General features: G+C 37.3%; 4 protein-coding genes across 4 annotated transcripts; all 4 read right to left on the bottom strand.

Moving 5' to 3' along the window:
* Window positions 1-22,804: 22,804 nt before the first annotated feature.
* Window positions 22,805-32,319, bottom strand: LOC104218662 (uncharacterized). Its single transcript, XM_009769204.2, has 11 exons — window positions 31,879-32,319; window positions 31,599-31,667; window positions 31,314-31,409; window positions 31,059-31,183; window positions 28,407-28,602; window positions 26,876-27,051; window positions 25,978-26,107; window positions 25,479-25,639; window positions 24,460-24,536; window positions 23,374-23,425; window positions 22,805-23,048 (listed from the first exon to the last, which is right to left on the bottom strand). Exons 1-11 carry the CDS (start codon window positions 32,173-32,175, stop codon window positions 22,823-22,825), a joined length of 1,605 nt encoding a protein of 534 aa, XP_009767506.1. The 5' UTR covers window positions 32,176-32,319; the 3' UTR covers window positions 22,805-22,822.
* A 1,682-nt stretch (window positions 32,320-34,001) lies between these two features.
* LOC104218661 (uncharacterized) lies at window positions 34,002-36,570 on the bottom strand. The gene is made up of 8 exons (XM_009769203.2): window positions 36,334-36,570; window positions 36,039-36,258; window positions 35,745-35,937; window positions 35,260-35,330; window positions 35,095-35,172; window positions 34,728-34,815; window positions 34,535-34,590; window positions 34,002-34,251 (listed from the first exon to the last, which is right to left on the bottom strand). Exons 1-8 carry the CDS (start codon window positions 36,397-36,399, stop codon window positions 34,178-34,180), a joined length of 846 nt encoding a protein of 281 aa, XP_009767505.1. The 5' UTR covers window positions 36,400-36,570; the 3' UTR covers window positions 34,002-34,177.
* Window positions 36,571-44,081: 7,511 nt separating this feature from the next.
* Window positions 44,082-45,683, bottom strand: LOC104218664 (high mobility group B protein 3-like). Its single transcript, XM_009769206.1, has 2 exons — window positions 45,672-45,683; window positions 44,082-44,549 (listed from the first exon to the last, which is right to left on the bottom strand). Exons 1-2 carry the CDS (start codon window positions 45,681-45,683, stop codon window positions 44,082-44,084), a joined length of 480 nt encoding a protein of 159 aa, XP_009767508.1.
* A 346-nt stretch (window positions 45,684-46,029) lies between these two features.
* On the bottom strand, window positions 46,030-48,179 carry LOC104218659 (nudix hydrolase 18, mitochondrial-like). The gene is made up of 4 exons (XM_009769202.2): window positions 47,801-48,179; window positions 47,464-47,584; window positions 47,132-47,350; window positions 46,030-47,019 (listed from the first exon to the last, which is right to left on the bottom strand). The coding sequence occupies exons 1-4, from the start codon at window positions 47,884-47,886 to the stop codon at window positions 46,579-46,581; spliced, it is 867 nt and encodes a 288-aa protein (XP_009767504.1). The 5' UTR covers window positions 47,887-48,179; the 3' UTR covers window positions 46,030-46,578.
* Window positions 48,180-72,089: the final 23,910 nt, after the last annotated feature.

Here is a 72,089-nt window from a genome sequence, read left to right on the forward strand (position 1 = left end):
AGCAACAGAACAAACGGACAAGACTCACACAGACAGAATGGAGGGATAAAAAGGTTTGACTCAATAAAACAAAATAAAATCTGGATCATAACCCTGAAATAACCCAGATAATAGAAAAAACATCAAAACAAGCTACCAAGATTCCTTCCTAGTGAAGAGGGAATGACTTTTCAATTGTTAGGCTTGACATTTAGCCACAAATTTGCTCATCAGAATAAGCATAGCCTTCTCCAATTTCAACATCATTAAATTCAGTTAGCAAGCTCTCGAGAGGATTCTCAAACTCCATGTCACCAGGCATCATCCCCACAAAGTGTGCATCATGATGTGCAGGTAAAAGATTCTGCGCGATATTCTGGATGTCACTGCCTTGGATCACAATCAGGTTTTCCTGTATCATCCTTTGTATTTCTCTTTTCAAATCTCGACAACTTTCAACATTGTGCCACTGGGCATTGGAATGGTATTCACACCTTTATGGGTCTAAGTTCCTTACACGTGGGTCCACACGATTTGGAGGAATGGGTGCAATCATGTCATGATTCTTTAACTTCTCAAATAAGCTTGCATAGGACTCTCCTTTTAGTGTAAAATTATCTTTCAATGTTTGTCCCCTTCTATACCCCTGGCAGGGATGTGGGTTATAGGGCACTTGAAAGTTTTGTGGAGCCGGTAGAGATTTTGTGATGCTCGTGCTCGCCTTCTGGGGTGTTTTGGTGGCTAGGCAACATACTAAGGTGGAACAACATAGTGTTGTGGGTTCTGAGGGGGATAGTAATGCTCAGGGGAGCTATCGGAAAACAGACGAGGTTGGTCATACCTTCGAGACACTCTCATAGGACCTCTTCTCGACCCTGATGTCATCATAATTTCTTCAAACTTCTCATTAGTGTCACTAAATTTATCAGATTTGATCTGGACAGCCTGAGTTGCGGCTTTGAGAACTGCTTCACTTATAATTTTGCCTGTCTTAAAACCATTCTCAACCATTTCCCCCATTTTGATTGCTTCCGAGAAGGATTTACCCACTGCAGACATCATATTTTGAAAATAATCTGGCTCTTGAGTTTGAAGAAAGACAGTGATTAGCTCATGGTCGTCCATGGGTGGATTAACTCTGGCTGCTTGTTCTCTCCATTTGATGGCATATTCCTTGAAACTTTCAGTTGGTTTCTTCTTCAGGTTTGAAAGGGAAATGCGGTCTGGGGCGATGTCGATGTTGTATTGGAACTGTTTGACAAAGGCATGTGTCATGTCATCCCAGACATACCAGCGAGATGTGTCTTGATCCATAAACTATTTGGAGGCTGCTCCCGTAAGGCTTTCCACAAAATAAGCCATCAACAATTCTTCATTTCTTCCACACCTCTTAGTTGATTGCAATATCTTTTCAGGTGGGCTATGGGATCTCCATGTCCATTATACTTTTCAAATTTGGGAGTCTTGAAACTAGGCGGCAAGTGGACATCGGGGAACATACATAGAACTTTGAAGGCAGCACTCTTTTGACCTATCAACCCTTGCATGTTTTTCAACCGTTGTTCTATGTTTTTCACTCTTTGGGTCATTTCTTCCTGTACCATTTTTCGGGTAGGCTTCTCAATGTTTGCAGGAAGATCAAACGAGTACGAGTGGTACTCAGGAGAGTGGTACTGCTCTTTCTGTGTAGCAAATTGTGACTCATGACGAGGTTGTCCTTGACCACTGGCCCATGCTTGACACATTTTGGTCATTTGTTGTTTCAGTATTCTATTTTTCTCAATCATAGCAGACTCTTGTTGAACCCTCTGACCCTGAGTCTCTTGAGTACTTGTAACAGCTTCGATGTCAGTTATCACTTTTCCTTGGATCTTGTATTTTCAGCTTACCACAAACCGACCACCTCAACTTTCTTCACAATTCAAAACAAAACATGTTAGAATGGACTTAGTCGGTCCTTATTATTATCAATATTTTTTCAATTCTTCATTTTTATCACTTCTTTTTAATAGTGATCGAACCTGATATGGGTTGCCTACGTATCATGTGGGAACATGAATCAGATCTTGCGTAGTTCGGGAAGATCATGAATAAAGTAAATAAACTATCTTTTTTTTTGAATTTTTTATTTTATTTTTTCGAAAGAAAGACTTATAAAGAAGAAATGGAATATTTTTGGATTTTGATTTTTCTTCAGCATTTTTGCAAAGAAAGATTTTTTTTTTGATTTTTTCCTGGAATTTCGAAAGAAAAACTTCTAAAGAATAAAAAATATATTTTTTGGAATTTTATTTTGAATTTATGAAAGAAATGCTTCTAAAAAAAAGAAAATATTTTCTTTTCAATTTTGAAAGAAGAATGAAAATATTTTTGGATTTTTAGAAGAAATTAAAAGAAAATATTTTTGTATATTTTTTTTAAAAAACAATTAGGGTCTAAAAGAAAGGCTTTCTAAAGAAGCAAGTAATGGAAAATATTTTTGTATTTTTTGAAAATTATGGGCGGGAATCGATGAGGTTTGCCTACGTATCTCATATCCGGTGAGAATCAGATCCGCGTAGTTCGCCTATTTTTGGCGGAACAGAAAAATATGACTTATTTTGAAATGACTTTTCTTTTTTTTCAAAATTTCGGTAGAGTTTCAAGATATTTCAAATACTTACCTCTCACTCTCTTTTCTTTTTCCTTCTTTCTTTTTTTTTTCTTTGATTTTCTTTTTTTCTCCTTTTTCATTTTCTTTCCCTATTCTAGATGCAAGTCAACATGCAAACCGAAACAGACAGATACGCAAGTAGCACGTAAGATGCATCAGGATGGTCTTTTAATTTGGGTACACCTGTCCTAAACGGACCCAACCCCTGTGTTGAGTCCCCAAAGTCAAATGCACGTGATGCAAACAAACATTCCTACTAGGAATCCGGCATGAGGTTGCATTATTCTAGGTTTAAAACCTGGGTATATTGTTCTAGACTTGGTGTACCCGAGCGAACAACCCGAACCGAGGAGGGGGCTACGTACCGGGAACCAAAAGGCCATCCGGCTTTGTAACTTGTCCGAGCCTCTTTCTAATTTAAGGTATGACACTAACAGAAAAGGAGTCACGCCAACGTGCACATCCCCGAAGATGAGAAGAAAAAGGTTTCGTAATAGTTTATATACAGTTCAAATATTATCAAAGCGGTAAAAAGCGACATTTAGCACATTAGGCTCAAACATATAATAAAATTAGATAATAAATAAAAATCAAATATAACAGTTATTCTAAGCTCTAATTATTGAACTTTTAATCGTAGTTCTGGGTTTTGATACCCAGCAAAGTTGCCAGAGTTGTCACACCTCCTTTTTACACACCTGAAGGTAGTACAAGGGAGTTTTTCCATTTTAAGTGACATTATTCGAAATGGGATTAATTATTCATCTTTGTTCAGAGTTGCCACTTGGGATGGTTTGTTTTTGGTGTCCCAAGTCACCAGTTTATTTTAAAAATCCCAAATCGAGGAAAATTCGACTTTCCTTTTGAAGTCTGCGAACCAGAAATTCTATTAACCCGAGGGAAGGTGTTAGGCACCCCCGGATTCCGTGGTTCTAGCACGGTCGCTTAAACTATTAAAATTGGCCCATTATCTGATTTTAATACATGTTTTAGACTATGGTATAAATTTAAATTATTAGCCGCTTTTTAATTATTTTTTAGGAAGATTCAACGTTATTTAAAACACGTCTTTGAACCACGCCACATGAAATGCACCCGCGGTCCACGACATATTTTATTTAACGTTGTTGAGATTTGGATTTGGGTCACATGAAATGCACACCCGAGTTTAAGAAAATTAAATTAAATTACGCGCTTAAAACAACTACGCACTTTCAAGTTTGCGAGGGCCATGGAAAATTCAACTAAATGGCACACCTCGATTTCTAAAGGATTAAAATTAATTAAGTGAGGGCCATGAATTTAGGATTTTATTTGGCCTGGCATGCCTCAAATTATTTCAAAAGGTTTTATTATTCGAAATTGTTATAATAGGGTCACATGAAATTCACCCCCGAATTGGATTCGCATCATGACCATGTCACGGGAACCGTACCCATGGCCACGATGATTTATTAGTCGCGCCTAAAGCAACTAGAGCGTGTTCATAATTGTTCATATCCTATGTTTTGATTCCAGCGTGAAAACCAAATTCATGGAACTTGGATTAAAGTTTCACATAAATGAGCCATATGCTCCAAATACTAAATGTTCTTACAAACTTGTCTTGTTCTGCTATTAAACTCCAATGAAGCAAAATTTGCATTATGAAAAAGTTGAATTTATTCCAAGAAGCATAAATCAACAAAATTAAGTAACTACAATAGGTGAATCTTGTTCTCAACCACGTCGACAACATTGAATATTCATGAGTGGAAGACACAAAGACGAATTTATCTGATCATTCCTTATATTCCAATTCAACACTTCATTTTGCGGTGCATCTAACAGCATCGAAATTTGAGTATTAAAAAACGGTTCATTAGCTACATAGTGTATTTGATGTATTGTCTTATAGCCACTGATTTTTAAACAAAATCACCAAAATAAATTAACTTGAAACTAGTACATAAAAAAGAGATCTAGAATGCTAGCAAAGTCACTATTATTCTAATAGATTTAGCATGCCGATACAAATAGTAGTATTTGTTTGTTTCTTTTTGCAGACTTATCAACGGTGGACAGAAATGTGAATCAGAAAACTCCTAATTGAATTGGAAAAGAAACACCAAAATAGAGTTACTATATCATGTTCAAAGTTTTATGGAATCTAACAAAGAAGGTTTAATAGGCAAAAATAGTCGAACCCATCATTACTAACAAGCTCTCATTCAACCACGGCCAAGAAATAGAACAAGGTAAGAGTAATAAGAAGGTACCTGTTAGGCCAAATTTTCTTAATAACAGTTGAATAATCAACAAATACACAGATTCGGATCCTAGAAATTCAACGAGAAACAGCAGCAAACAAGCGAGAGGCCACACCGTGATAATCCTTTGAAGAATCTAGAAAATGCAAGGGAACTAAAGCTATTGAAACAGACCGGTCTCTGTTTCTTCTTTTTCTTTTTTTTTTTAAATCTGGACCTCTAATTTCAGTTGCTATTGACTGCTCAAATTTGTGTGAATGAGAAGAAATGCAATGTTTCCGCTGAGAATTCAATGTATAAAATGAAGAAAGGATGCTAAAATTTTCAGAGAATTATAGTGTTGAAGAAGTAGCAGGTGCATTTTTTTTTTGAAGGTCTGATTCTCTTTTCATTTTTAGAGGAGAGGAGCGTCGTTCTTAAGGGGTATGCTCTGATCTCTTTTTGCCGTAGCTCCCCTTTTATGTGAGGGATTATGGTATAAAGAGAGGAAATAGTTAATGGGTCAATGGTCTGGGCCTTTAAAATGGGCTAGGAATTTAAATCAAATGGGTTGTTCCAAAGCTGGCCCAGTCCGATTTTGAAATTCAAAATGACCCTTTTCCCTTTCTTTGTTTTCCTTTTCTTTTCTTCGATTTTAAAATCCAATTAATTAAAATCCTAAATCAATCTATTTTGTAGAAATTAAAATTCTTTATTTATTTTTAACATTAAAACAATTAATTAACTTAAAACTAAAGAAAAATGCTAATTTTAAAGGCTAAAATCTAAATATGTAAAAATGATTATTTTTGTGATTTTTTTTTAAATAAAATAAATTCCTACATGCAAATTGAACCTAAAATGGCATGAAATTAAAATGTGACAATTTTGTATGATTTTTTTATGATTTTAAAAATATTAAAAATGCATGAAATGCAACTAAATAAAGAAAAACTTCTAAAATTCCTTAAAAAATATTTTAGTCTTTTTTTTACGAGTTATTTTCATGTAGGGCAAAGATTACGTGCTCACAGGGATTTTGAGGCGTCAATGTGAAGGCTTTTGTTTCAGGGTAGGAAAAGTTTTTGGTTTAAATGGGTTCCATCTTCCCTTAAGCACTACTTTTGATTCATTTGGCCCAATTCTCTTGACTCTTTGAGTATCTCACTTTTTTTAAGGGGTTAGAGAGACATAATGTCACTCTTTCTTGTGTACTTCAAAACGTTTCTCCTTTTTTCAACTTTTTCCCCACCCTTTTTTTTTCTATTTTTTGTTTTTTTCTTGAATCCCTTTTTATTCTTTTTCACATTGGGCTTTCCTTTTGTCTTTTTCTTTTCTTTTTCATTGCCTTCCTTTTCTTCGCTTTTGTACCTTTTACCACTTTGTTCCCTCTCTTGCCTCTCCCCCCCCCCAAACTTAGACTTTTGTCATTGCTCAAGGGAAGATCGGGTGCCAAAAGAGAGTATATTTTAGAACGGATATAGGTTTATAGTATTAGTTCTTGAAAGAAAAAGGTTTAAGGCTCAAAAGGGTTAACTAGGGATTATATCATTGGTGGGCTATGGAATTGTTCAACTATCATTTGGATCAAAGAGAGCCTATAATCACTTCTCAAGCCAAATTTCACTCAAGATTTCGCCTCAACAGACATCCAGGGCAGGTTCTAGACCATCGGGTTAGGACTTGGACTCACAGTTCGATTTCTCACCACACAAGCTCAAGGATTGCTAAAGACATAGAGTCGGGGGCCCACAACAACCTTAGACACGATTGAGCACACAATAGTCCCGAAAGACCATATGATGATTGTTTGGTCACCACAAGAGTCTCAAAGTCACGAATTTCACCATCCTAAACACAACAACTTATCTTTGATCATGGGATCAAAGGCAAATGTGTTAGGCCCAAGTGAAGCTTTGCTTAAGGTACCCTTAACTATAAGCTACCAAAAATAAAAACAAAAACGGACTCAGACCCTTAAGAAGGTTGTCACACTATCCATCATCGGGAAGAGCCACCTGGTTCACACAATACTCTACCTTTGGAAAGAACCGTGGCATTAAGAAAACCAAAGGCTTATTGAAGCGCCAAAAACGAAACAGAAAGCTACAGGCCTATCTAAGAAGCTAAAAATGAGGAATTTTTACAAAAAAAGAAGATATAATGAATATGTACAATAGGGGATTTGAATATACAATGGGGGATGAATATATACAATAATGTATATATTCAGACTGGTTCCCGATCTCCTACTGCTCAGCTGCTGGGACTGGGGCCTGGACCTGGATGGGCTGAATATCAGGAACATCCTGTGGCTAACTAGAGGAAGCCTCTGGTGGGTTCGCCAACTGGATGATCGCCTCATCTGCACTATGGAGCTACCTCTTCTTCTTAGGAAGCCTCTGTGTCTGCTCTTGTTGTGGCTCTGCTACTGGAACTGCTGCTAGAGCTGGGTCCTCAAATAGTAAATCTAAAGGCAGCTGGTCTGCCATTAGTCTATCTACATCCGCTCTAAGCTCCTTCACAGACTCCTTGGAAGCCCGTGTTTTGTGCAGCTTCTTGTGCTCCCTGGCAAGCTCCTTCAGGGCCTTGCCATGTGAATCCACTGTCTTATCCAAGGTATCCTGAGAATCAAGGATCTTCTGCTGGTTGGCAAGAATCTCCTTAAGTGAATCCTCGATATACTGAGGCACCTGCACTAACTGTGGTGCCGACTAAGTCGCAATGGTGTAGGTCAATGTAGACAACTTGGACAAAGCAGTCGCCATCCAGTTGTTCAAGCTATGAAGTGTCTGGCTCAGCTGGTGGGCGGTGATAGGATGGGCCTGAGAAGATGGAATCCCCGGGCTAGCTGAAGTAGAGGGGCCAGTAGTAGTGGAAGGTCTGGGAGGCATGTCAGCAACTGTGGAGGCAGGCTCAGTGGAGGGCTCTACCGCAACCGGCTCTTTAGACTGGCCAGTTGGGGCAGAAGCAGGCGGCTTGTAATTCTTATCCTTGGGTTTGTCTGACTCCTTCAAACTATACCACGAAAATGGAGCCACGGGTTTGACCTTGATGTCAAAAGGTCTCTTCTCCACCTCTAGGTCCCGGAAATACATAGTGAGGGTGATGGGAAAAGGGTAGTTCCGGTCATGATCAACCGCCACTGCAGAAATGACGCAGTACATCATATTGCCCATGTTGATTGGGTATCCCGCCATAATAGATGTAACAAGAATAGCCCGGGCAAGTGGAATAGTCTGATCATGGGTAGTGGGATCGAGCCGACTGCACACAAAAGTCAACCACCCCTAGCCTCAAAGTTGAAGGTCCTCCGAAGTATTTTGGCCCCTACTTGCAACCACTCTGAAACCATACCGGGGATTGTCAGGTATGAATCTAACCACGGACTAACCTCCTCGCCCATTGCCAACTTTTCATTGTAAAGGGACCCATCTTTTTCATTGAACCCCAGGTATTCATTTAGTGCCTTCTCGGTAAATACCATATTTTTGTTTCGCACTTTGGTCACTTTAGTGCCCTCCAAGATGTGGGCCACATTGCTATAAAACTCTTCCATGTGCTCATTCGCCTTCACACAATTATCTTTAAAGTGCTCGCAACCCATTCGAGCTCGAAACTATCTATGTACATTGTGGTATAGGGGTAGAAGGTCTCTTTCAATGAAGATCCTCTCAAGAATCAACTTTCGTACTGGCCACCATTCCCTAAACTTGTGGAACGCCACCTGGCTGACGAATGTATCTTCCCAAACAGCGGCATTTCTAGTCAGTCAATACCCACAACCTGAGGCATACCACCCCCAAGTAACTCCCCATCTCCCTCATCACCTCTAGCACCCTTTCCAGATATTGAAGTTGTGGGAGAGGTAGAGTATTCATCCCCACTACCTGCTGCTGAGCCCTCAAACGACCCATAAGAAATGTTGATTGAAGCTTGAGCATCGGGGGAAGAGGGAAGAGTGTATATATGTATGGCCCTCTCCAGATACGAGATGTATAATGGGACTGAATCCGAAGAGATCTCCTGGGAAGGCTCGTACTCACTCCCCAAGTTGTCAATAGCTCTGTCAGCCACTTTTATGGCCTTACTCATGTCTTTGATGTTTTTTCTAGCCTGTAGAGTGAGTTTTACCATCCTTTGCTTCCCTCCCCGGGAAGAATCACCTCGTCCAGGTTGTTTCGAGATTTTGCCTCATTGTTTAACCATTGTCTACAAGTACAAACATCTAGCTTTGTTAGTATCAATACAGGCAGTGAATCAGTTATGTAAAATGAATTGCAGAATAGAAGCCCAAAAGTTGCAGAAGATGTTGCAAACACAGTGAACCGCAGACCGCACAAAAAGAAGTGTGGCCGCACTGAAGGCACCGCGGACCGCATAAAAGCAATTGCGGTCCGCATTAGGGGTAAGGGATAAAAATACATCCTCTGAATCTCACCACTGCGGTCCGCACAAAGTGGCATCGCGGCCGCGGTGGGCCAGCGTGGACAACACAATATGTAGTGCGGGCCGCGTTGGGCAACAAGTCAATCTTTCAGAACATAAGCACTATAGTCCACACAAAGTGGTACCGCGGACCGCATCAAAGCACTGCGGACCGTACAAAAGGACCGCGAAGGGTGCTTAGTCAAGGAACTGAGTTATGGTTCATGGGTTTTGCCTTTATGTTCAAGTTTTCACTTAACTTTGTCCCTACTCAATTTACCCAGTTAATAATACTCCTCAGGCACACAAAACTTAACAGTTAAACTAAACTAACATCAAAATTGAAGAACTACAGGGAGGGAGAAGAAGTCTACACAGTTAATAGAAAATGACATAAAATAAAATTAAATACTTAAAATAACAAGAAGTGGTTGAATTGTTACCAGATATTGAGAAGAAGTGAAGAAACACAATGCAAACAAGCTAGTGCGAAGAAGAGGGAAGATGAACAGTAATTTTTAGGTATCTGAGAATCAATTTTTCGAAAAGGGTAACCAGTGACCCCTATGGTCTATTTATAGAAAAACATATGGGACCCGATTATACTTACCAGTGCGGCTGACAAAACGGACCGCGGACCGCGCTGGGTTTTTTCAGAAGAAGCTTGAGAAGGCAACATCCACGGTCCGCACAAAATAAACCGCGGCCACAGAGGTCCACCGCGGTCCGCACTAAATGGAATGCAGCCGCGGTGGCAATCTTCAGAGAGTACCTTACTTGGCCTTCACCAGTGTGGACCGCACAAAGTGCAATACGGCCGCACTAGCAACTTCAGAGACTATTCAATTATTTCAAAATGTTTGCACTGTATCAACACAATCCCTGCAACATCTCACAACCAATTAGCTCAAAAATCAATTCTACACTACAAAGAAAATCAAAGAAAACAAGAATAAAAAGACATGGGTTGCCTCCCAAGAAGCGCCTGATTTAATGTCACGGCATGACGCATGTTACCATTAAATCACTTTAGATGAAGAAGTGTTACCACGTGGCTGTCATCAAATTTTCCAAGATAATGCTTGACTCGGTGTCCATTAACTCTGAAAACTTCACCATTTTTGTTCCTTAGATCAAGAGCACCAAATGGGGTCACAAACACAAGTTCAAATGGCCCACTCCACTTTGACTTGAGCTTACCCGAAAACAGACATAACCGGGAATTGAACAAGAGAACCATATCTCCAACCTTGAACTCCTTACCCCGAGCATATTTTTCGTGAAGGTACTTCATTTTGTCCTTATACAAGGATGAACTTGAGTAGGCATGGAATCTAAACTCATCGAACTCATTGAGTTGTTCAACATGAAGATTTGCCGCAACATCCCATTCCAAATTCAACTTCCTCAAAGCCCACATGGCCTTGTGCTCTAACTCAACCGGAAGATGACAAACTTTTCCAAATACCAACCGATATGGAGACATACCAATCAGAGTTTTGTAAGCCGTCCGATAAGCCCATAGAGCGTCATCTAACTTTTTCGACCAATCGGTCCTATTAGCATTGACAGTTTTTGACAAGATGCTCTTAATTTCTCTGTTGGAGACTTCCACTTGAGCACTAGCTTGAGGATGATAGGGGGTAGAAACCTTATGATTGACACCGTACTTGGAAAGCAACGTGTCGAAAGCCTTGTTGCAAAAGTGAGACCCCCTATCACTAATAATCGCACGAGGAGTGCCAAACCTTGTGAAGATACTCTTTTTAAGAAATGCCACAACACTCCGGGCTTCATTATTAGGCAAAGCCACGATTTCAACCCATTTTGAGACATAGTTAACTGCCACGAGAATGTAAGCATTCCCACAATAGCTAACAAATGGACACATGAAATCGATGCCCCAAACATCAAAGATATCCACTTCTTGAATCATATTGAGAGGCATCTCATCTCTTTTTGAAATTCTGCCCGCTCTTTGGCACTCATCACCATATTGTCCGCATCTTTGAACACAGTGGGCCAATAGAATCCACAACTAAGAATTTTTGAGGCGGTCCTCACCCCACCATGATGGCCACCATAGGGTGAAGAATGGAAAGCCTCTAAGATACTTAATTGTTCTTCCTCCGGGACACATCTACGAATCACACCATCCGTGCAAATCTTGAACAAGTATGGCTCATCCCAATAGAAATCCAAACTATCCCGCTTGAGCTTCTTCCTTTGGCTAGAAGAGAGCTCACTTTTGATTATTCCGGTAGCAAGGTAATTGGCAACATCGGTAAACCATAGTATACCCTTCATTGACACCGCAAGGAGTTGTTCGTCGGGAAATGAATCATTGATTTCAAGGCCGTCACAAGGCCTCCCCTCCTCCTCCAAACGGGACAAGTGGTCTGCCACTTGATTCTCACTACCTTTCGGGTCAACAATTTCTAGATCAAACTCTAGAAGAAGTAACACCCATCTCATCAATCTTGCCTTGGAGTCTTTCTTGGTCATCAAATACCTAAGGGCAACATGATCGGTGTGCACTATAACTTTGGCTCCCATAAGGTAAGGTCAAAATTTTTCCATAGCAAACATAATAGCCAACAACTCTTTCTCGGTGACTGTATAGTTCCTTTGAGCCTCATTCATGGTATTGCTTGCGTAGTACATCGGATGAAACATTTTGTTGATTCTTTGGCCCAAAATAGCCCCAACCGCAACGTCACTAGCATCACACATGAGCTCGAAAGGCAAGCTCCAATTTGGTGCGGTAATGGTGGGGGTAGAAGTCAACTTGAGCTTGAGAAGCTCGAATGCTTGCATACAACTCTCATCGAACAAGAACTTTGCATCTTTATCTAGCAACTTGCACAAAGGGTGTACCACTTTGGAAAAATCTTTTATGAACCTCCGGTAAAAACCCGCGTGCCCAAGACAATTCCTCACCCTTTTGACAGAAATAGGGGGAGGAATCCTTGAAATCACCTCTATCTTGGCTTTGTCAACCTCAATTCCTCGCTTTGAGATTTTGTGACCCAACACTATACCCTCTTCAACCATGAAATGACATTTTTCCCAATTGAGTACGAGGTTTGTGTCTTCACACCGGGACAATACTCTATCCAAATTTTTTAGACACTCATCAAAAGAATCCCCAACCACGCTGAAATCATCCATGAAAACCTCCAAGATATCTTCCACCATGTCAGTGAAAATAGTCATCATGCAACGTTAGAAGGTTGCTGGAGCATTACACAATCCGAACGACATTCGAGAGAAAGTGAATGTGTCGTAAGGATATGTAAAAATTGTCTTCTCTTGGTCCTCTGGGGCAATTAAAATTTGATTGTACCTCGAGTAACAATCCAAGAAGCAATAGAAAGCACGCCCCACAAGACGATCTAGCATTTGGTCAAGGAATGGCAATGTGAAATGATCTTTTCGGGTCACCTTGTTTAGCTTCCGGTAATCCATACATACTCTCCACCCGGTGACCGTGTGAGTAGGGATGAGTTCATTGTTGTCATTGGTCACCACAGTCATATCACCCTTCTTCGGCACACATTGCACCAAAAAAGTCCAAGAACTGTCAGAAATAGGATAAACCACACCGCCGTCTAACCACTTGATAACCTCTTTCTTCACCACTTCTTGCATCTCCTCATTTAATCTTCTTTTATGCTCCAAGGACGGCTTTGCATCCTCCTCCAAGATGATTTTGTTCATGCAAAATGCGGGGCTTATTCCCCGAATGTCATCTAGAGTCCATCCAATTGCCCTTTTTCGCTTTTGAAGCACCGCCAAAGCGGCCTCAACTTGCATGTTAGTAAGGCAAGAAGAAAGAATAATTGGTAAAGTAGAATTTGAACCCAAGAATTCATACCTGAGGTGTGGAGGAAGTGGATTCAACTCCAACACCGGTGGCTCCTCAATTGATGGCTTTGTTGGTGGAGTTTTCCGATTTTCAAGATCCAAAGATAGCTTCCGCGGCTCATAAGAATAAGAGCCCATCCCTTGTAGGGCATTGACACATCCACTCTACTAGCATCATCATTGACATCCATGTTCAAGAGCACTGCTTCAAGAGGATCTTCCACGTTGATCATAGCACTGGTATCATCCACAATCACTGTTGTGACAAGGTCTACAAATGAGCAAACCTCGGTGCTATTGGACTGCTTCATAGATTTTCAAACGTGGAAAACGACCTTTTCATCTCCCACTCGGAAATTGAGCTCACCCGCTTCAATATCAACCAATGACTTCCCCATTGCAAGGAAAGGTCTGCCCAAGATAATAGGAACCACATAGTCCATCTCACAATCCAAACTCATAAAGTCGGCCAGCAATATGAATTTGTCCACCAGGACAAGCACATCATCAATAATGCCCAAAGGTCGCTTCATCGATCGATCTGCCATTTGAAGTCTCATTGAAGTTGGCCTAGGTTGCCTGATACCCAAAGTTTTGAAAATCAAGTAGCGCATCAAATTGATACTAGCTCCCAAGTTACGAAGAGCTTTGGCATAATCCGCACTTCCAATGGTGCAAGGAATGGTGAAAGCACCAGGATCTTCTGCTTTGCGAGCCTTTGAGGATAAGGTGGAGGTGGTCTTGGCATAGGAGCCTTGGCTTTTGGCACAACCGGCTCGGGCATGTCAATCACGTGTTCCCTATACGGGTTCACGGCATCTTGGGTTTCTACCTTTGCCTCACCAATATCAATCCTCACATCATTGTTCACATTCTCTTCAACCACATCTTCAACAATCAAAGGTACATCATCATCCCGCAACTCAACATCTTCATCCACAACTTGCTTTTGCTTTAAGGCATTCACATCACCGCCTCTCCCACTTCTTGTTGTAACCCTCATCACATGATTGTTATTTCCACCATTCGGGTTCACTACCGTATCACTTGGTAGAGCACCCTTCGGGCGAGTATTCAATGACTGAGAGATTTGGCCTAATTGCACCTCCAAGTTTCGGATAGAGGTGTTGTAAGAAGCTAACTGTGCATCCGAATCCGCATTCCTCTTCATCATCTGCTCGAACATCATTTCAATTCTACCCATATCATTACCAGAGGAACTAGGACCTAGAGAAGGGAAAGGGGGTGGATTGTTCGATTGTTGGTACATTGGGGGCCTTTGAAAGCCTTGCCCCCGGTTGACTTGGTTTCCATTGTTGTTCCACTTGCCTTGATTGTTGTTGTTGCCCCAGTTGTTGTTATTTCCATTCCAGTTGCCTCGGTTATTGTTCTGATTACCCCAATTGTTGTTTTGGTTGTTGTTCCAATTGCCACCACTTTGTTGTTGATTGCCCCAATTTCCTTGGGGTCGCCATTGTTGGTTTGAAGAGTTGCCTTTATTGCCTTGATAGTTGTTGACATATTGTACCTCTTCACTTTGATCATCATAACCATCATTTTTGACACCCATCATATTCATCAACAAATTGATCAGAATTTCCTTGATTTTGTTGCCTCCTTTGCCTTCCTTGTTGACAAGCATACTAACACCCTTCATGGCATTAATTTGGCGAGGATTCTGAACTTGTTGCAACTGTTCCTTAGCCAATTGATTCATCGTAATGGTAAGTTCAGCTATCACTTGCCCCTGATCATGTAATTCCTTGTGCAAATAGATAACCGTAGGGTCACCTTGAGGCACATTTGCTCTACTCTGTCATGCTGAAGAAGTGTCCGCCATTTCATCAAGTACATCACATTCCTCCTCATAAGAAAGTTTAATAAAATTACCCCTGCCCAATTGGTTAACAATGCATTGATTTGTAGTATTTATGCCTCGGTAGAAGGTTTATTGGATCATGGCCTCGGTCATATCATTATTTGGGCACTCATTCACCATCGTTCTATACCGCTCCCAAATCTCATGCAAAGGTTCCGTTGGCTCTTGCTTGAAGGCTAATATTTCATCTCGAAGTTCCGCCATATGACTAGGAGAGAAGAATTTGGCAATAAACGTATTCGCAAACTCATCCCAAGTTGTGATGGAATGGTTGGGGAGTCTTTCGAGCCAATCCAATGCCTTTCCCCAAAGTGAGAACGGGAAAAGTCTCAATCTCAATGTATCCTCAGACACATTCGTCTGTTTGCTCCCCCAGCATGTATCTACAAACCCTTTGAGATGTTTGTAGGCATTTTAATTTGCAGCGCCCGTGAAGTACCCACACTGCTCAAGTAAGGTCAACATCACATTGGTTATCTGAAGGTTGCCCGCCCGGATTCGGGGTGGGACAATAGCACTTGCGTAGCCCGGTTTGGTAATACTCTAGGAGCCATTCTTGGAGGAACCGGGGGAGGGTCTGGAATATTGTCATTTGGATTAGCATTGGCATTCCGGACTCTCCGACCTTGAGGTACAAGAAGCACCTCATCTTGCTCAAGATCATCTACCTCCTCCCCCGCTATCATGTTTCCAAAAGGATCATTAGCGTTGTTTAAAGCCATGTTGGTACCTGAGTAATGACACAAACCAGTAAGTAACAAAGAAGGAAAGAAGAACAATACCCAAAACTAACTAAATAGATAGCCAAAATTGTTAGCTCCCCGGCAACGGCGCCAAAAAGGGATCGCTGCCAACTCCACACTACTAAAAGATAGGAAGAGAGGGTCGTAATAGCTTTTATCCGATATGAGGGTCGGGATCGATTTCCACAGGGAGCTAGGAATGGGGTCGAGTATCTATCTAGACTAGAGTTGTGTATTTGTTTCTAATGTCACTTCCATACATTTTTGGGTTTTTTTTATTATAATCTACTATTATCAAACTATTAATTGAAACTAGATTATGCTACGAGATAATTGCTAAGTTGTATCTAATGGGAAGAAGGACACTAGGGTCATGACATTACCTAGGTGGATAATTGATGGGTAGATATTACTAAGGTTTGATTGACATAATTGGGGCTTATGTTATAACCATTGCACAATTTTACCCACTCTCACACCTCTCGGTAGAGAGAGTGATTTTGCCCAATTGACTCTCTCGAGACCAAATAGGTAGGCAAATTAGCTCAAGCAACTAGGGTTCAAGTTGGGTAATTACTCTCTCGAGGCTTCACTCTTTAATTGAGACTATCAATTCTCTTGAGTCCATCTCAATTCCTTGTTGGGTCAATTTTAGAGACTTAGGCTCTCTTTCTCAAGATGAGCCAAGTCAACTTAGCACAAACCAGTGTTTGCAACCACCAATTCATAGATTAAACCATAAAATTTGACCCAAATAACAAACACCCATAGTTAATCTAACAATAGATGGCAACACCCATCAATTACCCACACTATGGTTGAGCCACAACCCTAGCTAATGAGTTTAGCTACTCATGCTTGAAGGAGAAAATAGAGAAATAGATGAAGAACAAGGCATATTAATTAAATGCTAAATTAAAATACAAGAATCTATCGTTAATTTGAAGCTAAGATGCCAAAAATGGCTATAGATGAAGTTCCCACGAGTGCAGCTAAGTTCTGGATATATCTGATGACCTAAAAATGGTAAAATGTTCTATTTATACTAGGCTGAAAAAACTGGACAAAAATACCCCTGCGGGGTCAGCGCGGGCCGCATAAAATGGACTGCGGTCGCGCGAGGCTCTTGGACTTCAATTTTGGGCTCTCTGACTTGGGCTCCGCAGACCGCGTAGAATGGACTGCGGCCGCGGAGGCAGCTGTCGCGGTCCGCACAACCATGACCGCGGACCGCATTTGCATTTTCCTTCTCTCTGAATATCTCTTTCGCGAACCGCACAAAAAGGTAGTGCGGTCGCAGAACCTTTACCGCGGACCGTGTAATGTGTACTGCGGTGGCGTTGCCTGAATCCTGGTTTTTGTCATCTCTCTTCCGTGGACCGCACAAAAAGGCAGTACGGCCGCGGAACCTTCACCGCGGACCGCGCAATGTGTACTGCGGCCGTGTTGCCTGAAGCCTGGTTTTGCCATCTCTCTGAATCACCTAGTGCGGCCGCATTCGACTTTGTGTGGTCCGCACTAGGCCTGTTTTCCCTCAGTTTACTTTATCTTTGATACTTGAGCAGGTTTCACTCCTTTTGAGTTGATCTTTGACATTTCGTCACTTTGTCGATCAAACCTGCAATCAAGCACAACTTATGAGCCTTTTGGGACTATTTTGTAACGATTTATAATCAAAGCATAGGCAAGAAAGAGCATGAAACTCGTTAAATCCCTACTTATCAATAATCATATAGGATCATCCGATGATGTGCTACTAACTGATCATGGGCTCTATCAAAGGTTGTTAGGTAAGCTGCTTTATTTGACCATCACAAGGCCGAACATTTCATTTGCTTTTCAGAGTCTCAACCAATTCATGCACAACCCTAAAGCTTCCCATATGGAAGCAGCACTTACAGGTTATTTTGCCAAGCTTGGTGATTCTCTAATTTCTTGGAAATCTAAGAAACAAACTACTATTTCTAGAAGTTCAGCTGAATCTGAATATCGCAACCTTGCTTCTACTATTGCTGAAGTTGTGTGGGTTCTTGGTTTACTCAAGGAGCTGGGAGTTGAGCATCGGTCCCTTGTACCTGTCTATTGTGATAGCAAGTGAGCTCTTGCAATTGCTGCCAATCCTGTCTTCCATGAGCGCACGAAGCATATCGATATTTATTACCATTTCATCCGTGAGAAGATTCAACAGAGCCTCATCTCTACTTACTATTGTGCTACAAAAGAACAAGCAGTTGATCTTCTTACTAAAGGCCTTGGTCGACTACAACATACATAGTTGATGTCCAAGCTAGAACTTCTGAACATCTTCCCCTATCCTAGCTTGAGGAGGGGTGTAAAGGATGTAGGATGAAGTTAGTAGTAGTTAGTTAACTTAATAACTATAGTTAGTACAACTGGCAGTACAGTTGGTACCATTAATTGGTTAGGTTAGTTATATACAGTAGCCTTAGATTTTATTATTCACTATTCGTTCATTTTGAGCATTGTACTGAAGAATAGAGCAAATTTCTTCTCTCTAAAATTCTCTCTCGGTTCTTCATCTCTGATTTCTCTACTTGAGTTGAATTTCTTCTCTCTAAAATTCTCTCTCGGTTCTTCATCTCTGATATCTCTACTTGAGTTGCATGACATTGAATTATTCACTATTCGTTCATTTTGAGCATTATACTGAAGAACAGAGCAAATTTCTTCTCTCTAAAATTCTCTCTCGATTCTTCATCTCTGATTTCTCTACTTGAGTTGCATGCCATTAACAAATTCATCAGAGCAACAACAATTTTTCTATTTTTGGGGAGAGGTTATAAATTCTAACTTCTTCCAAAAAGCAGAAGCAAAAAAATAATTTATTGAAGACAAAAATATCCCTGAAATGAATTTATATTTTTCACACTATCCCATAAATTAAATTTTTTTGCCTTTTTTTCCTTTCTACTCTTCTCTTTTTTTATTTCCATTATTTTTTAATTCTCTTTTTCCTATTCCTCTTTGGAATATTTTTCTATTATAAATAGATCTCTTTTTTATATAGTGATTTATAAAACTAGATTTTTAATTTATATTGAATGATGTATTTTTATATATTTAAAAATCCTATAAATAATAGGTAATACCATGTATCCAATATTATTGCTTTGGAATAACTATATTTTATATTGCTTAAAATCATTAATTTATATTGTTACTTTATGTTTTATATTTTAGTTGAATTTCTATATAATAAATATTTAGATTCATTTCTCTTTTTAAACTAATTGCAAACTGAATCTTTATTGTCATTTTTTGTAATTTGAGATTCAAAAGTAATTTTTTGAAAAAATTGGCCACATACATTTGCTTACAAAAAGTACTACTCAAGTAAATTGGGCCAAACACAAAACTGTTAATTTGCAAATTCGAAAAACACTTTCGAATAATATTATTTTTTAAAATAAGTTGTTTTTGACAATTGGGTCAAACTGATTCTCAGACTAAGAGCATGTTTGGATGGGCGCACTTCTTAACTTGTAGAAGTGTTTATCAGCAAAAAAGGGGCTTAAAAAAGTTAAAATCTAGTTTAAAAATGTCAAAACCAACTTTTTCTAAATTGACTTAAAAGCCATATTGCAACATCTAATTTCTTCATTTTACTCTTTTTCTTTTCCATTCTCCTCTTTGGTTTGCTACCAGAAGGTTGTGTATCTGATATTATCTCTTTCACTTCGCCAAAAGATGCAGCTATTTCGTCTGCTATCTCAGAGGACCTTTATTTTAGTTTCTGCTTCCCCCGTTCTCAAGTAACGATTTGTTTGCTTCTCATTTTTTGTTGTTTTTTACTAATTTTCTTGAAAATATTAATTATTATTTTCGTTTGCTTTCTTCGTACTGAAATTGGCTTAATTTTCGTTTGCTTTCTTCATACTACTTTTAGTTTTTTAAATTGAAAGTGAATTAAAATATTAATTATTATGTATTTAAATTATTTTGGATAAACTATTATAGTAATAAGCTTCTTTATAGATTTAACAGCTTTAAGGATATTTCAGTAATTTTAACAGAAATAATGCTTACTAACACTTGTTTATTAAACACTTCAATAGCTTTTTTCAGCTCCAATACTTTTATTCAGACATGTAATTGATTATTTATAAAACCAGCTCCAGCACAGCACGTAAAAAGTACTTTTAATACTTGTACTTAAAAGCTACTTTTTTAAAATCCAATCCAAACGGGCTCTTAACATAAACACTCTAGATTTCTTAGGAAAGGACAGTCAACTTCATTAATGGCAGTAAAATGAGGGTGAGCGGCGTGACCGTTTGAGGGACTGTTTGCTAAATTTTGAGGTTATTTAATTGAAATGAAGATTGATACATACTTAGAATTTACTCATTACTACGTCAAAAGTCATTCTTAATTGCGTCTTTATAAGTTTATATTTAAACTTTGGTTTTTTGGGTTAATTGATCAAAAGCAGTATAGCTAATTTATTGAAATATTAAGTATATGTAAGGACATTCTTATCCTCTAGCAAAGTAAGTATCTGAACCCAAAGTGCAAGAATATTTCTTTTGCGTCCTCACATGATTGGAGAGATAGACACTTTTTTATTTATTACTCTATTTTATTTTTGGTTCTCCATTTAGTGCTCAGTGCAACAACATAAATAACCATAACAAACTCAGTCTAACTCACAAATGGAGTTTAGACTTTGAAGAGAATAATGTGTATGCATTCTTACCCTTCCTTGTAAGTAGAACGGCTATTTCCGATAAACCTTCGGCAGTCTACTCAAGCCAAGCTGATTTTATTTTCGGGACTCGAACTCACTATTTTCATTTAAAGGTGAATGAATACTTACTATTTTACAACAACGATGGTGGTGAGCAGGGGCGGATTTAGGGGGGCGCAAGGGGGTTCACCCGAACCCCCTTCGCCGAAAAAATACACTGTATATATAAGGCAAAATCTGTTTTTTACCTCTATATATTAAGTTTTGAACCCCCTTAACACAATCCAAAAGTGTAGTTTAGTGGTCAAGGGGGTTCAAAATCTACATAAGGTCATGAGTTCAATTCCCACTAGATACAATTTTTTTTTGAACCCCTTCGTGGAGATCCTGCCTCCGCCACTGGTGGTGAGATAGACTTCTCTTTGCTTCTCCCAAAAAAAAGAGGAAAAGAGATGAAAGATAAGGGAATTAACTAATTTATTCATATTTTTTCTTTATTTTTTAACATTTCTCGCAAATTGATGACATTAACGAGGAATACTGATGTGGTTACAAAATGTGAGAGTATCTTAGCCACTATATCCTTCATTTTTTTCTTTCTTTTCTTACTTATAACAGCACCTTCTGTATCTTTTTCTTTTTTTTTTTTCTTTTCTTTTTTTGGTGGGGAGAGTGAGCTAGGATGGGGCCATCTTCATTTTTTGGGATGGCATGACAGCATGATTATAGTTAGACATGAATTATATACATCAAATTTTCATAATAACATGATGCAGGTGTAGAATAAAGTTGACACAAACCAGAGTGTTACTATATCAACAGCTCTATAACATCAACAAATACTTCCAAACACTATGTATAAAACATTTTCTAAGGAGTTGTTAGTTGTTACAAACGACAAAATTAATAGTACTAAGTTATTTGATAAAGCTAATAATATATAATGGGAAGGAACACTTGTTATGTGAATTCTTAGGAAAAAGAAATTGATTGGATATTTGGATTAAATGAAGCATCTCTAGTTACCAACCAAAGATAGAGGTGGATAGTACTAAAGCTATTAATGAGGAATAAAGCTTAGGTGAGAATAAATTAGGATGACAAACTTTATCGAGAGTATATATTATGAGAATAAATTTGCCAACCATTACAACTGCTTCACCTTCGTACAGACAGCTGTGTCAAGCTGTTATTGCTTTTTCTCTTTTTTCCCTTATTATCATTACTTCGTTTCTTTTTATTTAAATGGACAAGCTGTTAAGGTTAAACTTTATAATAAGGTTTTATTTTTGAGTTGGAGTCGCAGCCTTTGTTTCTTTTCACTGTCTGCCACACCACACAATTTTCCGGAAAATTTTATTTTGTGTCTCGTACAACTTACACTAGTTGTATGAGACAACCTTTTTGTCTCACAGTTTTGTGGACCCAGATTTCTATAAACCCAGAAGTATAAGATTGCGTTCCACAAATTTGTGAGACAAAAAGAAGCTTCATACAACTAGTGTAAGTTGTGTAAGACACAAAATAAAACTTCTCCAATTTTCCTTATCCTTCGGAATTCAACTGAAAAGTGCACATAAGTACATGCAAGCCCTTTATGCACTATCCACTAAAACAAGTTCCTAGATTAGCAATTTATTAAGAGCTAATTAATTATGTTTAAGCACATCATAATCCATAGTCCTTTTACAACGTTACCTTTTTCCTATTTTTCCTGATTGATAAACGAGCATTTCTGATGCACAAGTACAGAGAAGCAGTAAAAACTAAAACAAATCCTTTTGGAACAGTTGCTATAGCTTCCATTAATTCTGCCTTAAACAAAGACTCTCCGACAATGAGGCCAGATGCATACCAAATCCTCCAAAAGTAGTGCGTTTTTTAAGGATCCAAGGGACGCGGCAACATTTTAAAAAGTCCACGCAACATTGGTATAACGTACTCCTAATTGCTTTCTAGATTAGAATTTAAGCCATCTCAAAACTCACAAATCTAGCAATATTGATCATTTGCATCACATAACAGGCAAGCATCAATGCCATCTATATCTCAAATTTCATGGGAATTCAATAACCTGATATGCAAACCAATTAGCAATCCGACCAGTAATTGACTTGCCTAGTTCACTACGACAAGGAGCAATACACATAATAAATACTAAAGGAGGACAAATGAAACAGCGAAAAATGCATGATAGATAAAATGAACTTGTCCCCATCATGTCAAATTCATGTATTGCATGAGACAAGCAGCACGATATCACAACTATTTGCTCTTTAATTTCCCTGTGAAGAAAAAAAATTGGCTTCAACTGCAAAATTTCACAACAAAACACAACTATTGCTCTTTAATTTCCCTGTGAAGAAGAAACTTTAGTTTCGCTGATTGTTTCGGCTGCAAAATTTTATAACAACAAACTTTAACCAATGCAAAAATACATGTTCCAATGAAAACAGCAAAAAGTGATGTTATTTGAGGAAAACTAGGTAATGATCTGTTCAAACTCCAAAAAACTATTGTGTCCGTGCCAATTGATGCAAATCTTCGACCAGATCGCCCCATCCTACAAGTGGACGAATGACCATAAGTAAACAAATTAAAATACACACAACGGTAAGTTATCAGTATCCAAATACTCCATAAAACTCCGAGAGTGGAATAGGTTTTGGTATTCCTTCTCGAGCTTCTATAGTTTCGATTGGACTTGATTCTCATCTAGTTGCTTTTACTTTTTCTGCTTTATTTTCATGTATGCCGATTCATAAATACCGGTCAAGTTGTGATAATATCAAATCAGCAGTGTAATAAGGACAAACTAATAATTTTTTTAAAAATAAGTTGACATCTCATAGTCTTAAGATGATATATGATTGCAGTATATAATGCACCTCAGAAAGTCTTTGATCGGTTTCCAAAAACGTGCAACACCTTTACTATCACCTGCAAAAGCAAGATTCGCATCCAGATTATTTCTTGGTATCCCTATTAATAAAAGTTAAAAGGAAAAGAATGAAGAAACTTAGTGAACATGGTTAATGTGACATACTAGAAACAAATAACTTCACTAACTTAACTGCATCAAACAAAATAAAAGGCAAGGGTTGATGGCATGCTTTGACACATTGCATACTTGAGTGCGTTAAAGAAATGAGGCTAAGTTTGCTTTTTGATATCACACATCTGAAATTATATCTGAAGGGTTCAATCTAGCAGGGTTCCCTATTTTTAGGTTCAAATGGTAGACCTAGACAATGGTCTACTTTTGGAGGGAGTGGATGAGGTGTATTTGGCAAACCCAGTAATAAATAAAATTAAAAAGAGAGTGGATGAGAGCTAAAGGCTTCGCTAGAACCAGACGTTGCTAGTACTACAATTCTTCTAGCATGTTCAATTCTTTGGATCCCTCCTTATACATGTTGAGTCTCCCACATCGGCTAAGAGATGGGGAACTTAGTCTTCTTATATGGCTTAGGCAATCCTCACCTCATGAGCTAGCTTTTGAGGTTAAGTTAGGCCCAATCCATATCTTTATCATGGTATCAGAGCCGGACCCATCCAATTCTTTGTTTCACCGATGTTGGGCCCCTATATTATATTGTCCACGCTCTAGTTGGCAGGCCTGGGCGTACGGGGGGGTTGAGTCTCCCACATCGGCTAAGGGATGGGGGACTTGGTCTTCTTATATGGCTTGGCAATCCTCACCTGATGAACTAGATTTTGGGGTTTTGTTAGACCCAATGTCCATAACTTTATCACTACGAATAGTCGTAATTGTTTCTAACATAACCCTTATTTGGGTCATGCCATGTACAGGTGCTCAAATTTGCCAACTGTGATTCTGCCTTTGACACGCTTCTCTGAGTGAATTTTTCTTCTTTATTTTTCTGATATGGTTCTCTGACTGAAATTCCTCATCTCATCAAACAAAGATTTTGGACTCTTTAAAAGAAAGAAGAAAGAATAAGAAGATATACCACCAGATGAGACTGAATACTGCTTGGATGTTGCTCTAAGTGAAGCCAACTTCTCAACTAAGGTGCGTTCTGCATCACTGACATAGGAGAAGAGAACACAGATTATTGAACATGACACATATCAGTGAACAATTTTAGATGAAACAAGCAAACATAGAAAATTATTCAACTCAGACTTTACGGTACTTTATAAAAAGAGGTTGACCACATGAACCCGGTTCCCTTTCAGATCCGCTTGAAGTCAATTATCTTAGGCAGAATCGATGGTATCCTACCCAATTACTATACCACACATATAGTAATTAAACAAAACAGCTACACTAAATCTAAGAGTAGAAAGTATCGACTTTGTCAGCCCCGACTTATCTAGCAGACCTATGTTAAAATGAATAATTCTTGTTTTTCTTTTAAAGAAAATACAAGCAAGACACGAAGAGCTTTTTAGGTTGCCTACAAGATATTTTTGGTGACAAGGAAAGAAACAGATCACAAACAATGCACGTTCATGTAAGATGCTAGTGAAAGAGGCAACATTGGGCGGAAGATAAATTAAGGACTTCCAAAGAGGTAAGGCGACAAATCAAAACGCCTTTCCTACCTTTTTGTTTTGGTATGATAGATCCTGAATTGTAAGATCAGACTAAACATATATAGACAATGTAATTCTAAAGGAAGAAGCTAAATTCTAAAGGAAGAAGCTAAGGCATATATTTTGTCTCATAAGATAAACTGCTTTTCAATTAACTTCGAAAAGGAACATTTCAGGTTTATTCCAACTTCAACATTCTGCTTCTTATGTTGATTAATCACATAAGAAAGTTGATGGCTCACACAGGACCTTGTGTTGATGAGGTTTTAGCAAAGAACTTTAGTCAAAATTCACAGAAAAAATTGGCACGAAAGAGAATTCTGCGGATTAAGAAGCCCTTTACAGTTAAATAGATGTGGCATCTTATCCCATCCAAACTGATTAATTGAACTATGGGTGTATCTGAAAGCTTATATGAACAAATTCAAACCTGAGATTCTTCGGGATCTGAACATTTATCAGAAAAAGATGATCTCCTCTCACTGAAGATCTATTCATGTCTGGCACTCCCATTTTTGACATTTTAATCTTTTCTCCAGGTTGACATCCAGGAGGAATCTGAAGATCTTTCATACCATCTACAGTTGTCACCTATAGGAGTCCAAACAAGAGTCTATATGAGGAAAAGAAAGACATCCATAAGGTCATATCCCAGGATGTGATTCTTTTAAGTAATATCGCTATTATATCTACAAGGAACCATCTACAAGCACTTCAAAGCATATTAAAATGCCCAGAAACACACAATGCCATGACGGGAAGTTGCTTGGGTTAAGGGAAGGGGAGAGCAGGGCAGGCAACAGATATGGGGAACGGCTGAAAGGAGAATAAAAAGTTGCTAGCCATCCTTTCAAAACTTAATTGCCTTTATACAGTGCCTTTTTAGGGGAGGAAAAAAAACAATTAGCTTTTCGTAATGCTTCTATTACCTTCTTAACTGTCCCCAGAATGGCCTCAGTAAAATCAACATCTACTTTTGAGTACAGGTTAAGACCGTCCCTCCAAATTTCACGTTTTTGTCTGACGTGGATGATCAAATAGAGGTCACCAGCTATACTACTGCGAAGAAGACCAAATTAAGCTGTGAGGATGATAGCGAAAAAGAGAAAAGCACATTGATGTCTATTCTCGAACACCCACCCCACTCCCCCAAAAGAACCATAAAAATTTAGCGACGAGAAACAGAAAAAGAGAGAGAACAGAAAACGGTTAAGTTACACTTTCTAACCTAGGTGAGAGGAAAAACCTTAAGAAGTTTGGGCATATCAATAAGCAAAACAACTAAGCTAGATCCTTAGCCCATGTTCCTTTGGACTTTTCGGAATTACTTTTGCTTAAAGAAGTTTATAGCTATTAATGAGGCATGCTTCAAGTTGTGACTCAGATTTCCTCAAAATCTTCTTCACTCTTATGATATATTGCACTTGTTTCACAACACAGAATGAAACAGAAGACACTAACAGCAAATCAGAAAGAGGAGCATTCACAGTCTAGAAAGTATCCACATAGTATCAAAAGACTGGACATACATCAGAATATTGAAGATTGAGAAGCATGACATTAACACCATATAAATAATTAATAACAAGCAGCACCAGCAACAGCTAAAGCAGAGCAGGCAAATAAAACATGCTCTTAGACTCAGAGGAACCTGTTTCTTATAATCACGATAGGATGTATTTGTTCAAGTAAACTGAAAGTTCAAATTGCATATACTGCAGATTTTCTAGTGACTTGACAATTTTGGTCAAAGCATTAAGTTTTTACATGAAAATAGGGGAAAGCTACTTAATCACATGAACTTAGGAGCTTTAGTTAAGGGGTGACCTTTTCTTGTCAATGTTACCCTCTCCTCGAACTTGCATTGTGGCTCCATCATGAACTCCAGGTGGAACAACCACTTTGATACTTCGTTTTGATTGTACTTGACCACGGCCACCACATTTTCGACAATGATCAGTTACTATCCTTCCATTACCTCCACAATTCGAGCACATAGATACCTGAAAACATGAATCAGTATCTAGAAAGCAAGTCAAGAAGGACCAGCAGACTAAAATATAGACAGCAGCAAGTTGTTCAAAATAACACACAGGTCAGATGTGCAGAGAGAATTTCCTTTTTTTTTTTTTTTGCTTAAAAACAATCATTCAGCAGAATAAATAAGCATAGTGAGCAGAGCAAAATCTTATCTTCTTTGAAAGTTCCACTATCTCGAAACCGTAGTATAGATCACTTGCCCATAGGTGAAAGACAGTAGCATCATATCAGTTAATCTGAAATGGTCATCAAACTGGCCACGATATCCAGTGGCGATAAAGTTCAAAATAGTATATGAGATGATAATAATATGTACCAGTTGATTGCTGATATATTTGAAATTTTGAATCATATCATGTAAAATGAAAAAAATAAAAGGTTCAGCAAAGTATGTAGTGATACCTCCTCCAAATTTAATCATCTCCTGAAGGTATTAATGATTTAGTATATGGAGACATGTCCGCTCCTATTGAGATTATTGAAGAGCAAATAATGGAGAGAATTATATGGAGAGGAACAAAAGAGAGTCTCGTAAAGCTTTTCGGGTTCTAGAAAATGTCCTCTGTCCCATTTTAACTTTCTTACTTTTGTTTTGCTTTGTTCCAAAAGAATGCCCAATCCATCTAAAAAGAAAGTTTTAATACATTTTTATAAATACAAAAATTATATGGGACCCTCTTTTACTCTTAATACAACTTTCCTTTATCCTATACTCCCAAAATACAGAAGTCAACAGGCACTTACCACCTCCCACAACACATACCAAGTAACTCTACCCACCAAGGCTTCAGACGGGAAGAAATCGCCTAGTGTTGTTTGTCTCTGATGAGATTTGAACCTTGGTCTCCAAGGTTCGCACCCACTTCTTTAATACTAGGCCACAACCTTGGGTGCACAATTTGAACCATCATTTTAATGATTGTGCCAGGTAAAAAGTAGATTAAGAAAATGGTCAAAGGGAGTTTTGGATTTTTCTTCCCATGATAAGTGGACACTATTCTGGGATGAGCTAAAAAGGAAGTAGGACTGTGCTTCTGGCACAAAGGGAGCGGTAGAGAACATCAAATAAAAGTATATAATATTTATGCCGAGAAATCCTTCAATGATAACACCTATGTCCATTAATCATCAAAAAATACAAGCTTGCAAACTTTTCAGTCAAATGTTATTTTAGAGCAAAAAAAAGGCCATCAAGAAATAGAATATCCAACAAGAAATCAGTTTAGATTGTAACATGAAAAGAAGATGAATAACAAAATAAGTGATTTCCCATAGCATGCAACAATTAGTAATTTCTCATGCAAGCATGTGAAATTACCTGAGACATTATTCCAAAAGGTGTTTTCTGTGTTTTCACCACTCCTCCTTTTCCGCCACAGTCAGAACAGACTTTAACACAACTGCTAGATTTAGCACCAGTCCCGCCACAACTATCACATGCATCGAGAGAAGGTACTTCGATGTCTCGCTGCCCTCCAAATATAGACTCTTCAAAGCTCAAATCAAGGTCATAACTGGGAAACAAGAAATAAATTCATTACCAGATATTCAGCTAATGAAAAATGTTAGATAGTTATGTGTAAATAGTCCTAGTCCCATATGTAATAGGAGTAGAATATGTCCTAGTCCCATATGTAGTAGGAATTGAATATGTCCTAGTCCCATATGTAGTAGGAATTGAATATGTCCTAGTCCCATAAGAGTAGAATATGTATAATATATAGGACTTATTGTATCATTATTATCCAATAATAGACTTTTCTCCTGTGCATTCTCACATGGTATCAGAGCTTCAGTGAGAAAATTGTCGTTGTGCGTCATTCTAGCAACATCCGGGAAGAAAGATCTCGTCGCCGTGCAATTTTCCGGCAACTTCGTCTTGTTCCCAGGGTTCATTACTATCAGTGTTTTGGAAAGCGTTAAGCGCAAAAAAGCGACGAGGCCTCGCTTCACCGAAGCGAGAAGCGAGAAGCGAAGCGCACACTTTTTTCATGTGAAGCGCAATTTAACACATAAATAAATAAATAAAAAATAGACATAGATAAATGGCTAAGAACTCGTTAAAAATAACATATTAAGCAAATGTTTCAATTCTTGAATCAAGAAGCAAATAATAGATATTAATCAAATTAAATTTACTACAGTCAACAACCAAAAAAAATAAAAAAATAACAGTTAATTCACTTATAAATTGCAGAAAACAGAGCATAAAGCAGATGATAAAGCAGAAAACAGAGCACAAAGTAGAACAGAAGAAGAAAAGTCGTTTAGGGCACAAAATCAGCGCTTAAAAAGTGAAAAAAATTGAAAGAAGAAGAAGAAGTCGTTGAAGAAGAAGAAGTCGTTGAAGAAACTTACCGAGATCTGGAGAAGAAGTCGTTGGAGCAGCGGTGGTCGTCGCTGGAGAAGAAGTCGTTGAAGAGCGTATGTTTATTTGCCAATTTTTTTAAAAAAAACCCTAGCTGATGCCTTCTGCTCGCTTAAGCACGCTTTTTCTCACTTTTTTTACCGGCTCGCTTCTCGCTTCAGCGAGAAAAGCGCACGCTTTTTGAATGTGAGTCGCCTTTTTAGCAGAAAAGCGCTAGCCCTGCGCCTCGTGTTGCTTCATCGCTTAAAGCGAGAAGCGAGCGCTTTTAATAACACTGATTACTACTACAGTGGTATTGTGCATATACCAGTACCACCATCAGATCCGAAACCCTTGTGCGACCAAACCCCAGAAATTCCAGTCCCATCGGAACAGAAGAGTAAGTCACCGTGCGTCTTTCTGGTTGACGACTCAAGATTAATTTGCGTTATCTCTTCATAGGTCAGTGTTGTGCAAAAACCAACACAACCATCTTGTTCGGAAAAGTCAAGCGACAAAACTTAAGTCAATCGCTCCGGCAGAAAGTCCTTCACGCGCCTCCACCCGCTGCCAGAACTAGGGTTCCGTCGAGATACAGTAACTTTTCCAGCGTGTGAGCCATTCCGGCCACTTTTTGACAAAACTTCTTCAGGACAACTTACTTGTCCAGTGATTCCACGCCTATACATATAAATTACACCAAATTCTGACAACTTCTATTTTTCCGGCGTGAACAGTAATTTTCGGAAAAGTTAATGTTTTCTGATGGTGTTTTAGAACCTATTTTGTAATGTGGAATTCGGCTTAGTCTCACTAGTTTCAAATTTTTTCCAAGACTTTTCGGCCAACTTTTGTTTATCAGCAATTATCTGGTTTTGTTGCTCAGGGGGAGTCTAGTGCAGATATTTTCACCAAGTCCCTCACTGGTCCTCGTATTAGTTACATATGTAATAAGCTCGGTACATATGATTTGTAAGCACCGGCTTGAGGAGGAGTGTTAGATAGTTATGTGTAAATAGTCCTAGTCACATATGTAATAAGAGTAGAATATGTCCTAGTCCATATGTAGTAGGAATAGAATATGTCCTAGTCCCATAAGAGTAGAATATGTATAATATATATAGGACTCAATGTATCATTGTTATTCAATAATAGACTTTTCTCCGTGCATTCTCACAAAAAAGACAGACTACGAAGGAAGAACAAATCAAACTCTTTCCTCTCGTCCTCAATTACTTCGAACATAATATCAAACCAAAGCTGATGGAGAAGTTATTCTGTTTTCTTTTCCTCAATATTCTTGCTTCATTTCACTGATGCAGGTAAAGCCATGAAACTTAAACAAACCTTCACCCAGCAATATATAAGAGCTAAAAACTCTCCTCAACAATGAATGTTACTATAAAGAAGTAGTAGAAACTCATCCTCTTGCTTGGTTGGTTTTTTTTTTTTTTTTGGTTGGGGGGGGGGGGGGGGGACTGAAGACACGCAGTGAAGATATAACTGCAATGGGAATCATAATCAGAAAACTGTATTTTTTCTGCATGAGACATATCCAATATCACCAAGGCCAAGGTATTAAGATATACATAGTTTCAGAAGCAAAAGCGCATGGAGACTCACCGAATATCAAGATCCTGCCTCCCCATATTCCTAAAATCGAAGCTGAAGCCTCCTGATCCACCACTTCCTCCAAAAAAACCACTTGACTCTCCAAAATACTCAGAAAATACTTCAAAAGGGTCCACCTAAAGATCAGATAACCACGCGGGAACAGAAACCAGTCATCATGAAGAAGAATATGAAAACATAAATAAAGGCCAGTACTTTTAACATTGCCAAAAGTAGCAGAAATAAATTGTTTTTATATGATCTTACCCCCTGCGCACCACTACCAGGCACATTATACTCTCCTCGCAACCCTGCCTCGCCAAAACGGTCATATGAAGACCTCTTCTCATCATCTGATAATACCTAATAATACACTTTTGTAATCAAATCGAAAACAATGAAAGAAAAGACCAGAAGTAAATCTTAACCAAGTTGGATACCTCGCATCATTTTAACAAGCGTTTTTCACAATCTCAGTAAATAATCAGTTCAACATAAAATTTGCAAACAGAGAAGAAATTGAAGTGGTGGGGGAAGGGAGCAGGATGTTACCTCGTATGCAGCACTAATCTCTTTAAACTTTTCTTCAGCTCCAGGACTTCTATTCACATCAGGATGATACTGTTCCCAAGCAAAGAAGTGTTCATATTCAAGAAGCAGAAAATGCCACAAGACAGAAATGTGTTTATCAAAGACATTCAAGCACAAAGTATGTTTAAGCAACAAGGAAGGTGATAATAACAATTAACAACTAACATATGAATAGCCAAACCAAACTTATACATACATAACAAACATTTAATGTAATAATAAGTTAACAGAGGAGTTATACCTTGCGAGCAAGCTTGCGATAAGATGCTTTGATTTCTTTGAGCGTTGCATTTCTACTGACATTAAGAACTGAATAGGGGTCGGAACTGGTCGACTTCGCAGCAGCTGTAACACTAACAAAGCGCCGCCGTTTCCGGTTAACGGGGAACAAATTAGGCTTAATAGAGACGAATTTGAGAGGTGGAGATATGAAGCTCGAAAATGTGAGGGTTTTAGGGAAGTTGAAGCTCGAGAGAGAGCAGTTTGGGTTAATATTAGACGCAGTGCAGAACCAGTTAGGGTTATGGATAGCCGGCATCGCCGGCCGGAATCTAGAGGTAAGAGGTCGGGTCTGGTTCTGGGGAAGGAACAAATAGAGAAGAATGGAGTAGCTTTTTTGATTTGGCAAGAGAATGTAAAACCTCTCTCGAAGGGACAAAGGGTTTTCTTCTTTTTTCTCTCCTTTTCAATCTCTTTCTTAATTTTCTCATTGCATTTGATTTTTACATTCCAAGCTCTATATTGTTTGGGTACTCTACAAGGTCTTATCACCGTATTATAGTTTGTTTGGATGGTTGTTATGTATCTTTTTATAATGTATCGTATTGTATTGTATCATTTTGATGCATATATAATGTTTGGATAGATTGTATTGTTTATCGTCATTTCACGATGTCATGCACCAACAATATGAAAAATAAGCTTGTAATATTATAGATTATAAAGAAAAAGTAAGGTACGGGGTAAAACTATTACATAAAAGGAAGTGTAAAAGATAAAATAAGATTATTTAATAATAAAGAAGGGCAAGATGTGACAAAAAATAAGGTAACGACGCGACCCCCAAATCGGTCGTTCCATTAAGAAGCATTTTTCATCATTATGTTATGACGAATTTAACGATATGAGACCATAAAATTTAAGTAACAATGAAAACAAATATTATATTTAAAGTAATAATACAATACAATACAATACAACTGTAACAACCATCCAAACAAGTTGTTAATAGACTATATGTGAGTCTTTTGTCATACTGATGTGTAGAACAAACATGTAACGCATAAAATGACTATCCAATTATTAACTCCAAATTGAGAATAATTTTTTTTATTAATCGTCGTTGGATAGGGGTGTGCATTCGATTTATCGATTTGATTTTGACCCTTATCGATAATTACTTATCGATTATCGATTTGTACATATGCTTATCGTTATCGTTTCAATAAGGTTTTGATTTTTTCGATTTCGATTTATCGATTTTTGGGGTTTATCGATTCGGTTATCGATTACACCAATAAGAAAATTTACGGGATTCCACGGAAAGTATATTGCTATAAATACGCCTAACTAATATGGACAAAAAGAAGCTAAAATAAGACGAACACCGTTTATAACATAAAATTGTGTCAACAAGCATATGCAACGAAACTAAAGTAAAGAATCAAATGTATGTCACCAACACTCCAACGGTATAAAAAAAATACAACATCACGGCTAATTCTATTTTCCATTAATTTGAACTTCATTCCCTTGAGGTTTAAATATGATCATTCCTTAAATGTGGTAGATGAAATAATAGGGTTCGGGACTTGGGGGAAAGGAAAGGGTATTATAGAATAAGAGTAAAAAAAAAAATTATATCTTATCGGTTTATCGATAAATCGATAATCGAAGAGGACAAAATCGAAATCGATAACTCGATAAGGAAAATTTCGAAATCGAAACCGAAATCGATAACAAATAATCGATTCGATTTATCGATAGACCGATTCGAATGCACACCCCTACGTTTGGACGTGAGTTTTTCAATTTTTAAGAAGACTAGTAATCTATTTGGCGAACTTTTGTTTTTTTTTCTAATTTGAGGCGTTTGACGGAAAAGAAAAAGCGCTTTCAATTTTTTCTGCAGATGAAGGCCTCATATCAAAGGCACAAGACTGAGGCACAAGAAAAAGCGCTTTCAATTTTTTCTGCAGATGAAGGCCTCATATCAAAGGCACAAGACTGAGGGATAGGAGACAATCAAAGAAGACGTGTCATAGGCAGTTCTTGAGTTCATTCCAGTAGTCAACAGTAGAAATGACTTTCAACAAAACATTTCATTTCATGAGAAAAGGACTAGCACCATCTCATCTTTAGATATAGTTCAAACGAAAAGTTGCATAGCAGGTTTGAAAATGAGGATCCGAGCAATTACGATCGATGATTGGTCTTCATAACATTCATCATCTTTACATTCAGATTTCAGAAGTTAATTCTACTGCCTATGTAGCTCTTATAATCTAATAAGCGTTTGCAAACATTCACTATAAAACATATCATTTCCCCTTCACTGTTTGCTGAAGCTGATCCATTAACAGATGCGCCACTGATTTGTATCCCATCTCTCTAGCTGTTTTGTCCAAGATCCAACAATGTAAAATACACAAGAATTAGAAAAATTCTCAGTGCACACTAAAACAACAGAAATGATGAGCAAACAAAACCTCAATTAAACTAGTGATCATACAACAACAACAACAACAACAACAACAACAACAATCCAGTATAATCCCACAGGTAGTGTGTACGCAGACGCTACCCTACCCTGGGAAGTAGAGAGACTGTTTCCGATAGACGTTCAGCACAAGAAGATGAAAAGAGAAAATAGAACAGAAACTAGTGATTATACAAACCTCTGAATATGGCAATCCCAGTTGGAGCCATCTTTCTCTTCTTTAGGCACAATGAGCTAGAAAAACATAAATACACATAAGCAAAGAATTGATCCACGAGCAAGAAAAACCAAATGAAATTTGCCAGTATCAGTATCAAAAGAATGTAACTTCATAAGCACCTACTCCTGTTCTATATAACCACCAAAACTACCTGTTACATATCCAATATGGATTGATGCCCTTTTCTTCAGTGCAATGAGGGCATACCCATCCTTTATTTGCTCTCACCTCCTCCAGTTCTAACACATATTTGCACAGATTTAGTACTTAATCAACATTCATAAGTAAGAAAACAAAGATCAGTGTCACAAAGTTTCCAATGGTGGGCCTTCTATTTAATAGAACAGAATAGTATTAGTGCACTAGAGTTGCAGCAAATCCATTTTAAGTGGTCAGAGTGCCCTAGAGTTACAGCAAATCCATTTTAAGTGGTCACAGTACAACATGAGTGATCTTCAGCTTAAAACCATATGATTGCATAACCTTTAGTGCCTAAAAATGCATAGCTATTGCCCCACCTTCACCATATCGAACCTTAAGACAACCTCGGCAAAGAACACCATTGGTAGAATGACAAATTGAACAATCTGTCTTGCCTGTATATATCGGAAATTTTTTACAATTCATCAGTCTGTATATAAACTAGTAGTATCACAAAGCACAAAATAATTCGTAAGACTAACCTAAGCAAGGTTGATCTGTGTCCAAATCACCACATCGTTTACAGTCTTCTTCACCACACAATTTCTTTTGCCTGCATTATCGCAAATCATCATTTTGAACTGATTCACGTGTTATAGATTAGCAGTTTTATGGTACATAAGGACAAGTTGAGCTGACATATGGTACATAAGAACAAGTTGAGCTGACATAGATGTAAATTCAAGTTCAAATTCACGCTTCCTAGAAAAAATTAAACAAAAGAGCGGGGAAGTCCCTCAATTCATTGCACATTGAGTAACAAAAACTCGGATTTGCAGAAGGATACACTATCAGTATTTTAACTTATTATAGCAGGTTCCACAACATTTTTATCAGGTTCGCAAATTCATGTTTATAGCAGAGATTTATCTATCATTACTTTATAAGTAACTTTAATTGTGCGGATAATTTTTACAAAATGAAAGGCTAAAAAATCGGCAAGGGTATTAGAAAACGAGTATAAGACCTGCAAAAGTGACAGCAAATACCAAAAATAGGGTCATATATAGTTCCCCTATCTTTGCTGGTACAACGCCGAGACAAAGCTTCCGGTGTAAGGTGCGGTATTAAGCCATCTTTCACTCTCAGGAGAGGTGCATTAGCAGGTCTCTTCTCATTATCTTCTTCAACATCTCCTTCTTCAAAAAGCCCCAATTTCCCTAAAAGCATTACAAAACAAAATACAAAAAGGATACATCATTCTCATGTCAAAATCCAAAATCACTCTCAAAAAAAGGAGAAAAGAGACATAAAAACGGACTTTTTGCTGGTGGAGCAGAGTAGCAGGACTTCTCATTCAAGCGACCCGAACGGCGCAATTCTGATTCGGGAGGGGTGTTGCCTTTCAATCGATCGGAACGGCGCAAAGGAGTAGAGAAATAGTCAACTTTGTTATATTTTTTCTTCTCCGATTGAGGTTTAGAAGTGATACTTCGAAGCTCTGTGATGGTTTTTTGAAGTCCAAGACCGGCCAATCGAGCCTATAATCAAAAGAAAATCAGCTATAGGAATTCGCATTGATAGAAATTAGACACTCAAATTGAAAGAGAAGAGACCTGGTTTTCCAAGATCCGGGCATTTCGCAGTTCTTCATAGTCAGTTTTCATTCCAAGCCTTCCCATTATGGCACTTTAGGGTTTCAAACGGCGATTTCCTTCCTCTTTCTTCTTCGAGATTGCAGGCTTTCTCAGTTCTAACGGATACCTTGGCAAGATCTGAACTTTTTTGAAAATTGAAATGGGAAAACGACCGTTGATATTGTACAAAACATTTTAGAATTGTGTAAAAAGACCCCCTCAAGTCTTGAATTAAGAAAACGGGACGTTTTATACAAGAAAAAAGGCCGGATTTACCCATGTACTTTGCTAAATAGTATACATTTCCCTAACCTTATACTTTCCGTCTAATAGCTCGTTTGGCCAAGCTGCAAAAATCAGCTTATTTTGAGAAGTGCTTTTTCTCAAAAGTACTTTCGGTGAGAAGCAGTTTGTGTTTGAAAAATACTTCTGAGCAATAATTAGTGTTTGGCCAAGTTTTAAAAAACTGCTTCTAAGTGTATTTTTCTCAAAAGTGCTTTTCAGAAAAGTATTTTTGGAGAGAAGCTACTTTTTTCTGCTTCTCCAAAACTGCTTCTACTTCTCAAAGTACTTTTTTTCTTTTCAAAAGCTTGGCCAAACACCTTAATTTTAGAAGAAAAAAAAAGCATTTTTGACCAAAAAAAAGTGCTTTTGCCTCAAAAGAAGCTTGGCCAAATAAGCTATAAATACACTCCCTACTGTTACCAAAGTGAACAAAAATAGTCAAAATTTACCCTCCTTTCTATACTGTCCGTCAAAGTGAACAAAAATAGTATATAAATTTACCCTCTTTTATAATGTCCGTCTAAATACACCCTCTATTGTTACCAAAGTGAACAGAAATACCCCAAGTCATAACGGTTGTCTGTTGTGGCACCCCGACCCTAGGGCTAAGCTTATATTGGGTAAAACTGATAGCTCGAACCGAAAAACTCTTATTGAGTTATCGGTATTGTCACACCTCCTTTTTACCTACAACCCCAAGGGTGTAAGGGAGTTTTTTTCAATTTAAGTGACAATCGAAACAGGATGATATTTATTAAAATTCAGAGTCGCCACTTGAGATAATTTATGGTGTCCCAAGTCACCGGTTTAAAATCCCGAATCGAGGAAAAAAATGACTCTGTTTAACAGTCCGCGAACCAGAAATCCGGGTAAGAAATTCTATTAACCCGAGGGAAGGTGTTAGGCATTCCCGAGTTCTGTGGTTCTAGCACGGTCGCTAAACTGTTATCAATGGTCCAATTATCTGATTTTAAAACCATTATAAACCTATGTGTATTTTTACTTTAAACCGCTTTTATTTAATTAATTAAAGGAAGATTGCAATGTCATTTAAAATATGTTTCAAACCACTCACATAAATATACCCGCAGTTCGCAACACATTTCAGCTAACGTTGAGATTTGGATTTGGGTCACATAAATGCGCACCCAAGTTTAGGAAAGTAAATTATTAAATAGCGCGCCTAAAGCAACTACGCGTTTTCAACTTTGTGGGGCCATGGAAATTCGCTAAATGGTACGCTTCGAATTCTAAGGATTAAAATGTTATCTAAGCAAGGGTAATGCATTTTGAGATTTTATTTGGCACGGTATACCTCGATTATTCTATCAAAAGTATTTCTAAACTTAGTTTTTGAAGGTCATATACTGTTTGCATTATCTAATATGGCGCGCCTCAAATCAAGGAGAGCTTAATTAACTTCAACAAAATATAACTTGGAACCTTTGTTTGCACAAATGCTACTTCGAAGAAAGTTGGACTCACAGATCGAATCGCGCCCCAGAGAATAGACGGGCAAAAAGGGCAGTCCAAATTACTTGGAATCTCTCATTCAATTGGGCTAAACGTTAGGCCCAATCGTGGGAATCAAACAATTTGGTACAAAAGTTAATTAATCACAAATCAATCGAAACTATCTGAAACAAAAGCTTGAAATAACATTTTTTTTAACTCTTGGATTTTAGCTACGTGGACATGAATTGATTAAATAGAATTCTGGACGTTAATTTCTCATGCAATTCAGGCCAAATCTGCTGTGAAAAAGTGAATCCAGCAACAACAATTAAATACGATGTTGGGCTCAAGACATAAGCCAAGATAACATTGGCACACTTGTTCTTTTTTACACATAGCCCAGAATAGTGAACCCAAACCTTGTAAAACTCAAGGTTGAAGATCACGACTCGATATCGAGTCTATTCCAATCAACAAGCTACCATTTGCAACAACAATAAACCTGTTAACCCTCATCCCTACACAGTAATTGAGACACAAAGCAGTTTCAAAGGCTACTAAGAGCACATGCTTGACTTCAACTATCCAGATATTCATGTTTGAATTCAATTCTAAGTTAAATTCAAAATCTTGAATTTAAACTCATTTAACTCTTTCTCAATATCGACAGTAGCGAAGTCTAGGAAATTAACACCATTCGCTTGAATCAAAAGAAGAAGAGAAATCAATACCTCAAACTCTTAAAGAGCATAGATTCATCTCTACAGCATACCGAGCTATCATGTATAATACAAGGTCTATTACAGAACATTTAAAGAAGAAAAAGCAAATGAAAGGAAACTCAGCAACTTGTATTTAGTTAGGCTTCAACTCGAAATACATGTTCCTAATCACTTGTTGACAATGGTTTGAGAAATACCTGGTAACGAAAGGAAATAAAAGGTGAGGGATCAGATGTAATAGCACCAGGCAATCAGCAACAGTTTTCAACCAGTTTCAAACCCAGAAAGTGAATAAAACAACCCAGAAAAACAGTTTCAATCCAAGTAATGAACTAGAAAACTTGAACCAGATTTGATTTCAGCTCATTTCAACTATCAACTATCCAGAAATTGTTTCAGTCCTAAGGAAACTTTAGAAATCACCAGTACCTCAATGAAACAGTTTTATTCTTTAGAGTTCTCAAAATGCTCTTTTAACTCTTTCGGTATTTCAGGACCTCCTTGTTTTTGAACTCAGTGTGTGTGTGTACTCTATCTTCTTCTTTTTTAGTCTTTCAGAGTATTAGATTGTTGTGTATATGAACTCAGTGACTATCTCCCTGTCTCTCAGAATGTTCTGCTTCTCTCCTTGTTCTCTGATTTTCAGCCTTTAAATAAGCATTCAATTAGTGTCATTCCCATTATCAATTCTACTTTTTTATTTCTTAACTATCCACTAACTTAGTGTTTTTAATTAATTCAGTAATGCAATTTCTACTCTACCACTATTGAGAAGCTTCCTACGTTAGGTAAACAATCTCCTTTATTGAATAATTCCTAGACTACCCCTTAAGTTCCTAATTATTCAATTAGAATCTCTTAAAGTTCTGAACATTTACAGAATTGCTAGGCAACCAGAACCAAAGGGCATCAGTTTTTGAAACCTAAATAGGTTTAGCATTGAAACAGAGTCAACAATAACCCTTCATATGAACAATCTGAACTGACATTAGCAAGAAAAGAACAATGAAGAGCCTATTTGATCGACCTTTGACACATTTAACATAATCATTTTAACAAGGAATCAAAACATCACGAGGATACTAATATGTTGCCTGTTAGAATAATATAAATATAAATTGAAAAATGGAAACCTACTGATTCAATAGCAAACTCATGAGCTTAAACAACTAAAACAGAAGCTGGATACAAACCTAAAACTAGACAGAACGGATAAACCAAAATTAGGGCACAATCCTTTTTTTTATTAAAATAAAAGCTAAAAATGGACAGAAATGAATGAACAAACAAATTAACCTAATAGGAAGATACTATTATAATTTCAACCCAAAGTCAGACATCTAAGATACACAAAGTAGAAAAGAAGAAGAGATGAAGATGAAACAAACACTAAACGAACAGAAATAATGAAGGGAACTTACCGGCTAAACTTGAAATTACACTCGATACTCTGATTCATCCGAAACCGATGCCAATCATTTGTTCTTTGTCAAGAACAAATGAGCAGCATCGGTTTTGTAGTGAATCAATCCTTCCAATGATGAAGATTAGAGGTCTGGATCGATGCATGTTATTAGGTTCATGGGAAACCGATTTTAAACTTTTAGGGCTCGATCTTAGATTTGAGATTCGAGAGGTTCTGGCAAGATTCGAGGGAAACAGATCGGGGATTTGGAAAGAGAGGGTTGTGGTGGTTCCGGGGTGTAATTTTGGAGGTGAACGGAGCCGGCGCCGCCACCCTAAGGCGGTGAGGGTACGGTGGCGGCGTCTATAGGGTTTGGTTAGAGAGGAAGAGGTTGAGAGGTTCTGAGGGGTGGGGGTAAGGTTTTGGGTATATTAAAATGGGTGATTTAATTTGAGTCGTTAGATGATTGAAATCCAACGGCTTCGATCAAAGCTTTTAAACAAAACGGGGTCGTTTTATTTGACTGGGGCTAGACCGGTTCAGGGGCGGGTCAGGGGCAGGTAATAAGGAAGGCTTTGGACCGTTCGATTAGGTTGATTCAACGGTCCAGATTGAAACGCTTGAAACAACGTCGTTTGGTTGAGGCTGGAGACGGACCGGGTTGGGGAAGACGGGTCTGGGCTGGTTTGGGGTAGGTTTGGACGGGTTTTGTTTGGGCTTGGGACCTTTTGGCCAAATTGGCCCAAAACCAGATTTTCTCTCTTATTTTCTTTTTCTTTTAAATTTTCTTTCTAATTTCTTTTTCAAAATTTAAAACTTAAAAATCCTAAATTAAGCTATAAAAACCCAAATTATCTTAAAATACTAATTATCTCTAAATAATAATTATCACACATAATTAATACCAAATTAAAAGAAAATCGCAAAATTTTGACATTAAACACTAAAATGCAAAAATACGTTATTTTTGTGAATTTTTCATTTTTGTAAAACAACATTTTACTTAATTAACCAAAAATGTAAAATCAAATCCTAAGTGCAGATGCTATATTTTTTTTGTATTTTTTAATGCATTAATAAAATTAAATATGCTCACAAAGATATGCAAACAATCAGGAAAATTGCACAATAATTCCTAGAATAACACATAATTAAAGAAAAAACATAATTTTGAGTATTCTTTTGGAGTAATTCATATGAGGCAAAATCACGTGCTCACAGGTATTGGGTTATTGGTTTAACGGTTCAGTAATGGTTTAGTGTTATTTTACTATTGAGTTATTGGTTCGGGTCTTGTTTGCCCAATTTTATTAACAATTTAACCATTAACCCAATAAACTTTATAAAAAACAATTTTACCCTTAGGTATATAAATTTTCCAGTTCTCCCAATTCTCCGTCTATTGTTTTAACTCTCCCAAAATTTGTCATTCAGCACATAGAGAAACAATGTTGTAAGGTTTATCATATTCTTTGAGAGGGTTGCAAGTTTATTATATTCTTATACACTATACATTATCCTTCATTACTTCTTCCCTTGTAAGGTTTATCATATTCTTTGAGAGAGTTGCAAGTTTATTATATTCTTATACACTATACATTATCCTTCATTACTTCTTCCCTTTAGAATCTAGATTGAGTTATCTTATCGGGTAAACCGATAACCGAAGCGATAACGATCAATAACCGATATCTTATCAATTCGGTTATCGATTTAGCATATTTATAACTCGATAACCAATATGTCAAGCCGATAACATTTACTACTGAATCGAACCGACCGATGTCCACCCTTACAAACACCTCAAAATTATAGACGTGTTATTTCTTTATTGGCCATTATATAACTAATTATTCTTAATTTAGGGACAATATTTATTTGTGGATCTCACTTTCTTTTTGATTTTTTTTCCCTTTTCCTCTTTTTTTTCTTCTTCACTAACAAATGTGGGACCTAGTATTCCACTTGTCAAATTTGTCGTATGACTCACAAAATAAACTTTCCCCATATTATAAGATCAAAGCCATACAAAATTTACTATTCCTAGGTTAGATCATGAATTCGCTTCTAATGCTACAAATTATATTTCCTAGCACCCCAAAATCAGGCAAGATAAACTATTTCAAATATTAGCAAAATCATTGCATTCCAGGTGAGGAACATATGAAGTGAAACGAGGGGACTGCTGTTTCTCTTATTTAGTACAAGCAATTTCATGCCATCAACCATATCTCGAGTTACTAATTTTTTAAGAGATTGTTTGGCATGATGGGTATGTCCTCCTCGTGCACTCCAAACAAAATGTCGGAACTTCAATTTGATATAATAGTATGATTATTGTGTTAGGTGTTTGCCATAATTTTCTTACCATATTTGATTTTTCTATTTGTGGAAGAAAATGACAATATGTTTACCTTAATTAGGTTTTCCTTTTTGTAGAAGGAAATTATAATTCTCTTATATTTGGCTAGTTCTTTTTCTTGTAGGAAAAGATTTCGACTTCTATAAATTGAGGATCCATCATTCTAATTCAGTAGCATCCATAATGTAGCCATATGGGGTTTGAGAGTCGTGTTCAGGGGGAGAATTTTACGGGACAAGTGTTAGTGTGTCATTTGTGTTTGCCTCTTCGTGGGGTTGTTCTCTCGATATTTGTATTTTTTTTATATAGTGGATTGCTCATCTCCGCCGTAGACATAGGCCTAGTTGACCAAACCACGTTAAATGTTTGTGTCTCTTTTGGTATATTTCTCTTTGTTGTCTGATTTATTATCGCTTAAGGTTTATGTTTTCCAACAAAATAACTCAACAATGCAATTATGTTTTTCTCTTTCATAATGGCAACTGCATTGTATGTTAATTATCATATAGAAAGTTGCAATAGGCTTCATTATTTTCCACTCATATGAAAAAAAGGGTAACATGGTGCATAAAGCATCCCACACTTAACGCAAGATCTGGGGAAAGGTTGCACCTCTAGGGTGTGATATAGACGGTCTAGCCTAATGCAAGCATTAATGGTTGCTTCCACGACTCAAACTCGTGACTTATAAGTCATACAAAGACAATTCTATCATTGCTTCAAGACTTCGATTCTTCCGCCATAATATGGAGCAGGAGTTAATTGCTTGTATGATCACCCAAGCTATGACAATTACCTAGTAAAATCACTTTTGTTTGTTTAGAACAATAAAATTATTCATGTTGGCAGAGTTAATTATCTCACAAAACCACTCTAATTTCTAGCCGGAAAAGCTATTTCTCTAAAATTATCTTCAACATCCCTTTCTTCCGAAAGTCCCAATTTCCCTAAAAGCATTATCTTAGGGAAAAATCCACACTCACTCTCCTATCTATATATCCTTAGGGTAGCTCGATGCACAAGGTATTTCAAGTTCACGCAAGGTTTGGAGAAGGGCCATTTTTGAAGGGGAGTGATGTAGACAGTCTACCTTAATGCAAATATTAATGGTTACTTTCACAGCTCGAACCCGTAACCTATAGGTTACACGAACACAACTTTACTATTGTTCCAAGACTATATATGTTAGCACGACAACAAAATAAATAAATAAATAAATAAAGAGAGACAATAGACATAAGTAACACACTTTTTGGCTTTGCTAATTGCTGGTGGACAAGTCCAAGTTGAATTATCATTAAGCACCAACAAAATAGTCTACAACTGGAACCCTTAAACTAGCTCACCTATTTTCTTTCTCTTTCCCAACTAATTAAACCCCAAAATAAACCAGGAAAGAAATACTAAAATGCATTTTGGTAATGCAGAAACATCAGCAGCCTTAAAATAATATCCTACACCCATTTTCTTCACATCATCATCTGCTAATAATATTACTTCAATCTGTTATTAATCTTAATGCTCTTGGTAATGCAGAAACATCCGCAACCTGTTGTTTTTTGTTAATGTTATAAGCCTGCATCTTGTTTTGGTATTCAGCCATCATTTCCTCTATCTTTGCTTGATATGGAGCTTTCTCTGCATCTGAAAAGGATTTCCACTTCTCTCCAGCAGCTTTACCCACAGCAGCAACAGATTTGTTGTTTGGATACTTTTCTTTGTACTGCTCTCTGAACTCTTCCATGAAAATGAAGAAAGCAGTTGTAGGCCTCTTCGGCTTATTAGTCTCTTCAGCCCTACTCTTCTCAACCTTGGGTTCGTTACCTCCTTTTAGTCGTTTGGAACGACGCACAGCGGTGGAGAAGTAGTCAGTTTTGTTATGTTTTTTCTTCTCTGTTTGTGGTTTACCAGTGATATTTCGAAGCTCTGCTATGGTTTTTGAAAGTCCAACACTGGCTAATCGAGCCTGTAATCAAATAAAATCAGCTATAGGAATTTAAAATTGACACAAAAGAGATACTCAAAATGGAGAGAAGAAGAGCATGATTAGTTATGCATGAATAAGTAATATAGGGATTAGTTATGCATGAATTAGTTACGCAAAGATTATTTTTTTGAATATTTGGTTTGTTGTATTATAAATTGATACACATTATATAAATTTTAAAATTAAATACTTATTTACTAAGAAGAGGAAGAGCCTAGTAGTGTGGCATCAGTGCTCTCCAAAGGGTTTGATGCAGATCAATCTGTCGAAGGAGGTTTTTATGAGTAAAGTGATAGGGGTAAATTTGTCATTTCAATATTTTATACATGTATTACTAATACATGCATTAGTTAATCTATCTTCTACCTCGCGTAAAATAATACACAGATTGGCTCATAACTTATACATGTATTATTTATGTAGAATTGTAAAATGACAACCAAACACGATATTAGTTGCTGAATTTTGTAAAAAATAACTAAAGGCTACCGAACATTGTATAAGTTATGTTGCCCCCAATATATGGATCATTTTTCTCCTAACCAGCTATCAAACGACCTCTAAATGTACACATTAAACATTTTGACGTTGCTACTAGTACCCTTTAAGGTTCAAAACTTGGTGAATAATAGGCCTGTCTTTTTGTTTGTTTGTTTTTTTTAAAACCTTTTTCCACTAAAATATCATGCTTTTGTTTACGGTAAAGTTCAAAAGTGTGATATGTGTCGAACCACACGCTACACATTGTACTCTTACCACTAGATCAAAGTCGTGTGGTAAGACCAAAAGACCTCTTCATCTTGCCTTTTAGTCCGGTTACTTCAACTGAACACATAGCTTTTGCTCATACCCTATATTTTTATTCAAAAAATTATTAAATATATACAAATAGTAAATTTTGAACTCAGTAAATTAGATGAGATATGATAGAATTGTGAATCTGAACCCATATAATTCAAATCTTGAATCCATCTCTGCGCTTACTCTTGACTACCATGGTGCAAGATAAAGAACTCAGACATTAACAAAATCACATAATTTCAGGTGAGTGGCAGATGAAGTGAAATGAGGGGACCATATTTCTCTTATTTATTAGTGTACTTCATCAACCATATCTTGAGTTACTAATTTTTAACGAGATTTTTTCCTGCATGATGGGTATGTCCTCCTCGTGAACTCCCAGCAACTTGTCGGAACACCATTTAATAAAATCAAATAATTCCAAGAAAATAATTCTAAACATGCAACCATGTTTCTCTATTTCATGGCAACTTCCTTGTTTTTTTTATCATACAGTCAACTGCAATCGGCTTCATTATTCATGTCGGCAATAATATTTTGAAGAGTTAGTCTTTCTAGAGTTTAAAACTTATGGTTGGTAGAAGAGTCGAAAATTCAAGTTCTTCACCTATCCATGCCAACAGTAATGAATTTGTCCAAATTCCAGAACACAGACAAGTCAAGAACTTCACATCCATTATTATATAGTTCAATAATTGAATGAACAGGGTTATGCCAACAAACTAGAGAAGAATTTTTAATGCCAAACGAAAGACACAGTCTTTCTTTCAATTCTGGTGTTCTTTACACACAATCAAACAATTGTTGATGTACATTTATTCGACTTAAGTAAGAAAAAGCTAACAAAGAATGAATGAGTATGAAAGAATTAAAGAATGAAGTTAGAAACTTTTGGAATTAACCTCTAAATCTCTCTATCCTGAAAGATCTCATGTTGTCTTCTCTCAATCAAGCATAGCATATATCAGTTCCATAATACTGCTGCTTGTAACTGCATCAAAAGGCTATTCTTCCTTTCTTTTGCAGATTGTGCGCTACAACGCCAATTCCTGCACTCTAAGCCACCAAAATTTCTCTTAACAAGGTTCCAAGGCTCTTTCTTTCTCCTTTATTTTATGCTGATTCTTGGCTCCCACCTTGTCGAGAATTCTGCTGAATAGGCGTCCATGGTTCTTAAAAGTCTTGAGGTTTCTCCTTCATTTGTTCGCTAGCTGAAAGCAGCAATGCTTATTCTTTTACCTTCACCAAACATTGGAGTTACATGACCATTTCCCATTTCTTCATTGAACATCTGCTTGGCTTTGGTGCTCATTGTTGCTTCTTCACTGAACATTGAGTTTGCTACATTACTAATTTCATCGAACAAGGGCTTTGTTCTTGATTCTTGATTGAACTTTAGCTTACCTACAAGGCTAATTCTTAGCTCTTCACAGGTCAAATCATTAGCTTCTATGCTGATTCTTGGTTCTACACAAAACATTGGGTCAGATACAGCACCAACTGTCTGTTCATAGGACAATTCATCGAAAGCGCATGTTTGAGGCTCTTCTTCTTCTTTGTTTCTCTTTGTAAGCTTAGAAGCAAAGACATCTAAAGCTTCCTTCATCCATGAATGCCAACATACTTCCCTTGCTTCACTAAATTTCAACTGCAAATGGAATCAAACATAAGATCAGAATACATCATCCTACTAAAAGGTATACGAATCGAAGTGATTCAAGATCACAGTAGCTTATTAGATAGGCAGATTTGAGACATACCCATAGGCGTTTTCGGACAGTTTTCTCAGGCCAATCATCAAGTTCATCAGTGACAAGCAAAGGAAACATGTGTCCCTCATGAAATGTGCCTTGGCTTTTGCTCTTGAAACTCCAAGTACCTAAAAATTCTTGAACCTCAACCTCACCAATAACCCCAGATTCCTCAAAAGTCTCTCTTAAAGCTGCATCTTCTAATGCCTCATCAGTTTCCCAACCACCCTGTAATTTCATTTACAAAACAAAGAATGTCAAATTTCTGAATGATTAAAAAATATTATCAATAATCCAAACATGGGAAACAAAAACAACAGACAATTGGATGGAAACTGTACCTTAGGAAACATCCATCTTGGACTTTTCTGTGAGCTGATCAATAAAAATTCCAAATCATCAATTTGGGTCCCTTGAACTGTAGATGATTGGTTGGTTTTTCTGTATCTGTACGGAATGCATCTGCACCATTGGTAAAATTGACAGAAAAGTCAGATCAATGACAATTTGATCAAAGATAATTCAACATACCAAGAAATTGATTTGAAAAATTCTTTTTTGTATCAAATTTAAGAATTCAAAGCAACCCCACATAAAAAGTTTTCAACTTTCTTCAATTTAAGCCAAGAAAATGAAGGATTAAGAGAAAAAACTATAATAATAAAAAAGAATACACACCCAACAACTTGACGACAGCCATCATTATATCTCTGCAAATCTCTACCAGTTCGTGAGATCATAGACAAGGTCTTTGTCATTGCCATAGCAAAAGAACTCCACAAAAAAGGAGATGGAATATATATACCAATATAACTATAAATCTCGGAGTGCAAATTAGGGTCGTTAAGGTGAGAGAGAAAAAGAAAAAGAAAACCCAATTGGAATTAGTCTGTATCTAGTTTATAAAACAGGAAAAGGAGCAGCTATTTTCTGGGATTAGATCAGTTTCCTTAATAATTTCAAGAAGCTAAAAATACAAAGAGAAGAGACGGATTTTAGTATTTTCTATGCGTGTGGATAATATATGGGAAGCTCTGCTACAACTCTGTGTGTCCACTCCTTTTAATAGGCAAGGGAAAGAAAGTGATTTATAGAATTTTCCTAATGGGGGCCTGTTTGGGCGTGGGTCAATCATTATTTTATGCTTTTTGTAATTTTCTGAGAAGGTCGTGTTAGTAAATCAATAGTAAAATTTTATTATGGTTGTTGTGGGTTGTAGACTAAAAGTAGGTCCCCAACCCCTCTGTAAAATATGCTGACGCGTGAGGAGTCGCTTTCTATCAAACTCGTTGTAATAAAGAGAAGGGTCTCAACTCTCAACTTGGGTCGCACTCGGTATTTGTGACTAGCCAAAATACTGCTGGGTTCAAACTCGCCTCGGCCTAAACACGGTTTTGGCTTGGTAGGATATTTTTAGCACCGAAGTTATTAAATCAAACTATGTAATATTTATTTAAATAATAAAAATTCTTGTAATAAAACTATAATTTTATAAATAAAAAATAATATTGAAAAAAGATGAGAGCAGTATTTTACTAATAAAGTAAGCATTAAAGTAGAGGAAAAAAAGAGTTGAGAGGGTTGTAGTGCATAATTTAGACAAGGATTCAAACCCGTGAACAACCCCTTACTTTGAAAATCATAAACCACTGGACTGTCTCATTAATTTTGTTAAGGGTGATCAAAATATATATCAATACCAATATAAAATAATATTCAATCTATATACATAGTATCATTTTCCAGCGAAGAGTGTTCACTTGACTACCCTTGGAATAGTGTGACTATATCACTATTTCTAGGTTAGAATGAGAAGCGATAATAACTCGCACTCGATATTTGCACTAAATAAATAATTATATTTATACATAAACTTTATAGCTTAATTATAGTTAATTAATATACATTTTCATCTCATGTTAACTATTATTATCTTCACACACCACAGTACTATTTAACGTAAACACTGAAAGTGTATAAAAAATTGAAAATTTTGTCCTCCGTAATAGTTAAAATTACTAACTAGTGATATAAAGTTTTGTACGTTAATCCGGTCATTGGATTGTTTTCGTGAAACAAATTCATAGGTAATAATTAGGTAATACTCAAATTATTCATATCCATGTCTAAATTATTTGGATTTAATGCTTGTCGCAGCTGTACAAGCAGGTTTACTGTTAAGTTTTGGTCTTGTCGATGTTCCCACCCTCCACTCATGTGTTGTTGCAATTTGAGGAAGTTTAAACACTTGCCAAATTTGGCATGGGAAAAGAGAGTACTATTCTGTGAAAGAAAGAACAGTGAATTTAGCAAATCGATCATTGCATCTAGGAAGGAAGGTATACCGCAACAATCGAATAAATATGTTAGAGTACTAAAATGTAGATAACTAATAAATAAATAAACAGACAAGACTTCTTTCAAATAAAGATAGATTTGATTTTGTAGTATATTACAAATGTTATTTTAATTATGAGAGATCAACAAAAAATAACATAGAATTTTGTAAGCAAAACACAGATTTTAGAATAAGTTCAGAGTATAAGTGGATATAGGAGATCGTTTTAGAGGAAAGAGGTCGGGGTGAGGGAGAGACATGAACAAAGTATCCCCTGATAGGATTTAATAGGGGATTTGTTTGGTTGACAAATTAAAGCACTAGTAGTTATGCAAGTGATTATGACACAAAAATGTTGGACATGTTATATGGTGAATAAAAATATGTAGATTTGTTTTATAAAAACTGTCTAACTTACGAGCAATTCTATCTTTATTCGCATAAAAAATTACTAATATTTATTTTTCCAATATAAGTTTAATTTGTTAATACCAGTAGTGCACAAATTAATACGAGAAATCAAATGTTGTATCAATTATACAAAGTTTTATTTTGGAAATAAAATCTTGTACTAATGAATTTTTATCTGATGTGGATACTATAATATTAAAAATTTCATGTACGAATGACTTTTTATTGACCACTAAGCCATGCCCTTAAATGCAGAAAAATTTTCATCACTAATTTTTTTTATCCAAACACAAATAATCCCTTAGACGTGACCCCAAAATATTGCATAGCAATCAGTTACAGTTAGTAAAGGGTCACCTTTTGAGCCTACTGCCATTCAATTTTGGGAATAGTAGAAAATCCAAGTGTGCAATTTGAAGCAGTAGCTTCAATTCTTTCCATTACATATCAAAGATGGTCCCATGGTTTTCTTTTACACGGCATTTAAGTATCCTAATTAAACTAGGGGGAAAACGACATTTTAAGTCAGAAATTACCTTGTTGATAACTTTGAGTACGTAGCCAATGATGAAATTAAGTAGTAAAGGAGATAAAATTAACACGTTGGGCACACAGAAAATTGGTTTATTGCATGCAAAGCGTAAGGATAAGACCATAACTAAAAACACGCAAATAACGTATAGCAAGTTGGACACAGAAGACAACTTGACTGCATAATAAACAAGAACACGATGCTGACTTAGCTTGAAAGGACAAGACCGCCAACATAAAGGCCAAAAGGTGTCTCTCGTGGACTTAGCTTCCTCTTTTAAGTCACAAGCAACTTGTCAAAAGGATTTGAAGCATACAAATTAAGTTACTATTAATTAACAATACAATCTGTACATATTCAACGTATTGCTTAAGTGAAATATAAAAGTTGGATCAAAGCTACTGGATTCGACTGAAACTATAAGTACTCTAGCTCCGCCACTGATTATCATGACTCATGTATGTAGGGAATAGTGAAGACTGAATAGGTAAAGATTTTTTGATATTTCATCAGCTTTGCAGTTGGCACATGATGTGTCGTTTTTTCTACCCTTGGTGTAGTATCAATCCATAAAGAATCAATGCTCAGCTTTGGATTCGTTAATATCAATAATAAAAGCTATCTCATGTGGAATTTGATGGTGATGTTAATCACTGCTTTACAATCGAATCTCTCTTTTGGAAAGGGCTCTCTTCGAATTTCTTCTGACTTCTTAGATGCGAATTATGGGGGTGTTAACCATTTTCTAATCGAATTTTCCTTTTGAAAAGGGCTCTATTCGAATTTCTCTGACTTTTTAATTGTGTGTTTCACACTTTCTGGAAAGGTTGATAACTCCCTCTCTTCTCGAAGTGAATTAAGAGAAAGGGAAGTGCACTCAATCAATTAAATATTGACCTTGCCACTATTCGGCCCACATTTTCTTAGAGGACCTAAGTCAACAGTTACCCATTGTTAAATCATTTGCGCCGATTATCATAGGCGGATTTAGAATTTTAATAACATGGGTGCACCACTTAAAAGGAGAAACAAAGAAGTATTAAGTGGGATTTGATCCCTAATCCTCTAGGTAAATAACTCAACATTTAACCAAGTACACCATTTAGCCTCTTTGGAGCATGGATGTCAGCCGATAATACTAGATCAATTCTAAAAATATATATATAAAATATCTAGTTTGACGGAAAGACCATGGGTTCACGTGCCCGTGTAAATGCCTACAAATCGGCCTCTGCCGATTATGATCTGTTTTGTTTCTAGAACATACGACTAGTAGAAGCCCAACTAAACTTACTAATCGTTCTGTTTTTGTCTTTTGGCGAATGTAGCCTAGAAAAACTGCGCCGTCAAAAGGACTTTGGGCTTCTGTTGTGGTACACATGCTAAAGGAATTGTTAAAATAGCACAAGCTAACCAGTTTTCGGACTGATTATTTAAAAATAGCCAGTATTTGTAAAGTCATTGAAAAATAGTCACTATTTTACTGCAACAGGGACCGGTCCAGCATAATATACTGGAGATTGGAGCACCTGTATATGAATTTCCAGTATTGAATGACCACTTGTAAATCTGGCTATTTTTGAATTTCTCCCTAATGAATTCAAGATGGGCTTCTATTTTGGTCCACTCCTAGAAGATAGAAAATCCGTCTTTCTCCATACATCACCACCCTAAGTCATCTTCGCAAATCACAACTATCAAACCAGACCCATCACCACCCACTACTAGATCTGAAATCACGAAGTCGCCACCATTGCCTGAACCTGGATCTAACGCCAGATTTGGACGGCTGCCTTGTCGAGAGAGGGAATAAGGAGAGAGAGTTGAGGGAGAAGAGAGAGAGGGTTGGTGGAAACGTTGAGGGATCAGTTATATATATTTGTATTTTGCTATAAAATATAAAAAGAACCTATAAATAATAATATTTTCAAAGTATTCTGGTTTATAATAAATAGGGTGCATTATTTAATTATAGCATGTAAAATTTCCTACTTGATTTCTCTGTCCAAATATTTTAGCCTATCCAAAAAGAATGTCATTTTTTTATTTAAAAATAATTTAATTTTAAAAATTTCTCATTTTATCCATAATAAAATGATTTATAGCTACATAAATATTTATGACTTGTTTTAAACTATAAATTTCAAATGTTTTTTCTTTTTTAAAACTCATGCCCCACGTTAATTGGGACGGAGTGGGCAGTTAATTTGGTTAAAGTAAAGGAAATTTTTAAAAAATGAGATAATTGAAAAAGTCAATTGTCGTCTGCATTCACATACTATCGGCCGATAATTACCGGTCACAACTCACAATAATGGAAGCTTGACGCAATTGAAAAGAGCTCGCCCACAAGGCGCAGCAAACCCAACCGCATAAACGTCTCAAATCCATCTTAGAGCCATGTCACCAGCCAAATACACGTATTACCTCATTATAAGTACATAAATCAAAGTAAAACATAGACTACTTTTTTGTTCTTTTCACCTTTTAAGGTTCTTTTCCACGTTCACATATGAAGTAAACGGTACATGCATTTTGAAATTATAGATGAGAAAGGGAAAGAAATCTGAGCATCATCCAGTCCAAAGGATTAGGGTGCCTTTCACCAAATAAAAGAGAATACGGAGTATTATAGTTAGTGTATGGGTCAAAATCTGACCACAATGGTCGACCAACATGGGACCTCGCCTAAGCGGCGAAATGGTGAAAAGCACCATGACCAACCTCAGTTCAATCATCGACAGTGTATGTCAAGTAAAAACGATACTCGAATAACGACGAAAAGACCGTCGCGTGAGTGTACGTTGATCAAAAAATACAGTAAAGTTCCAAGAACTATATATAGAAGGGGGATTCTCGGAAAAAGGGGGCGGGACTTTTCCTCTCAACTCTTTTTCTTACAATTTGCTCTTGTGAAGGATGAAAATTGATATTTCTTTCTTCTTATCAAAGATGGGATTGTAATATCAAGAAATCTAAACCATTCCTATTTTTCATTCATTATCTCGATATATATTTTTTAGATTTGAACTTGATTATGCTTGACTAAGATTTTTCTCTTCTCATCATTAATTGATTTAATCAAAAAGTTTAATATTTTTTGGTCAAACAATTAGCTTAGTAATTTTCATATTATATGTGTAACACTTAGCATAATTTGTTTGACTAAAACGTGTTAAGCCTTCTTAGTTAAACCATTTCAATAAAAAGACTTGGGGCAAAGTTTAGCCGAAGATAATTAATTTCAAATCTGAGATTGTGAGCACCTAATTTTTGACAATATTTAATTTTTTGTCACTTCTTCTATATAAATATTTTAGGGGTTTTAACCAACAATTTTTAGCTTTGTTACACTTTTTATTATAGGGTAAAAATAAAAAAAATTAAAAGGTGAATTATTACTATTACTATTATTTTATTTTTTATTTTTATTTTTATTTTTAAAATAAAAAGAATCCCAAAAATATTTTTTTTTTAATTTTCGGGTGAGATATAAAAAATAAGAAAAAGGAAAGTATGGAATAAAAAAAAATAAAAGTAAAAGTGGGTGGAATTCTCTTTTAAAAAGTAAAAGAAAGTGGAAAATTAAAAGTAAAGTTTTGTGAAATTTTTTAAAAAATAAAAAGTAAAGAAAGTTGGAATTAAAAAATAAATATAAAGGTACCTGAAAATTAAAAAAAAAATTAAAGTAAAAGAAAGTAGAATTTTTATAAGAAAAGCAAAGGAAAGTGGATTGTTTTTTTAAGAAAAGTAAAATAAGTGGAATCCTCTTTTAAAAGTAAAAAAAAGTGAGATTTAATTAAGATAAAAGTAATTAAAGTTGGAATTTAAAAAATAAAAGTAAATAAAGGTGAGATTTCTTTTAATTAAAAAATAATAAAATATTTTTTTTAAAAAAAAGAATCTGAAAAATTTCGAAAATTTTGCTATAAATAGAAGAGAAATTCTGAGAAGAAGAGGGAGAAAGGAGAGAAAAGAGAGGGGAGAATTGAGAGAAACAAATTTTTTTCTTCTTCTACGCTACGACAATTTCTACTCGTGTTATTCTTTCTTCCTCTTTCTTTCGAAAATTTCTAGCAATTCAACACCCCAAAACCCAACAAAAAATACTTCAAAACATCCCCTTTTACACGCCAAAGAGTGGTGTTAACAGTCGAGGTCGAGGATTCCGTTGGAGCTCTGTTCACCGGCTTTGATGATCATCTTTGCTTATGCTTGTTCGGCGTTCGTCTAAGTAATTGTACATATTCTTGGAGACTCATTTAATTGGAAATCTTGCATTAAAAGGTTTATTCTTCCCTTTTTTATCTTATTTTATGTGATTTTATTTATTTATCTTTAAACTTTATAAATAATAATGTAAATCAATCCTTAAATGTTATATGTTTAATCATGTTTCTGAAAATATAGTATTTAAACTTGCTAAAAGTTTGGAAGATTTGGACACTAATAAGTTTAGGCTTCAATTGTTGGGATGTAGGGTATTGGTATATGATAATTTATTTATTCAAATATCTAAAATCATACACTTTTTTCCACAAACAATTCCATAACTTTTGGCCTTACAATAATCTTAAATTAGTTTAGGAAAATACTTCAAGTGCGCTAGTTTATTTAGGTGCGCTTTAAATAATTAAATATCATGGCTATGTGTATGGTCTCTGTGGCATAATTGTGATATGTAACAAAATAAGTATTAGAACGCGTAACTTATTTCAAGATAACTTTTTTTTTCTTCATAATTTTAATCAAGCCATAAAGCGGACATAAATAAAAGATGAGAACCAATAAAACACAAGTTATCCAAAAAATAGTATAAGCCAAATATAGTCAATAAAGAGACCATGCTAGAACCACGGGACTCGGGGAATGCCTTACACCTTCTCCCCGGTTAACAGAGTTCCTTACCCGTACTTTGTTTTCGCAAATCAATAATAAAAGAGTCAAACTTTCCTTTGAATAGGGATCAAATAAAAGGTGACTTGGAGCACCCAAAAATCAATCCAAGTGGCGACTCTGAATAACAAAATAATCCCTATTTCAAATTTGTCACTTTAATTGAAAAAAACTTTTTAACCCACAATCCATAACACACATTATATTTTGGAGGTGTAGAAAAAGGGTGTGACAGAGATAAATGATAGGAATGAACAAGCACAACTAAACACAAATTTTGAATGCTAACATCAATTGACTCTCCCAATGTAAGAAATAGATAATTGCTCCAATAATATCAAATGATAATGAGGAATACATAAAGGAAAAGAGTCACCATGTTCAAACAAGACCGCCCTTCGTCCGTTTGATAAACTAGAATTAAAGATGCATATCGAGATTCTAAGCTCTCATGTTCTTTTCGGTCAGGAGCTTGAGGTTTGGGAGCATCCTTATCCTTTTAGGAATGTAAATCTCGTTGTATACGTATGTGCTGCCCCCCCCCCCTTGTGTCACACTTTCTCATGATATTTATACCCAACACTTTTCTTACCCAATGGTCCTTAACCGGAGTACCTAAGTTCTTGGATTATCCCATAGAATATTTCTCTAGAATATCTAAGTGTTGAATTGGCCGTTCGGACCGAATTGAGTGCTCGACCTCGACCATAGCCAAATCACTTGTCGGTATATCATTTCCTATACGCGACTTCGGCTCAGTTGCTCTTCCTTATGTAGAATTCCTTTGATCAGATTTTGACCTATACAGTTAATCCCTCCGCCCATTGAGGTTGCCTTTGGGCGAGCTTGGTGGGCGAACTTTGCCAGTTGCACCTTTTGAGAAATCTGAGCACATTGGCCGAAGGGTGACCCTTCATAGAGAGATGGCGATGTGATACTTGGGGAGTCGTACCTGACCGCTCTGCCAGTTTGAAATGACGTCAATCTGTCATGCGTCATTATGGCGCACGTTCCTTATACGTTACGTCGTTTCCCGTGCTTCCTCTGCTTTGGAATTAACGTGGTGGCATTTGGTTTTCCCGCTCAGGATGTTTGTATCCTTATAAATAGAGGAGAGAACTTTTCATTTGGGGTTTGTTGTGTTTTCTACATATTATTCAAAAGACTCTAGGATTCTCTTTCCTCCTTCCTCAGATTCTTATGTTTCCATCTTTCTTCTTTCGAAGTTCCTTAACACTGTTACTCCCTCTATCTTAACTCCTATTACCTACATAACCGAAGAAATATGGCTAGTGCACCTTCTACTTCCGATAGAGTCGCCAGTGACGTTGCATCGTAAACGATGTGCCCTCCCATGAAGAAGGGACGACCACTGTGGAAGATGAGAATTTTCTCAACGTAGATGAGATAATTCCACGCTCCGGGAAAGCCAGGATTGATTTCAAGCATTTACTCGACGCCGATCCTAAGCCTGTTGTTTCCGTAATGGACATTGCGGAACTTGCTGTGCCTAAGGCCAAGTGGAGGATTCCTGATCATGTTGAACTCATTCCTGCGGATAATGACTTCGTGCAGGTACATCACCCGGGGTACTGCGCGTTTTATACGTACCCATTTGTCATTGGTTACTCACTTCCCCTTCCTTACCTGGATGAAGACTTTTGCCATTATTACGGAGTGTGCCCAGCTCATCTTTCCCCATATATATACAAATTTTTCCTCATGCTCACCAAGTACGCGGAACTGGCTGACCGAGGGGTTTCTCTTAGCCACTTGCTTCACCTCTTCGTACCTAGTTTTTACAGGGGTACTATGATACATCTTCGTCACCGCGGGACCAAGGGATTGGTGGTGAAGATGGACGACAAGACCAATCATCGTTTTTAGGAGAACTTCTTCTTTGTGAGGACGAAACATGTGGTGTCGAATCCTAACGGATTTCCGGAGGAGTGGAATTTTTCCCGTAAATGTCTTTTTGTAGATATATATATATATGTATATATTTTAGAAAGTGGCTTCTTGTTGTCCCCTTTCGGTGAATTGATTGTTCTTTTTCCTTCTATTTCACAGCCGAGAAGGCACTTCCCCCACTAGTCGCTGATATTCGTGAGTGTGTGAGCCAGGTTTTGCCCTACACGATGGGGATTCGTGCATAATCGTCGTTCCACGAGAGATTCGGGCGTAGACCTTCCGTTGGTGAGCCATCTCGTCTTGCTTTAAGTTGTTTTTCCCTTTGTTGTATTTTCCTCTTTGATTTAAGCTTCCTTCTTTAGTAGGTCGACGGGGCACGAGGAGGGCGAGGGCTCCAGTACCTGCTTTCCGTCAGTCGAGTGTCTCGACCGAACTTGCACCGATTGCGGCTGCACGTGAGATTACTCAGACTATCGCTGCTTTACAAACTACGGCCCCTCCCGTGCTTGGCCGTCGTAAGGATGGTCGTCAGGCTGAGGCCCCGCTTCCAGTGATTTATTTGGTGGACGAGTCGTCTCAGGACGACGACGAAGAGGCTTCGTTAAAGAGGCGAAGATTAAGGGCCGATGGGGTACCCAGGGCCAAGAGGCCTTCGAGGAGCGAACCCGTGTTGGCAATGCCTGAGTCTGGCGGTGATGCCAATTTAGATGAGGAGACTGTATTCCCTTTAGGCGTGGAGGTGGTGCCCGTTTCTGGTGTGGGAGAATCTACCATGGTAGAAGGGCAAAACTCGGAGGCCGCTGCGATTGTTCCACGTGGTCCATCGGTTTCGCATCAAGCTCGTGCTCCCTCTTCGTCCAGCGAGGGGGCAAAGGGCGTAGTCGTAGATGACTACGAATTCGGTTCGAATATTGACCTCGAGGACATAAGCATGTTTGAGGTAGGATTCCCTCGGGTGGAGGCAGGGACAGATGATTCCTCTCGCGTGATCGAGATTGCCCCCGAGTGTGACTTGTTGGAGGACACGGTGAGCCTGGTGCCTCAATTTTCCCTTCTTTGTTCTGCTACTGAAAGCAGGTCCCTTCAGGAAATCAGTGATGTCGGCCTATCACAGGGCATAGTCGGAATGGATTTGAGGGTGAGTCTATCGCTTTCTTCGCTTTACGCCTCCTACTCTTGCTAATTTTCTCTTTTCGTTCTTTTTTTTTTCAGACCTTTATTTTGGAGACGGGGAGTATCCGCTGCGAGGAGAGGCGGGCTGCCGTTTTTCAGAAGATGGTTTCAAAATACCACTGATTATGTGACAAGTGCCGCGAGATGCATGCACGACTCAGGGCGGGCGACAACCCTCAGTCCCTTTGGGAGGAATTGGAATGAAAGGACGAGGATCTGATGCAGTCCATGAGCAGATGCAGCGAACTCGAGGGTTGATTAGGGCTAAGGAAGAGAGATCGAGGTGGGCAAGGGTGTTGCAGCTGAGTGTGTTGATCTTCAGGCAAAGGTAGTGGCCCTACGGGTGGAACTTGAGCAGAGTGACATTAGGGTCGTCGACTTAAATGTTGAATTGGCGGAAAAGGTGACCGAATTGGAAGGGAAGGCGACCGAGCTGGAGAGGGTTGAAGGAGCCCGAGTAGCAGCCTTGGCGAAGGTCGCGGCGCTGGAAGGTACTATCCGCGTTCTCAGGTCTGAACGTGCCACTGAAATGGAGACGGGCGTTTTGAGAGAGGCACGGCTTGATAAGCGGATTGGTGAGCTTGAGAGGGACGTCTCGGACTGGGTGATCAAATTACGGCTCTCGAGGCGGAGAAGGCGCAATTGTTGGCCTCGACTCCTCCTGCACCTGCCTCTATCTACGTTCCTCGCCCTTTGTACGAGATATGGGTTCACGCTGAGGCTTAGCGGGATATATATAAGGGCTTGTTGGCAGCGGGGAAGGTCTCTGAGGTCGCTTTCAAAGAGGCTCGAGCTAAAGCGCGTGAGTCCCGACTTGCCTGTGGTTATGATCCCGCGACACCAGAGGTTGGTGGAGCTGATAAGGCTGAGGATGGGCTTCCCTTTAGTGAGGAACATACTGATAGAGAGGGTGATGGTGGAGGTGAAGCTGATGAACCAGACAAAAAGAGAGATGGTGGCGTGGACGGGGATAATGCTGAATGAAGCTCTTGTATTTAATTTCTCCTCCTGTATTTAGTTTTTTTTATTTGGTTAGGTGGGGGACCCTTTTTGGTCCTTTATTAGACACTATTTTTTCTTTGAATAAAATAGTTGGTTTGTCCTTGATTGTATGCCCTTGGCCTTTCCTTCCTTTTTTCTTTTCGAATTTCTTGGATTTTCTTGCAATAAGTCCCTGACTTTTGGTAGTTAACTCGTGTGAGGTCAGATTTAACATGCTAATTTGAGCGAGGTCGAATTTTGTCTTGTTAATTCAAGCGAGGTCGAATTTTGTCTTTTTAATTCGAGCGAGGTCGAATTTTGTCTTTTTAATTCGAGTGAGGTCGAATATAGAACAATTCAAACAAGGTCGAATGTAAGTTAATTCGAACGAGGTCAAATTTTGTCAAGTTAATTCGAGCGAGGTCGAATGTGGGACGATTCGAATGAGGTCGAATGTAAGTTAATTCGAGCGAGGTCGAATTTGACCTGCTAATTCGAGCGAGGTCGAATGTAGAATGATTCGAATGAGGTTGAATACATATTGCCTTTGCTTTGGCGTGATGTGCAAATTTTGTGTCGTGTAGGAATGTCATACAGTTTTGTTTATTCATTGAAGAATATTACATGTTTCCATTCGATATGTGCGTACATTCGAGGAGTCCCAGTCTGTCTAGTCCCTTCATTGCTCGGCTTAGAGGAGTAGTCGACGGGCGGGGCGATGAATGTCTTGCTCAAGCTTCGGGACATTTTGATGTATGGACGAGATCAAATTTTAGATAGTTGTACAGTTGCATAGTTGATTTGGCGAGCGCGTAGGTGAGTTTTATGCACTTATGTTCTATCTGCATGTTGGAGAGATTCACATATTTTTCGAGCCGGTGACCCGGTCCTAGTCTACACAGGTCTTTCTCTTTATGGCGTTAAGCACCAACTTGTTGGGGAGGGGGGAGTTTTACTCGACCGTTGCCTGCAGGATGGTATAGTACAGAATGTTTTCATGGTACGTTGTTTTGATGGCATTTGTTCCTTGTTCGCGCATCTAGGAGAACGTTCATGTTCATATCCTCATCACAAAAGAAAAATAACAAGTTAAATCCAAACTGAATCGTTTGTTACCTTGACCCGATTGGTTGGCGTGGGGAGAAGGGCACTGTAGAACGACTCGTTTCGCCCCGTACTCAGATGCTGGCTTTGGATTTGGTCTCAGCCTCGCGCTTAGTTTCGCTGTTAGTCGAGTCTGGGCATTTTATGGGCTGACAACTTACTTCGCCCTTTGGGATCTCGAGATCGAGTCCCGGTCCAATCTAATCCCAGGTGCACAAGAATGAGGGAAACATAAGTTATACTCCGTATATACGGGCAGGACAAACTTGTTATTTCAAAGAATTACACAATAGACTATCGTCCCTTCCCAAGAGAGGGGGCAGTGTGCATAAAGTATAGATTAGCGTCTAACGTAAATATAGCCAGTAGGATTGTAGGCGAGCTTAGTGCGTAGTGTCCATAATCCTAATTTGACAACTCATACTTACGACGTACCAAACCCATTACTACAACAAGACGTGGCATTCGTATAGATATCAAATATAACTTCAATTTCATGCAAAGATCTGTCCTTGGTTGGTTCGGTTATTTCAAAAGCTTGCCTACAGATTTCTCAAGTTGGTGTTTGTAATGATAGGGCGAGGCGAAGACAACCGGGAAGTGGAACTCTGACTGACATTAGATCTAGAGGAAACTAAATTTGGCTAGAAAAATTCCCCACAGACGGCGCCAAATTGTTTGACTAAAAAGTGTTAAGCCTTCTTAGTTAAACCATTTCAATAAAAAGACTTGGGCAATATTTAGCCAAAGATAATTAATTTCAGACCTGAGATAAATGATAGGAATGAACAAGCACAACTAAATACAAATTTTGATTACAACAGCGATTGACTCTCCCACTGTAAGAAACAGATAATTGCTCCAATAATATCAAATGATAATTGTAAGCACGTGATTTTTGCCCTATATGAGAATTACTCCCAAAAAATCCAAAAATAAAATGATTTTTCTTTGGTGTGCAATTTTGTGATATTTTGTGATATTTTGAATAATTATTTGTATTTGTTTGTGCGTGTTTATTTGATAAATTAATAAAAAATACAAAAATATGTCGCATTTTGCATATAGGATTTAATTCTACAATTGTAAGTAATTAAATTTGTTTTACAAAAATTAAAAAATTACAAAAATAGGCATCGTTTGCATTTTTAGCATTTAATGTCCAAATATACAATTTTATGCTTAATTAATACTTAATTGTGCGTTAATTGTTATTGGGAGTTAATTTGCGCTTTTATAACTTAATTTAGTTCTTAATAATAGTTTAAGTATTTTTATAATTTAGTTTTAGAAAAATAAAAGAAGAAAAGAGAGCGAAAATATAAAGAAAGTCGGAATTGGGCCTCTTCTTCGATTTCAAGCCATAGGCCCAAAAAATGGCCCAATCTTCCCTACGACCCAGTCCATTTCGAACTGGGTCGACCCAGTCCATAACCCAAAAGACCCAATACCCCTATCTTGCATTTCAAAGACACAAAACAAAACAAAAAATAAAAGGAAAACCCTAAAAACTAAGGAAAGAGATCCGCCCCCCCCCTATTTCCTTCTTCTTCTTCCTCAAGCTTCAAGAAAGCCAACAATGGCCACCCTATCTTCTTCCTCTCCAAAACCTCTCCCACGATCCCCCATTAAATCCGACCACCCATGGCTACATCGTCTTCATCTCCTTCTTCTTCGTCCGAATTCCCTAGCCCTATCCGCCATTGACGAGGCTCGACGAGCTCAAGCTTGAGCTCGACGTCTATGGCTGACCATGTTGCTTCTTTTCCTCCTTACGAACACGTCAAGCTACTGCTGTGGTTGCTTAGCTCTTTTCCGTCCAAACACCACCTACGAACGACCCCCAACCACGCCGGAACAACACAAAGCGAACCAAGATGCCATGTCGTCGTCCATCGCTGCTCCGACTTGCTTCCGCTTCTCGTCGTGTTTAGCTACCCCGACGTTGTCACTGCTGCTTCTCTTCTCCGTCCAGCTCCCCGCCACTGCTGCTCCTTTCCTTCCGTCTTCTTCGTTTTGGTCGAGGCTCGACAAGTTCGTTGTTTGTTTGGTCATTGTTCGTCGTTCGTTTCAATCCGGTTAGTAGTTTTTGAATTTTATTTTGTCCGTTATTTTGTTTTGATATTTTCGAATCTAAAATCAACAAATGTTTGTTTTGTTTATCGTTTGAATTAATTTTTAGTTCATGTTCATGTGTTATTTGTTAAATCAATTTTCAGATTTTAAAATGGAAGTTTAATTAGTTGTTTTCATGTTTATTTCATGTTTGTTGTATTGTTTAAGTAAGAATTTGTTAGTTTGATGTTTGTTAGATTCAAATTGAAATTTAATTAATTGTTTCTTCAATTTGTTTCATGTGTTTATGTATTGTTAGAAATTGTTAATATTGTTAAGTTCAAGTTTAAGTTCATAATTGTTTCTTCGTCGATCTTGTTATTTGTTTAAAGAATTTAGTTGTATTAAAGGAATATATTGTTTTAATCGTTTAATCCGTCATGTTTGTTGTCTTAAAATAGATTCATTCATGTTCATACTTTGTTTGGATGATCTTGAATCCGAATTTTGTATAGTTTGATTTCTTGTTTACCATTTATGATTATTGCTTGAATTGTTCTCATAATCTTGTTTAAAGTTTAATATAAGAATTGTTTGTTGTAATGTTGTTAGAGTTGATTTTAAGTTCAATATGATTGAATTTAGAAATCTTCATACTTTGTTTGTTGTTGTTGTTGAATCCGAAAATAGGATTGTTTGTTGCTAAAATATTGTTCAATCAAATTTTAGTTGTTCTTGGTTGTTCAATTTGTGTTCATGTGATTTGTTGTTGAAATGTTGTTAAAATCATGTTCATGTGATATTGTTGTTATGATGTTCATCCATGTTCATATTGTTGTTTGAACATTGTTAGAAATTGATCATATTGTCTATATTTTGGTTATGTTTGATTAAATGATGTGTTATAGCTGATGGGTAATTTGGTAAATTTGTAGTACGTTCAGGGGTAGTTTGGTAATTTCAGTAAGGTTGGAGGGGGTAGTTTAGGAATTGTACATTTTGTAATTGTTTATTTGAAGCATGGGGGACAAAATGAAATGGGGTGGGTTGTGATATGATTATTTAATATAAAGGGGGGACAAGATTTAAATTAAAGGGGAATCTTGCATTATTTTAAATAAAGCATGGGGGACAAAATATAATGGGGTGGTGTGATATGTTTATTTAATATAATGGGGATGAGTGGGAAGATAATGGGTTTGGTAGAGAAAATGGGTTGATTTTAATTGATTAAAAGGTTTATGGGATGTGTTATATATGTGAAGTCTTGAAGACAAATAAAAGAGGGGAAGAAAAAAAAAACAGACAGAAAAAAAAAAGATTGAAAAAAAGCTGAACATTTATTCCGAAAAAAAAAAACATTGAAACTCTCAAGAAAAGAAAAAAACATACAAAGAAAGAAAAAAAAATTTTGAAAATTAGAAGAGAAAGTAGTACACACCTGAGAAATATTCTGGTATACAGGTGTAGAAATTAAGGGTTGAAGATTAACTAGCCTTTCAAAAATCTGAAAATTTCCTTTGGTTTCTGTCCATTATTTTCGGCATTCCTGGATTTTATTTTGAATTTTTCAAAGCTGTCACTGGGATTTTCGTTGACTGGTTATTGCTGGTTATTGTTGCTGTTGCTGTGTTACGTATTACGTTGCTGACTTTCTTCTTCTTATATTGACAATATCAGGTACACAACTGTAATTTTGGCATTTTGTAAGCTGAAATGAAGAATGGAGTGTTAAATTTTTAATTTAGTTTAATTTAATTTTTGTATTGTATTTAGGTTATTCATGTATTATTATTCTGTAAATCACTGTCATCGGCATAACTAGGCATATTATAGCGACGTATTAAATAACGCCTTTACCAGATTATTAGGAAATATAGTTAAGCCTGATTATTAATTAAAATTGTTTAAATAAAAAAAAATAGAAGAAATAACGTAAAAATGGCGTTATTGAATCAGTTTGGCAAAAATTAACTAAGTTCCTTATTCATAAGGTTTTTCGTCAACGATAAGTTAATCCGAATCATGTAGTCAATTTCAGTTATAACATGAATTAGTTTGCAAACAAGTATTAGGACATGATGAATTAAAACAAAGTTAGTTAATGTTAAATTGTTTAAATTTTTAGAAATATGATTTAGTACTCAAGTTTTTGTTTTTATTTCTTTCAATTTTCAGTATTTGCAAATAATTAGTTTCAATAAGCTTAAGTCTTACTAATAATTTGAATTTTAATCCAACTATGGGATAATTAGTTTTTATTTTTTATTTTTTTACTTTCCGATAATTCCATGTTGTATCTATGATTATAATTTTATTATTTTCTGCTAATATTTGTTTTTCTCTTCTATTTAATATGTCACTTTCAAGAATGTAGATATTGATTTTATATTTATAAAAAAAAAAACTTAGTAATAATAAAAAAGGGTAGTCATTAGGGATATTATTAAAGGAGTTCGCTAAAAATAAATAGATGTAAATAATACAAATGTATAGGATTCTCCATTCTCATTTATTTATTTAATTATTAAAAAAAATTACTTAGAATTAGGGATGGATTGTTTAGTGAATTTCACTTCCTTCCCCAAAGATGATGACGCGTTAGACTCTTTAGGCGCGATTTAATTAATTTTACCTTCTTAAACTCGGATGCGCATTTCATGCGACCCAAATCTAAATCCTAAAACATCAAATAAAATATGTTTCGTATTGTGGGTGCATTTCATGTGACACAATCCAAAGATATGTTTTAAGCGATGTTCACATTCCTAAAAAATAATAATTATAATAATAAAGCGGTAAAAGATAAAATTTGCACATGGTTCATAATTGTATTAAAAATCAGATAAATAAGCCGAATATAACAGTTGAGCGACCGTGCTAGAACCACGGAACTCGGGAATGCCTAACACCTTCTCCCGGGTTAACAGAATTCCTTATCCGGATTTCTGGTACGCAGACTGTAATATAGAGTCATTCTTTTCCTCGATTCGGGATTAAAATTGGTGACTTGGGACACCCTAAATCTCCCAAGTGGCGACTCTGAAATAATTAAACCAATCCCGTTTCGACTGTCCTTTAATTGGAAAAAACTCCCTACCCACCTCGCGGTGCCGGAAAAAGGAGGTGTGACAGCTCTGGCGACTCTGCTGGGGACTTAACCCAGAACCAGTGGTTCAGGGTTAGAAATTCGAGCTCATATAAATTGTTATATTTGGTTTTATCTGATTTTTACATGTTTGAGCCTAATGTGCTAAATGCTGCTTTTACCGCTTTGATATTACGTGAACTGTGTATAAACTGTGCCGAAACCCATCTCCTCTCTGAGTCTTCTAAATCATGAAGAAGGGTGTACTTCGTACGACTTCTTTTCTGTATAGTGTAAAATCCCAATTTAGAACGAGGTTCGGACAAGTTGCTAAGCCGGTGAAGCTTCTGTATTCCCGGTACGCTACCCCCCCTCGGCTCGAGCTGTCCGCTCGGGTAAGCCAGGTCTAGAACAAACACCCAGGTTCTGAACCTAGTATAACAAAGCCACATGCCAGATCCCTAGTAGGAACGTTTGTTTGCATCACGTGCATCTGACTTTGGAGGCTCAACACAGGGGTTGGGTCTGTCTAGGACAGGTGCACCAAAAATGAAAATGACCATCCTGATGCATCTTACTTGTTACTACTTGCGCATTAATTTAATTAGGACTTGTGTGTTGACTGACTTGTGAATATCAGGAATAATATTTTGAAATTGAAAAAAAGAAATAGCGGTTAGGGAATTGATTGTTTATTTTGAAAAGAAAACAAATGCCCAAATACTGTCAAAACTCTGCCGAAATTTTGAGAAAAAAAAATAAAATAAAAAAATGTCTTATTAGTTTGTTTTATTAAAAGCTAAGGAAAAAAAAGAGTCGTTGTTGTGTTTTATTTTTCAAAAATAAAAATAGAAAAAATATATAGTTTGTCTTGCCATGAAAATGAAAATGAAAAAGAGTCTTATTTTTAAAATGATTTTTTTTATTATTTATTTGCTTATGAAAATGCAAAAAATAAAAAAAAATAAAAAAGTCTTTCATTATTTGTCGCAAATATATAAATCCGAAAAGTTTTTTTTATTTCCAAAAAATATATATATCTTTATTTGTTGCAAAGAGTATTTGTCTTGCCAAGAAAATTCAAAGTAAAATTCCAAAAAAAGATATGTCTTGCAAAAAATAATATAAATATCTTTATTTTCCATTGTTGATAAAACAAAAATAATAAAAATGTTTTCTTTTTTTAAAAAAAAAAAATCCGAAAATATTTTGATACTTCTTTCAAAATTGAAAAGAAAATTCAAAATTCAAAAAATATTTTTTAGAAGCATTTCTTTTATCAAAAGTAAAATTCCAAAAATATTTTTTTTTCTTTAGAATAAGAAAAAAAAACAAATGGAAATTCAAAAAAAAAAAAACTTCCTTTTACTTTCGAAATTCTCTAAGTTTAAATCAAAAGAAAAGGAATTTTTACAAGTCTTTCTTTCAAAAAGAAATCAATCAAAAAAAAATATATATACTTCCTTTCTTCTTTTGAAGCAGTTCTTTCACAGTTCCAATTAAAAAAAAATATTAATTCATTTACTTATTCGCGAGGCCCGAACTACGCGGGTTTGATTCTCACCGGATGTGAGATACGTAGGCAACCCTCATCGGGTCCAACCCCCTTTTTTGCTAAAATAGTCAAAAACAAAAAAAATAAATAAAAAACGTGTCAAAATTTTTTATTTTGTCATAAATAAGTCTAGTGGTGTCCAACCTTCCCTTTTGCTAAAATAGCCAAAAAAAATATGTCAAAATTTTAATTTTGTCATAGAGAAGTCGGGTGACGCTGTTTTATGAAGACATAGCCGAATGTTCCCGAAAGGGACGCCGGGAGGCTGACTTTGCATAAACAGCCGCCTTTGGGTCATTTTTAAGATTTTGACCAGTTGACCCACACAGCCTTAAAAATCTTCGTCCCCGAGGCGTTGAAAGGCCGTGTTTGCAATATTGACTTTTCTAATTCGAAAAGTGATAAAAAGAGTCATAAATAAGTCGGGTGATGCTGTTTTGTCAAAAATAGCCGAATGTTCCCGAGAGGGACGCCGGAAGGCTAACTTTGCATAAACAGCCACTTTTTTTGGGTCATGTTTAGGATTTTGGTCTAGTTGACCCACACAGCCCTATAAATCTTCGTCCTCGAGGCGCTGAAGGGCCGTGTTTATAACATCAGGTTTTTAGTATAATTTGAAAAAAAAAGAGTCAACGGTCAGGTGAATACCGTTTGGATTTTTTTAGTCAAAATAACCCGAGCCAACTTCGGCCGCGTCTTGAACCGTTCTTGCCGAAATAACCTTAGAGTATCTGTCAGTTGTCGAAAGGTTATTTTCGTAAAAGAATGGACAAGTGTGTAAAGTGTCATAAAATAATCCTCCCCGGCCTCAAATTCATGTGAAAGTTGGAAGGGGCCACATTTGCAAAAATAACCGTTTGGTTGCATTTGTCAAACGGGGAAAGAAATTGGCCATTTGTAAATCTTTTAATTAGAATATGTGGGTTGTTTGATTTTCCAGCTTGTAGGTCATCTTCAAACCTTTGAAACTCAGTTTGTTTTAACATGAAAATTGAAAAAAAAATGTTTAGCATTGTTTATCTTTTATTGGGTCCGAACTACGCTCGGTCTGATTCATGCGGGGTCATGATACGTAGGCAATCTCCATAAGATTCGACCACCACCAAAATAAAAAAAATATAAAAAAATATAATAATAAATAAATAAAAGAGAGTGTGGAAGATTTTCAGGGGGGCACAATTGTCTAACTGCTTAGGTACATTGTATCTCTGATACATGATTGTCTGTCCAATGCCCTAACACTAACGTGATGGCTTCCCTTTGATGTGTCCATATATAGAAAGTGGTTGGTTGTGGTAACTCCTCCCTGCAAAGCAAAATCAAAGGACAATGGCTCAGAACCGCAGAACCGAGTGGATCGGTACTGATGACCGACAACAATTGGTCGAACAGAACAACAGGTTGGTAGAAGAAGTGAAAATGCTGAGACAGCATGTGGCAGACATGTATCAGGCATGGATAACGGGAAAAGCACCACCCCCTCCACCGCCAAGCCTCTTGAACTCGGTCATTTCCCAAGCACCCAACACCATAATGGAAGATTCTCCATACTCTCCATCCCAACCCATTTATGGCAGCTTTCCCAGCTATCCGAGTAGCTCCATCACTCTTCAATGTTTCTCCGCTCCCCAACACCACTTCTTTCCCCGTGACCTCAAAAGCCATACCTCACTTCCCAGGTACCCGACTCCACGAAATGCTTACCCACCCATACAAGCCTACCAAAAGCCATCTGGATCAGGTTTCCGGCCCTGTCAACATGCAAGAATGAAGAGGTTGCTGAAACGAGAAAAGGCTCTCACCCCTATCGGGGTATCTTATGCCAGTCTGTTTGAAAGGCTAAGGCATGCTGGCTCGATTGAACCACTCCCCGCATGTACTCCAAATCCACTTGCAAGGAGCTTTGATCCGGCAGCGCGATGCGCCTACCACTCCAATGTCATAGGGCACAACATTGAGAGCTGTCATAGTTGGAGAAGGGAAGTAGAGAAAATGATCCGAGAAGGGCGGGTTGTGATTAATAACAGTGACATGGAGCACTCGAACCCCCTCGAGAACTTGCCGACGGAGGTTGATGAGATTGAAGCTGGTAATGGTCTCGGCAGTATTGATGCAAAGCTCAGTGGCTAAAATGCCAATTTTGATAAAGTGGGAGGACGTTTTGTTCCTTGGTCAGCAAGAGAGAAGCTTGTGGTGGCTCATTTTGTTGTCATTTCTGTTGTTCGGATTATTAGGGTTATAAGTCGGATGTTGTCTTGTCCAGTTTGTTTTAGGATTTTGTTCTGGATTGTTTTGTTTGTTTTGTTATTTAAACCATTTCACCGGTAGTCTAATACAAAATCCGGTCTTTTATTATTTCCAGTCATCTTTTTGTTTAGTCCTTTTATCATTTTTGTTCAATGCCGATTCTAGGGACATGACATGCGCACCCAGTTTGGGCCTAGTCTTAAAAGTTAATCATAAAACCCTGAGAAGGTGATCAAAGCATTTAAAGGAAATAAGAACGGTTTGAGATTATTTGGAGCCCGAGTCATGTGGAACTGGGGCAAACACAAAGAAAACCGTTAAATAAAGATTCGCCTAAATTGGCATGAGGGTCGTTCATAATAAAAGAGAATGAGAGTGTCGCCCAACGGTGCTTTAGAAGTGACAAATGAACAAACATATGTTTAACATAATTGTCAAGCCCAGCACCGTCGGAAGAGACTATAAATCTATTGTTTGTTGTGTTGTTTGCATTTGGCATGTTTTGAAGACTGGAATGACGAAGGCATTTTGTTCTGCTACCTAAACACTTTATCCTTCGTTACCCCTTTTTGAGCCTTACTTATTTTTCTTTCATACCCCTCGTTCGGAATCAGTAAAAACGACTAGAAAACGCGAGCATGGCATGAAAACATGAAAAAAAAAAAGAAAGTCAAATGAAAAAAGAGGAATTGGGAACTACGTTTGACCTGATTCCTCAAAGAGGATACGTAGGCGCTTCACGGCTCGGTCATAGTTTTGAAAAAATATAAATCAATCAAGTAAAATATCCCCAAGCAAGAAACTGGGGCAAAAGTTGCGTTTGTGGTAAATAAATCTAGTTCCGAAAGTTGTAACTAATAACCCAGAATTAATGCATTTTTGAGCCTTTAATACCCTTTTTTTTTCTAGCCCTATCCAAAACCCACATTACGGTCCAAAGAAAGACCTTCTGACCAGTCTTCAAAAGATGCCAAGTCAGACAAATGAGAGTCTTACCGGGCGAACATAACATTCTGTTCCACAGCAGAAAGGACTCTAATCTCCAGCAGAGAGAGTCATACCGGCAACACTCCAAATCCCCAGTTGGAAAGTGATACAAATGAGAGAGTCATATCGGTGAAAACCTTCACAGGCACCATCAGGCGATGAAAGCTGAGAGAAGAACAAAAAATGAGAGAGACTTGATAGTAAAAACCCTTTGGGCACTACAAGTCGAATAAGATTAAGAATCCAATGGGGAATCGCCAATTGAAGATCTTGAAAGATGATTGACGGTAGAGGATAGGCCACATACGCGTGTCATGGCCATTAGAGTCGGTATCTGCGTTTGATAGGTTTTTATTTATAGTTTCTTTTGTAAAAGAGTCATCATTTCCTTTGTCTTTTGTTTTGTATCTTTTATCTTTCTCCTTTCATAAAAAATTTTCCCCAATAGAGTTTGTCCGGTCAGAACAAGTATGAAATGACTTCAAAATATGTCATCAGCTTCCCAATTATACAAAATGAGATCTGACTAGTGCATCCAAATGGTGTAGTCAGCGAGGAACAAGCGTGAGGCCAGTGTCAAGAAAATATCCCCAGCAAAAGGGAATTGACAAAAGGATTGACGAGTGTCAAAAGGGATATCCTTGCCAAAACCAAAGTTATAAACCTCAAGGCCAAAGCCCGTGGGCAAATCAAGGAGAGCAATGAGCATGATTTGGGAAATTCATACTAGGACTAAAAGGTCGGGGAAATGCCAGCTTCCGAGCTATGTCACAAAAGAAGACGGATATCCCCAGCAGGAAGGGATTATCCCCAGCACATAATATCATCCCCAACAAGCTGTGGAACGCAGAGCAAGGAAGGAGAAAGGGAAAAGCCATCCCAGTAGGGGTATCACAACCAATCACCATGTTTTAAACTAACAAATTTTGTTTGATTTGAAACAGGTAAAGGAAATGGCATTGATGCCAGAAATGCATGCCGCAAGGGATATTATCAAACTGGGGCAGAAAATTTTCCTTCCGCTTAGAAAATTTTCTGGAAGTCAGGTACCCATGCGGGAAAGAATAAAGATAACGCCAGTCTCAAGGGAAGTGGTCTTAGAACCAGTGTTGCCCCCAACATAATAAGTTCTATGGAGGAAGTTGTTCCCCAGCAAAGGGATGAAACTTGAGCTCAGTGAAGCACTAGTTCTGAAAGAATCAGAATCCCCCAACAGTGTTATCCTCGACAGCGTTATCCCCAGCTGATAACATTTTACCCCCCAACAGGTAAGTAAATAATTCCCCAACAGTGTTATCCCCAGGAAGTATTCGAGGTAAGACATTTTCAAGTCTTAAGGATATTTTGGGTTCATCCACCCTCGAATAGGATATTTTGGGTTCATCCGCCCTCGAATAGGATATTTTGGGTTCATCCACCCTCAAATAGGATATTTTGGGTTCATCCGCCCTCGAATAGGATATTTTGGGTTCATCCGCCCTCGAATAGGATATTTTGGGTTCATCCGCCCTCGAATAGGATATTTTGGGTTCATCCGCCCTCGAATAGGATATTGTGGGTTCATCCGCCCTCGGATAGGATATTTTGGGTTCATCCGCCCTCGAATAGGATATTTTGGGTTCATCCGCCCTCAAATAGGATATTTTGGGTTCATCCGCCCTCGAATAGGATATTGTGGGTTCATCCGCC

This window comes from Nicotiana sylvestris, chromosome 3 (assembly GCF_000393655.2).
Source record: "Nicotiana sylvestris chromosome 3, ASM39365v2, whole genome shotgun sequence".
Classification (NCBI taxonomy): domain Eukaryota; kingdom Viridiplantae; phylum Streptophyta; class Magnoliopsida; order Solanales; family Solanaceae; genus Nicotiana; species Nicotiana sylvestris.

What these genes read in the sequence shown, in the direction of transcription:
- LOC104218661 (XM_009769203.2), bottom strand. Translation starts at nt 36,399, where the DNA reads ATGGGAAGGCTTGGAATGAAAACTGACTATGAAGAACTGCGAAATGCC. An exon ending in ATTTGCTGTCACTTTTGCAG is followed by an intron (nt 35,331 to 35,744) that starts GTCTTATACTCG and finishes GCGATAATGCAG; the next exon opens with GCAAAAGAAATTGTGTGGTG. An exon ending in TGGGATTGCCATATTCAGAG is followed by an intron (nt 34,252 to 34,534) that starts GTTTGTATAATC and finishes TGGACAAAACAG; the next exon opens with CTAGAGAGATGGGATACAAA.
- LOC104218662 (XM_009769204.2), bottom strand. Translation starts at nt 32,175, where the DNA reads ATGCCGGCTATCCATAACCCTAACTGGTTCTGCACTGCGTCTAATATT. An exon ending in AGATTAGTGCTGCATACGAG is followed by an intron (nt 31,410 to 31,598) that starts GTAACATCCTGC and finishes GTGTATTATTAG; the next exon opens with GTATTATCAGATGATGAGAA. An exon ending in GTATTCAGTCTCATCTGGTG is followed by an intron (nt 23,426 to 24,459) that starts GTATATCTTCTT and finishes TTGCTTTTGCAG; the next exon opens with GTGATAGTAAAGGTGTTGCA.
- LOC104218659 (XM_009769202.2), bottom strand. Translation starts at nt 47,886, where the DNA reads ATGGCAATGACAAAGACCTTGTCTATGATCTCACGAACTGGTAGAGAT. An exon ending in GGCTGTCGTCAAGTTGTTGG is followed by an intron (nt 47,585 to 47,800) that starts GTGTGTATTCTT and finishes CCAATGGTGCAG; the next exon opens with ATGCATTCCGTACAGATACA. An exon ending in CTGTCCGAAAACGCCTATGG is followed by an intron (nt 47,020 to 47,131) that starts GTATGTCTCAAA and finishes TTCCATTTGCAG; the next exon opens with TTGAAATTTAGTGAAGCAAG.